Source organism: Cinclus cinclus, chromosome 5 (genome assembly GCF_963662255.1).
Source record: "Cinclus cinclus chromosome 5, bCinCin1.1, whole genome shotgun sequence".
In the NCBI taxonomy this organism is placed as follows: domain Eukaryota; kingdom Metazoa; phylum Chordata; class Aves; order Passeriformes; family Cinclidae; genus Cinclus; species Cinclus cinclus.
In genome coordinates, this window is record NC_085050.1 from 57,049,654 (window position 1) to 57,121,742 (window position 72,089).

Sequence of the window (72,089 nt, forward strand, 5' to 3'; positions counted from 1 at the left end):
CTCTGTTAAAAATTGTGCAGGAAATAGAAGAAACATAAGGGGCCACCCTAAAAACTCCTCCCAGCTTGACATTTATGTCAGAGGACTTTCTGTCCAAATTCAGATTTAAAAAAATAACCAAATTATCCTTAAAGTTTCCCCACTGATGAAGAACAGCAGCATAGACATAACATGTCTGTCCTCTGAAGTAAACTTGTTACCAAGTCCATGGAAATGTCCTCAGTCCTGTTCTTGTCCAATGATGAAGGGATGCACTCCTGAGGAACATATTTTTCTCTTGAACTGCGCAGTCAACAACCTCCTTTCCTATCCACAGGATCATAAAATACTAGAAATAGGTAAATCTGGCCCATTTCTTTTCACACCAAAACAGTGAAGCATCAAATATCCCCTCACCTCTCATGTCCCAGAGTGCCACGCTTGAGGCATCCAGGGATTCAGCAGCAAGGATGTTACTGACAGAAAAGAATAATCCCTGCAAAAAACACCCGACAGCTTGAGGGCAAACACTTTATGAAGGATTTCAAGACCTCATGGGAAGCTATTTCTCTTTCCCCATGTAGTGTGTACATGTTATTAATGGATATTTATCTTTGAAAGAAAAGAGCAAGAAGAATGTACAGTCAAAAAAAGTGAGAAGATTATTATTTTAAAAGTATAACCAGGTGATCACAAGCCATTTTGAAAGGATGCCTTCTGTGATGCACCACATTTTCCTAAAAATACCAGGCCCTCTCAGGTGTCCCATATGGTCAAAATGGCAAATTCATGATGATGTTGAATGAAACTAGAGACAGGGGTAACAAGAAAGGAGTCAGTTCTTCATGTGCCCATTTTTAAAGGTTCATTTAAAGAGTCAGGAGGTAGTTTCTCCTCAGTGCTTCTATCACTGCAAGTAGTATTTCAATTCTGAGATAAATTACATGTTTCAAACAAAAAAAAATAAGTTATTTAGGTCAAATGAAGTTCTTTCAACACCCTGAGGTCATCTTTTCTTTCAATAAGAACCAGAGGTTTTAATTACCTTGTTTCCCATTTTTGTCCTGTAAACAAGAAGGAATGAAACCCAAACAACCAAACCATGTTATTCATACAGTTTTAACCAAACGATTTTATTCATACAGTTTTGTTCCAAATTAAGGTTCCATACTAATGACATGTAAGAGCCGGGATTTCCATCCCAAATTGTTAGCTAATTGATTTTATACTGCAGTATTCTATATGAAACAGCTCCCAAGGGGCATTACTGTACAAGTAACTCCAGACATCTATAACACATAAACTAAACCAAAATTTCAAGTAACAGCTCAAAAGCTACATACGGCACACAGCCCTCACCTTGCATTGCAACCTGGCATCAGTGAGAGAAATAGCATCATGATGCTGTGTTATTTTAAATGGCCTATAAAGTATTTGGTTTTATTGCTTTCTTCTTGTCTTTCTTTGATATTTTGAAGAAAGATAAGGGTAAGAGAGGGACACGTATAAAAAGCAACTTTATTGTCTTTGCCCTCCTTTGGCTATGCAAATATTCAGTACTTGCTTTCAGCTTTATTATCATTATTAGTATTATTTTAAATAAGAAAAACCTTGCAGGAGCCATGGAAACTGTCAGGATTATTTGTTCAATTGACATGATGACTCTTAGGCTAGTTTCTAGTTTTAAGCTGTCATTTTGGCAAATAAAGATTAGACTATTTCCAGACAGCAGTGGATGTGCTAAGCAACCCTGTAGTGCCTGCAGAAATGGAGGAACTAATGAAGGAAGAAAACACCTTTGCTATCTAGACCTGATCACCAGTGGACCCTTTGCCAGGATACTTAATGAATATTTTGCTGCTTTGTGCTTTTTGCAGATTCTAGGAAGTCTCTACCAGCCCAAGAACTTGTGCTGCAACAAGCAGTACTATCACTAAAAGGCAGAGAGGCCCTGCAGAGAGGGTGTTAAAGAGGTGTCTGAATCTGGCACTGAGTGATGTGTTTTAGTGGTTTAAGGGCTACAGTGGCTGAGGGCACAGTTGGACTTGGTCATCTTAAAGGTCTCTACCAGCCTTGATGTGCCCTGGAGGACATCAGGCACACCATCACCACCCAGGCAATGGAGGGGATTGTCCTGCTCTGCTCTGAGCTGGGGCAGCCTCACCTCCATTGCTGGGGCAGTTTTGGGTGCCACAATGTAAGAAAAGTATTAAACGACCAGTGTCCAAAGAGGGCAATGAAGATGGTGAAGGGTCTGAAGGGAAAGCCACGCAAGGGCTGGCTGAGGTCATTGGTTTGTTCATCCTGGAGGAGACTGGTGGGACACCTCACTGCAGCTACAGCTTCTCATGAAGGGAAGAGGAGGGGCAGGCAGTGATCTTGTTTCTGCGCTCACCAGTGACAGAACCCAAGGGAATGGTCTGAAGTTGTGTCAGGGAGGTTTAGGTTGAATATTAGGAAAAGGTTCTTCACTCAGAGGGTGGTTGGCACTGGAACAGGCTCCCCAGAGAAGTGATGAAGTACCAAGCCTCACAGAGCTCAAGAAGCATTTGCACAATGCTATCAGATGCGTGGTGTGATTTTTGGGCTGTCCTGTGCAGGGCTGGGGATTAGAAGTTGATCATCCTAGAGGGTCCCTTTCAAGTCAAATATTCTGTGATTCTGTGATTTAAATCTCAAAAATATTTTTGGTGAGTCTTAAAGGGTATTTATTCCACAAAGAAAGACATTTGTACTTCTAAACTTTGCTTTTTTTTTTTTTCATTCAGCTTGAAGAGCCAGTGTTTGGCTCCAAATGAGCCAAAATGGGAAATGAGACTCCAAATGAGTCTGCCTGTAGGAAGCGGTGAGGAAAAGAGATGAAGCAAAGCAAACCCAGCCTTTTCCTACATACTGGATTTCCAGTAAAAGCCATTAAACAGCATTAGCTGGTCTTCTGAGTCAAATAAGTCCAGGCTAAACCTTTACTGAGAAGAGCTCACCTGAGCTGCTGTCACACAGCAGCAGTGCAAACAGCACATCTGGAGGTGGACATGTTTATGACCTGAATTCTCTACACATTGCTAAATTCTACAACCATGCCCTTACCTCCATGTTAGCCGGCAGCACACAGAGGTGCCAAGTCACCTTGGCCCTCCCTTTGAGAGATGTACTCCTGCTCTTTTTCACTGAGGTCCTAGCTGTAATAGCTGGGGACACCTTGGCTCACCATGGGAAATATGGACCCGTGCTGCACAAAAAAAAAAAAAAAAAAATAGGCGCAGTGTAAGACACACATCTTTTGTATTCAGTGCACAGCACTTAAAGGGGGTGAGGAAAGCTTCAGCTGAGGTTCCACAGCATCAGCCCTCCAACCCAGGCTTGACAAACTGCAGTACTAATTACCCTTACTATAATGCTGGGTGAAGAGTTCCTGCCTCCACTGAAGTGCTGCTAAGTCTATTCTTAAGTTGCAAGCAGCATTGAAGTGGTCAAAAAGGTTTGTTCTAGACCTGATATTTCACCCATGCCAGAGCAGTACAGTATTTCTTGCTTATATGAGCATTTCAGCGTGATTGACTTTGGGTAGCAGAGAGCTGAAGTCATGCCAGACCTGTTTCATTCTGACATTTATTTGTGCAATGAAATCCAAGGATCTTTTCTTTTCTCTTTTTTTCCCCCCTATGTGCTTCACTCAGTACTCTCTCTGTGACATTGAAATCCATCACGCTGCTGGCCCTGGTGTACCCATTAGGTTGTACATGCCAACAATGCTAGAGCTCCATGATGGAGGAAAGACAGCAGCGAGAAAAAAAATATATATGTGGCCTGAGGAAGTAAATTTTAATTTCTTCCCAATCTTTCTCTGATTTAGAGTAGGATTCTCTTGCCCTTAATCATGGTGTGAAACACTAATCTCCCTCTCAAGGAGGAGGCAATGAATAAGTGCCATGCAGCCAGAGGCACTTTTCCTCCCATTCATTCAAGCACTGCACAAGATGCCCAAAGCAGCCCTCTAACCTGCCAAATGGAGAGAAATGACCACAAAAGGAGCCATTTCCTCAACTAAAGAAAATTAGAGGGACAATTAAAGAGAAGTCTCTTTCCTGCTCCTGATTACTGACAGACACACAAAGCCACACAGCTCCAGGGTCTGGAAGAGAAGCCAGGTAGTCCTCTAACATTTCTCATGCAAGCTCCTGCATCTCTTTTTACTGTTCCACCCACTACCCCCAGCCCCCAGCTTCTCCTTCAGAAATGGGTTGAAATTGAGTCCATTATGGCTGATCCTGTAATTTCAGAGCTTTCCTGCAACTGCTGATGAGTAACCAGCAGAAGGAGCCTTCCTTGGAAAGAGAAAGGCCACGTGGAAGATGATGCAGAAGGGGCTCTCCATCGCTACCTGTGTGCTGCTGGAGACAGAAAAAACATCAGACCCCACTGTCACAACTCCTGTTAATTTTCAGTAGTTGCTCTCCTTGCTTACAAAGTGCCACAGAGGAAGGCAATCCATACAGGCAGGTTTGAGAGCAGGGTGGTAATCCAGCCTTGCCAAGGCTGTGCACTCTCCAATTTTCAGCAACAGGGAGGCTGGAGGAACAGTTCTGGCATTTAGGGGCAGATATGCAGTGATGGCTCACTTACTCTGTGTGAGGCTAGAGGCTCTACTGCTAATTTATCTGAGGCCTTTCACACAAAGCTCTAGGTGATTTGTGTTCAATTTGGTTTGAACTTAATTCATAGTCAATGGTCCAAAATAATAACAAGCTGAAATAGCTGAGAGCAAGTGCTCATTTCCACTGCCTCTGGTGGATGGGAGCACCATTAGCATTCCTGGGGTCAGCCTGCTGCAAACACACATGGTTGTGTCAAATGACACTGGGTAGCTACAGTGCTGCTCCAACAGAGCTCAGCTCTGCTGTTTCCAGTTTGAGACAACTAATCCTAATGACACCAAATTCTCCACCCTCCTTAGGGCTGCAGAAAAGTCAGGCCATGATGGGGAAACATGCAACACTGTTTTAATCAGAATACAGATACTCAAGCTTGTCTTTAGTTGCCATCAAATGAAGGATCACTTCAGTGCCCAGGGACATCTGCTGTCCACCTTGAGTCATGGTGTTTGAATTCTGGCACAATCAGCAGAAACAAAGGTGACAAAACACAGAGCAAACTGGGGAAAGAAAAGGAACAGTCTCAGGCAAGAGTTAAATGGGGTGAGAAGGCTGAAAACAGATAAATGAGATTTATCTGGAATAATAAACTAATAGGGAGGAAGAGATGGGAGAAAAAAATACAAAGTGAGCAGCAACAGGGCGCACAAAAAAAAGATAGAAATAGAAAGTGGCTGGGAGGCACTTGAAAAACTGAGGCATACACAGAGACAAACAAAGGAAGAAAAAATTTAGAAAAAAATGCATAATAAACCATACCTTTGACTACTGCCTTCTCCCTCCCTGAAAACTATCTGGGGTTTTGCATGCAGCTCTGTTACCCCGGCCTTGAATTTTGGCTGTTATTTTGAGCACAAAAAGTCACAGAAATGACAGGGCACATTCAAAATACTCTGTATAAAAAAAATTATCTTATTCCAGGCAAACACATCTGTTTGTTCTTGTCTGTTACCACTAAGAAAAAGTGGCAGTGTGCAGTTTTCTGAGCACATGGCATTTTGCAGGGCCAGGCAGCTGGATCTCTTTGCAGCTTGAGCAGCAGTGGTCTTTCTAGGCAGCAAAGCCAGATGATATCACCCTCCTTTTCTAGCAACTGCTTCTCTTACCTACCAAGGCAGAGTTACAAACACCAGCCCCACCTTCCGAAGCAGTTTTCATTAACCTTGTCCCACTTGCAAAGTTTACTCTGAAAAAAAGACTGAGATGAGATAGAGAGTAACCAAAGGACAGATTTCAAGCCCTGTTTTATTACAGATCTCTGCTGATGGAGAGAACTCAGGAAGATCTTCCTACAGCTAGGGTATTTATAGAACTGCTCTTTTTGTGCAATCCCCGCTCCTCTTTCCCTGAGCTTAAGTGCCATCTTTCTTCATTGACAGATACTCTCTCCTATACTGGGATAGACAAAACTTCTAAGAATTGACATGCTTGTCAGATTTGTTCAGATTAAGAGTGACTGGGAAGGAAAAAAAAGAAAAACAGAAGGGGATTACTACATACACCCTATTTCCTTTGGAAACCAAGCTAAAAGCATTAAAGATAGGTTTAGGAAATAGTTACACGTATTAATCTCTGACTGACCTTCCTGATGCTATCAAAACTGAGAGCAGTGAACCATGCATTTTCCATTTGATTTGTTGTGTTTTTGTTCAATAGGTTAAAATCTAGGACATGTCTTGAAAGACAACTGTTTGACTGGGGCAACCAGTACCCATCTGCTTGATGATGCTATTCCATACTACCTGTAAGCTTTCCTAAACCACTTACCCTTTCCCAGTGGCAAAAGGACTGCCAGCTCCAAAGGGTCACAGCTTAGTGACACAAGTCTGACTCATAGAACAAGAGTTGTCACTATTGTAAACCAAATTCATGGTTCCACTGCCATCTCATGTCATTAATAGGGCTAAAGAGGATTTGCCTGAGCCAGGTTCAGAAAGTGAGGGAGGAGTTTAAGGCACTTTTCAGATGTTAAGTGCTTCTTGCACCTCACCAAATTTCTGCATGTATGATAATTCTGACCTCAGGCAACAGACTATAAATACAAGAATCCAGGGACAGACAGAAGGGCTGAAGCTGCACAAGTCAAACACACCATACCAGACACCACTTCTGCACACAGGAGCCTGACAGTCAGCTACACTACATCTGCTGATCAGCTCCAGCACACTGCTGCCTGTGCCAACAATGCATTTCCCAAATTCTGCCATTAGCACAACCCAGGAACTGTGTCCAACATGCAGCTTCCATGCGGGCATGCAGCTCAGCTGAAGGAGTTTAACAGTGTGGACAAGGTCAAGTCCTGCCAGCTGGCCTGAGAACCAAAACCTGCTCTCTGCTACTGTTTAATCTACGAGCACAGATGTTGCCTACAGCTGATGGGAGCCCTGACAGTGCTCACTTCCTCACATGCCATCCACCATTTACTTTCTACAGCTTGAAACACTGAAAAACTGTCCCACTCTTTAAGGATCACCATCCCATACTGTCCCACCCTATTATCACATGCATGAAGCTACTCCAAAACACAGCTCTATCTGATAAAGCGATCTCTGTGGGTGGTAGTCACCCATCCTTTCACAGTTCCTTAATTTCCAAGTGAGTTAGTTAATGTTTTACAGCTGCTTTGTCTGCCATCGTGTTCTAGGTGCTTCTATATTGTGAATTTCAATGTGATTTGTACACATAAGGGAAGGTTAGCTGGCCTGCGGCTCAGAGGAGTAACTGCACAACCCAAAACAGAGCTACACACCACTGGCTAGTGCTTACAGAGAGCTCTAAGCAGGCATTAATCTAATCAAACAGAAAGTGGAGTATTTTGGTATGTTTCAGGAGAAATTCTGTGATGCACCTGTAAGTGAATGCCTGATTTCATAGTTCATCAAATGCACTACCTTATAGTTATTGCACAGTCCCAGGTGATATACTACTATTTTTAGATGTTTTATACTGTTTTTTTATAATCTCTTCTGAAAACAAGTAATTATTCAATGAGAAGTATTGTTGAAAAATTGTATTCCTGCATGATTCCACCTTGTTGGCTGGCTTCACTGAGGTCTAATAAAATGTAAGTTTTCTTACAGTCACAATGCTGCTGCACAGTGTTACTTCACTGCAATCAGGGAGTTATTTTGGGGTCCCACTCTCTTGACATCTGACTGCCTTTCTCACAGGAGCTTAATTGCTTCTGTGGTGCACTTTTACTTTAAACTTGGTTCAAATTGGCAAAAGAATTCTAAAATTATATATCAAAGGAAAGAGACGGCAGAAAAGGATATCTGAGTGTGCCTGAGCTCGTTTCTACAGGAATTCTTCTGAAGGCAAGGAAGAATGTCACTTTTCAATCTCATAACAGCTTATAAATTGCACAAAGTCCTTACCATGACTGCAGGAGCCCTGCACAGCTCTTGGCTCTGTCAGAGTCATTCTGTGCAGCCAAACAACCACATCCCAGACTTACAGTGCTTTTCAACATCACTGATCTTTAAGTACATCTGCAGCATGGACTGGCTAGATTTTGAAAACAACTCTCAATAGGAATTCCATCTTCCAGCTGAAGGATCAATGTTGCCCCAAAAACATGAGGAAAAGCAGAGGTTAGGAGATGTGAGGGAGCACTTTGCAGTGTCCTTATCTGTGGCTGAAGTCAAATGGATGTTTGAAGTCGAAAGGTGTTGAGATTTGAGCACTTTTAGATCTGGGAATTCATTTTCCAGCTAGCTTTACTGCTTTTAAAAATTGTTTTTGTTTATCCTGGTGCTAACATGAGGTGTGAAAATGAGGTAGGTACTTATCCAATCTCAGTGATCAGGCTTGTCAGTGTGTACTCTAGGGGCCAACCCAGAAAACCTGTCAGGTTGCAAATCTGTCTTACTGACTTCTAATAGTAAATTTTGCCCACAGTATTATAATACCAGCTCAACTCTCAGAGAAAAAGCACATTTTCTGTGTCCTGAAAAACTGAAGGATTCTTGGGTTTTGTCTTCCAAAGGGAAAATGGACAGACAGAATGCTGTTCAGGCTGATATGTAAACTGCCCTTCCAGAAAATTTCTGCAAGAGCAAATGTATAGAAACTGTATAGGACTGTTAGCTCTTCAGTCTGAGCCATGGCTCTATTTCAAGGCTGATAGATCACAGGAGAGCTAGATGCTCCTGGACTGTTTTGGCAGTGAAGATGTGGCTAAGATAAATAGCCAAGCCCTACAGAAAACTGTTTTCACAGCTTACCCAGGCTGGCTGCTGGGTCTTGCTAAAACGTCAAAGCATAAAATATTGGCTCAAGCCACCTGCCTAATCCAAAATTCAAACAGTGGAACCAACCTAGGCAATTAGGGTGAGGCTTATCACCAGGCAAAGGCTGTGTGCTGTATTCTTGCAGCAAAAAGAAAATGAGCTTTGTGAGTAGAGTATCTCTAGCACTATTAATTCATGGAGGAAGTCTGTGCAATCACCCTCATAAAGAAAGGCAGGTCTGAAGCACTGAGTTTCACATTTTTTTTTTCAGAGATTCAGCACATAGCAGTTGCCCTTGGTCTTAATGAGGTGAGGAAGATGGGATTTCTCCAGTGCTGTCACAAGGGCACAGATCACTGAGAATTCCTGTGGCCAAGCACAATTTCTGTATTTGAGCATTTTTAAAGAATTTTGTCCCCTCTCTATCCATCCTGCAAAATGCACGTTTATCAATGCTGCTGCTGAATTCATTTACATCCAAGATCCTAAGAAGTTCACAAGAGTCAGTGTTAACATTTTGCACAATTGAAACCCAACATAAACAAGTAGACTCAAGTCTCCTTTAGTTTGGGTGTGGGGGAAGATGGAACATTTTAAAACCTGACCTAAAATTCAAATGCACATAAAAGCTTTGAAGCTCTTGACTAATACAAAGTGTAGGAGGTATCCAGAAATGACAGAAGAGTGGGTAGGATAGGATTCTCATTCTCTTAAGCAATACAGAGATCAAACAAAAAACAGGCCCAGAGAAGAAAAATCCTGGAGGTCTGCCTGGAACACTTCCACTGAGCAGGGAAACACCTGGATTAATGGTGTCTGTCCCTTTGTGTCCCGTCCAGGCTATGACTGCTCAGCCCAGAAATGCCATACTGACAAACCCAAACTCCCAGGGCACTGAAGCTTTCTTCAGCTTCTAAAGTCAAAGAGAGGGAAATATGCTACAATAGAGCAGAGAGGTAGTCCAAGTAATACTAAAGCAGCAGGCATCTTTAAAGGCTTTTTAATTTCACTGGTATCTTTTCTATCCCAAGAAAAGTGTAAGCAACCTCATTGTCATCACTAGTGCTTATGTGAACTGCTCCCTCCCTCCTTTCCCAGCCATTTGGAAAGTATTTTTTTCCTAAGTATTTTCTATTACTTTTGTTTGGACAAAGCTGTAAGCCTACTGCAGGAAGGACAAGCTGCTACGGGCAACCTGTGCCTCAATGCAAGCAGAAGACAAGAGGGAACAGCAGCCAGATTGCAGCAAAATCATGAGGTTGCCACTCATTCCCCAGAACACTCAGTGAAAAGCCATCTTCCAAGAGGAAGAGCTAAGTGTCCTCCTCTGCACAGGAGGTTATAGCAGATGAGCCCTTTGCAGCCACAGCAATGCCTGTAGCCTGAAGCAAAGCAGAATGTCATGTGCCTACATATGTCCATGTGTTGTTTCTGCCTGGTTAGTTCCACTGAGAACCCAAATCAGCTGTATTTGGCACTGGCAGAGCACTCCAAAAAGCTCTGGGTAGAAAGGAGACACTAACTAGATGTGTTTTCATGCACACTTTGCTTCATTTTATAAAGCACCACTAATGCTGAAGCCCAGATACTGCACCTCAGCACATTTAAATCCTCCTGTGGGAAGGCTAGTGATAGAGCTGGTACATCACCTTCTTGCTAATGGATAAAATCCATCATGCAAAGTAATGTAAACCATTAAGGATGGTCAAGTTCATCAAGACAGCAATGACTGTGACTAAGACCCTGAGACAATCACACTCCAAGTCTTTTTTGCATTTTTTTTGCTGAGGGAGAGGCAGAATGCCAGGATGCAGGAAATCAGCTGCTCTGTAGCTCCTGTCTCTCTCTAAGACTCAAGACTGAGGTCCTGGTGTCTGATTAAGGCACTTCAGCAAGGTTATCTGAGACTAAACTAGATAGGCAATATTCTCCAACTTCAAAATGTACCTTCATCAGCTTGCAGCAATCCTTAGAAAGGATTTGGAACTTGTATGGATGGTGACAGTCCTTACACTTATTTCTCATTGCTCCAGCTGTGGCTCTGCTTTTGTCTAGGTCACTGGAGACCAGCCCCACAGTCACAGAGAGCTAATGAATCATGGAGCAATAATTTTTTTTAGTCTCCATCAACCAGTAACATCAGGCAACATGCTGGATACTGATAAGTGTAGTTGCAGTTTATCTCTGGTTGAGCAGGATATAGATCCTTCAGGCCTTTTGCTCCTCTTGCATGCCCCCTCCAAAACCAGAGAACAACTCATGGTCAGCACTGTTTAAGGTGGTGGGGATCAGCTGCCTTAGCAACAGCTGTTCTGATTTTCTGTCTTCTCATGTGCCTTCCTTTTCTAAAAGGAAAGGTAATTACTCAGGACCGAAAAATCTATGTCAAAACAATCAGTGGTGACATCTTGTTGACTCCAGAGAAATTGCTGCGGAAATTAGTCTGACTTCACTATTCTTCCCTTCCCTGTAACAAATGGAAAAACCTATGTAGAGACCTTGACTGTAGGCAGCACCAAGCAAGAGTCCACTCCAATCGCTCCTGTGGGGTTTGATCCCTCTGAGATGCCATTTTTCTCATGGGAAATTAGAAATATTGCTCCCTGTCAATGTCTCCCTGCCTTTCTCCTCCTTCCATGTCCAAAGGCTGCCATAAGATCAAGGGTCACTACTGGAATTAGGGTTGTAAACAAAAAAAAAAATTGCAAGCACAAAAAAGTTTTCTTTCTGAACTTGTGAAAAGACACATATTTCACCTTGCTGTCTGGTATACGTATGAAGGAATTGGGAGGAATTTTAGAAGAGAGCTTTGACAGACAGGCAAATCGATCTTTATCCTTCCTCTAAATGCTACTTCACTTTGCACTTTCTTTTGCCCAAAACTCCTCATAGACTAACCAAAACCAGTCAACTGCAAGAAAGGAAAGGATAGAAAAGGAATTGTAGTGGTAGATGTTTGGTAAAACTACCGAAATTTCACACAAAAAAGTGTGAAGAAAAATATTTTCTCCTGAAGCAGGGGGGCTTGTTGATCATTTACCTCATGTGTTTACCCTTGGGCTATCATTACATTAGCCACATTTCCTGACTGAGCTGGAGCACCTGGTAACTATAGTAACCACATTTTCATATCTGCCCATAAATTCCCTCAGTTCTAATTAGGACACCCATTTATAACTGCAATAACAACAGAATTTACAGCAGGCAGCACAGATGCAGTCGCCTCTCTCTCCCTCGTGACACAGAAATGACCCCTATCTGAGTAGTTCTTATACCATAAGATGTCACTGATGGCACAAAGCCTACTTCACTTGCCACTTCAACCACTTCGTATCCATCTGCTATGCTGACCGTACTTTCTCACTTTCCAGAAAGTCTGTTCATCAGTCTTCCAGTTCAAACAAAAACCAGCAAGTTTCACATCAGGCTTCATAAACCTGTTTTTTTCTTGCTAGAAGAAAGAACTCACACCTTGCCTACAACAAAATCGTGTACACAGCACTATTGCAGATTTCACAAACAGTGGGTGGATGCTTTTACAATCAGAAGGCCTAAGCAGTACAGTTCACAAATTTACCTATGCAATCCAGAGTTCTGAAGAGAAGATAAACCATGTCATCCAAAAACAAATGATAGGTAAATGATGAAGCAGCAATGTCCAAGAAATCAAGGCCAAGTAATAAACAATTGCAAAGTTCAATGGCTCAGTGTATTTCACCACAAATTATTTCCTTCTCTATGAAACAGTAAAGCTTAATGAACAACTTGAAGCCTGCTGACATGATTTAAAAAGATGGATGGGCTGGTAGGTAGTCGAGAGTGTTTGCTTTATTGTTCATGGAGTCACTGCTCAGAAGTACATTTGTCTTGGAGCCTAGGTGAATTATCATCAAAAAAATGACAAATCTCTTTCTCAATTTAGGTTATATTGTGCAGGCTTTACATGACTTTCTTTTGCTAGAAGAAAAAAGAATATCGTCTGTGTATTGGCAAAGATAAGACAATAAAGCCCATCTCTGCACAGGTCCAGAGAGCAGTGCTGCTTTGGCTTTAGATTTGGCAAACTTGATTCCATTAGAAATGTTTCTCTTGCTATTATTATAACTTATAATTATTATAACTTATTGTATTATTTTACACTTATCCATGACTATGAATAAGGATGTTTTCCCATGAACCTTTATCCAGTTTTCCTCTACATTCCCTGGAGGCTGAGGGAACTGGATAAGAAAATACACTGGGCCAGTCCGGACCTTGGACTTCTTGGACAGTGGCTGTAAAAAGCAGGTAGGGTTTGTTCATTGCATTCTATTTTACAGCTAATCTGCTCTTTACACCAAGTAATAAGAGCTTTCAAAGTGAATAGGACTGTAATGAGAAAACGTAAACTTTAGTGAATTGCCAAAGAAAGATTCCAGTTATTTGCCAATTTAGTAATCAAGCAATGTTTAGAAGCATGGATAAAAAACGTGACTATCAAATACTAATATAACCACAAAAACTGTTTTAAGATGCTGCCAGATGTGAAGCACAGTAAATTTCAATGCCATATATACACTTTTTCACTTAACAAGTGCAAAGCAATTTTGGTCACTGCCAGAATGGATTAATTTTTGCCACCTCCCTCAGTTCATGAGGTGCTGTTTAGGACTTGGGTGGAGAGTCCCCTGTTGCACATTGTGCCACTCATTACTGTACCCTCATTTCTCCATCAGTTTCTTATTTATTCAGGCTGTAGTATGTTAAGAGAGATGGGCATTTGCAGTATGCATGATGCATAATAAGGTCTCAGTGGAAGCCTCTAAAACTGCCCATCATACTTCTCTTACTGGCTCTTCCCATTTTCATCAAGAGGGAATGCTCTCAAGCTGTCAAAATCTTTCCAAATGACCCCACAGTAACCACTGTAGCCCGAAGTACTTCTAGACTTGTTAAATATTAAAAATAGAAGGTGAAAATCATGTTTAATTTGATTTTCCTAGTTAAGGAAAGCAAGTCTTTGACAGAAAAATAATTGCCCTGAAAGTAAGAAAAAAGAACTAATTAAAACTGAGATTAAATAAAATGTTCCTATGTGATCTCTTGAGCTAGTTTCTTTTCAAAGACATGCTTTACCTGGCATAATATGTGGTTTTCAAGACCCCCATGTAAGGTTAAGTATTCCTTGGTAGTTGCCTGGAAACGATGACAATGACAGTTTGTTCTCATTAGGGACAAACAGTGCAGAAAGACTGTTACAATTGTACTTCTGAACATTTAAATAAATTAATTTGTTTCTTCTTTCTAAAGATGCAAGTTCTGAAATATTACCAGAAGTGTTGCCACGATATAGATTCCAACTTACATGGATGAGCATGCACATAAATTCACTTGAAATTACCACTATTCTTGTTTTTATTATCATTATTATCATTAACTAGTGCTGAGCAGAATGCAATCATCCTGGCTTTTGACTGATTTTGTGTTTTGTTTTATTCCTAGTCCGTACACTACTTTTTAAAAAGGCTGTCTGAAAAGTAGGAGAGAAACTTTCAAAGCTGATGCTTGGAAAATGACCAAGAAGAGCAGAAACCAACCCAAAAATAGATACCACACTGGGAATTGGGAAGTTCTTCTCAGGAAGGAGAGCCCACAAGTTTAGTTCTTGCTTTGCAGTTCACTGAAACCCACTGCTGCCCTGGGCTCACCTGGAGACATGCTTTGGGGCTTTCACAGTTACCCAGGCAGGGCAAGGCCAATCTGCACAAATTTTACTATTTAGGTGGCCTGTGGGGGTCACCATGGATCCTTTAACTCTGTCACTTAGCAAAGCTGTGGCCCCAGGCCAGCTCCCTCTGTTTTCTGTCAAGGCTTTCCTTGATGGCCAGGAGATGCCATAGTCAGTCACGGGAAGCAGAGACCAGCCAAAGCACCTTCTTTACAGAAATCAACGACAATATGAAGCATCACAGCTGCAGTTAGAAGAGCTTTAACTAGTTCAAACTGCTGGTATATGAAATGAAAAAAACAATAGAATTCAGGATTAGGAGTAGAGCACCTTTTCTGAAAGTATTCCAAGCAAATATTTCATCATGGGGATGGAGCAAGTGGAGAGGTGAACATATTTGTGATATTTAAGTGCCACAATTGGCAATCCTGCATGCTCATTCCACATTTTATCTGCTGCTTGCCTGTTACATCATATTTGGCTTGGATTCATATAATTGATTATGAATTGATCTGATGGCAGGGAGTTCTGTGGCGTTATAAGTAGCACACATCTTGTTTGTGGCCAGAGTCAGGAAAAAAATCAGGAAAGCTACAGACTTGCACTGGAAAACACAGCTATATTTAGTACCTATACTAAATTTAACACTGCATTTAACAAAATCCATTTCATCACATTAAATTTTCTTCCTTTCTTATAAGAGAGATGCATCAGATTAGGAGGAGCAAGTAAGAAAGAATAGAATGGGGAAGCAGCTAATCATTGGGAAAACCTTGGGAATTTTTCTGTTTTGCTGATTTTTTCAAAAGGAAGACCACACAACACATAAAAGATGATTAGCAGCAGGGAATCATCTTCCTGGTTGGACAGAGTCGCACGAAGCTGCCGTGAATACAGGTTAGCAACCTGTATTCCTGCAAAAAGGAATGTATCCATTTTGTTTCCTAAAGAAAGATAAATTCCACTTTATGGAGAAGCTTATAAAGAGCTGGATTAGCCAGCCAGTGGGAGAGATATGACCAGAGAAGAGACAGATTTTATAAACAACAAAAGAAGTTGGCTGTCTGGCAATGCTGGGCACAGGAGATGAGGGCAAACTCCATTTGGTTTAGGGAAATGAAGACAAAGGCTGTGCCAGACAGGGAAGGATGCAGGCAAGATAACTACTGGCAAGAACACTTTCCAAAGGGTTGTTTGTCTTCTACACTGATGCAAAATCAGTTTACAATGAAATCAATAGAAATTGCTGAAAGAGAGTATGCAAGGTATTTTCCCAGAAGCTCTATGTTTCCAAAAATCATGGAGCATGAGGGGAAATCTTTGGAAGAAAACATGGTTTATCTTGATTAATAGTGAATGTCCAGTAGCTATTTTTTTTTTTTTTTTTGCTCCAGTTCAGATATTGTTTTGAAGAGGACTGCAGAATCAAAGCTGAATCAGAAATGTAGGCACAAAAACTTTGTGGAAATCAGCCACCACATGCAGCAAACTGGCTCATGTCTGTGCCCTCTCAGGCTGCTGGAACAAACACTAGTCAGCATTATGAACAGAAAATAACATTAGCTGTAAATTTATCTCCTTTCTCTCAGTTACCATTGGAAATCAGAATATATTTTCAAGCCCAATTCCATGCATGCTTGTCAGATGGCTATAAGGAAGATTTTTCACACAATGTAGAATTTGAGACATTTTCAAAGTAGTCATTTGCTACTCACAATGTGTTTCATCAAAGTTGCATCTGTCTTCCATATCTGTATCTCTCATCTCCGACTGGAAGACTGAAATTTTCTCCACAGAGAAATTGTAAGAAATGAATAAACAACATGTTCCCATGACAGTAACCCCTCCTAATCAAGGAAAGTACTTCTCTTCCAACAGTTGCAATGGTAGTTTACCATTATAAATTCTAGGCTCTTGCAGAGACTTGGCACAAAATACCACTAAGATTTGAATCTGCATCATCTCATACTTGACTCACTGCCAAAAGCAAAATTTTTACCTGTGGCAAATAAAAAGCAGCCTCTGGTTTAGGCAAAAAGAGCTGCAAGAGAACTGCAGTGAAAATATTCGAAGCCATTTTGCAGCATTTTACTTACTCCAGTGAGAATACTTCAGTGCCTTGTGCAAGACAAACAGAACAACACACTCAAAGAAAAGAGTTCCTTTGCCAATTTGAAAGGTGTTCTAGTTCCATATGAAAATTGTAGGATTGACTGAAGAAAAAAATGGGAAGAGAACGCATTCATGATCCTGTTAAATCCATATTATGGTCTGGTCTTAACTCTGATTCATCTTGCCCAGGGATAAGTGTGTCCACAGCAATGAGTGCTTTTAGCCAAGTGTATCATCACTGTCTGCAGCCCTTTTCTTTGTGCACATTAAAAGCAGGCTTTTACATAAGTAACTAATTCACAGCCCTTTCCTCAGATACAAAGTCATAAGGCAGATGGATGGACATATGTATAACCACTACTAGCTGTTAATGGAGCCATTTGCACTCAAACATGACACCAGCTTGGGATATTTTCTAGAAAAATTTATTTTTATAAATAAAACCTTGGCATCCTGAGACTGATATTATCCTGCTTTCATGCAACCTGTGTGAGACATTTAAAGGGAAACTGTCTTTCTCCCTTCACCCCTCTCTGCTGAAATTTCAGTAATACCCTTTCATCACAAAACCCACTATGATGACATGGAAATTAACTAATATGACTCTGAAATTCAAAACCTACTTTCCTTTAACTTCCTTTTTTTTTTTTTTTTCCTTAACACATGGGAACAGACTCCTGAGAGAGCTTTTTGGGTTTTACTCAAGAAATCCTTACATTGTCCAAAATCAAATTGAAATGGAACAAGAGTAAATGAGCAAATACAATCAAAGACAGTCTTATTCCAAGATATGTGTCTCCATATCAGGAATGAAAATGAGCACATACCCATTCATGTATTTTTTTTTGAGGTCCATCCTTAAGGGCATCAGAGTTTTCCATATATGTGGAAAGACTATATATTCAGAGCCTCAGTAAGAGGAACCCAGTTCTTTACCTTACTCCATTAGGTAAAGAAAGATGGATTCATGCTGGGATCCTTCTAGAACTAAACCAGGCAGGTGGTGAAATGATGCTGCAAGGAAGCAAACGGGGTGATCTCCTATTTAGAGCATTCACTTAGCAGATAGTTTCTGATTTTAGGTGATATTGATGAGCTCTTTCCCAAGAGGTATCTGTAACAAAGCAGCTCTCTTAAGGCTGTCAATGCATTAATAATCCTCACAAGAGTTGTCTTTGCCTTTTACATGTAGAGCCTTCCCAGGATCATTGCATACTGTTCATATACTCAGCCAAAAGCTAAGAGCCTTTTTCCAGGCTCCCATGTAAACATTTATAGCTGGGTTTAAAGATAGTTTATGTTTAAAAGTTATTCTTTCATAAATATTTAGAGTTTTCTCAACATTTACCTGGCAGTATTAATAAATAAGTAAAATTACCTTTGCCCACAAAAAGAGATGAAATACAAAATTTAAAGTAGAGCTTTAGCTTATTTTTTCCATCCTAGACTTTTCCAACAGATTGTTTACTTCTCCAAAATGAAGCCAATATATAACTGTGGGTTGGGGCAGGGGGGGAATGCACAAGGAAAGGACTCTCTCAGCCATTAGGACTTTCTCCACTGGCAACTCTCCTTGTGTTTTCATCTGCAAATTTTCTAAGGTAATGGCCAATCTCAAACCATGTGCTGAAGTAACAATTTCATGATAAAACTAATCTTTCCAATAAACGTCTCTCTGAAGAACTCTACTATTCATTTTCAAAGAGCCAGAAGGATTATGATAATGATTTGGATATCTATTTTTAAAAAATTGCTTTCCAAGTCTTCCTCATTCTAATGTAATGCCCTGAGTTCCTTAGCAAATACGAATTGCATACAGAAGGGGAGGAAAAAAAAAACATGGCAAAAACAAATGTAACCCTAGAAATTACTGATGTAAGTAGGTTCATTTCTTGTACTAAAAACCATTTGAAAACTAATCTACTGCATGTTCCTTCCTTTCAGAAAATGTAAATTGATCTTTCCGTTTGAATACCTGTCAAAGTACAGCCACTATAATGTTGATAAGTCATTTTGCCCACCAGCTGATAATGTCTGATATACTGCAAAATCACCCGTAGCTCCACAAGGACTGCTGCACCAGTTTACTTCAAACCAGGATAGGGGGAGTTGCCTCTTGGAGAGTTTGGCAACAGCTTGAGTGAGGAGTGCCATTCTCCCTCATTTCCTTTCCATTTACCTCTCCTTCCACACACTGTCACCATGCTCTTTCCATACAGGGAGGATATTACCTGCAGCTCTGAAGTGAAGGATGGGTAAAATTGCTAAAAAAAATTGAGCAGTGTTACTGGGACATTCTGGACAAAGTCACAATGGTGCTACTATGCAGAGAACCACAATGTAATGTTTAACATTGTAATAATATAATATTACTTGTCATCAACAAGTAATGTTTAACATCCACTCTGAAAAACCTAGATGACACAATGGCTTGCTTTATCAAAAATGATTTTTGGAAAAAAAAAAACAAGAAAAACCCCAAAAAACAAAAAGACAAACAACCCTAGATATCCTTTTATTCCAATTAATTCATGTAAAAAGCTCATTCAAGGTTGTACTTTATGCCAGCTTCAATAAAACATAGACTATTGGGGAAAAAAGGCTTTTGAGAAGGCACAGAAGTATTGGCTATCTGCTGCCCTTTTTATTTGTTTTTAAACTTAAGGTTTAGCACTCAACCTACCCTATAATTTTTTACATCTAATGTGAGTTTCTGAGGGATGTAGCTTCCTAAATGGACTCTTTCAGAAAATACTGGACAAAAGCAAAATTGCCTTGGATTTTAACAGAGCTGGGAATTCACTCTGTGAGCAGCACTTTTCCCCTGACTTTACTTTTTGATGTAATATGTGTTGAATAACCCTGGGGTGTGCACTCCTTCCAGGAGCACTGGGAAAGGACAACATCTAAAAAGCAAGAGCGATTCATTTAATAAGTGCACAGATCTCTACTGAATACTCAAGAGTCCCTACAGGTCTAGTGAGACTTTCAGACCATCACAGTAAGGTGATAAAAGTCCCAAAAATTCTTTTCCAGATTTGACACCTTATTTCTCATTTGCCTTTTATTCAGAAGCCACCCTTTCCCTTACAAGTACATAATTTTTTTCATAAGCACTAGCTACCTATGAGAAATTACTTTCAGACTAATAACTGTCACTGAACACTTAATCTCAATTATTTGTTATTTGAGTGCAACTGGTCTGCTTAATTACTTGCTTCTGTCTTTTTGTGTCCTCAACAGATGGCTGAGCACACTCAAATCAAGAGAATAACCAAGTTGAAAAACAACAAAATCTTTCTTCTTTGTTATTTTAGCCAAAGAAAGAGTGATGACATGCCTAAAATCACCATTATTTAAATACTTGTGAACAGTAAATTACACACTCACAAGACAGAGTTTTGCATGGTTTCATCCTGTTCACAAAAGCAGCTGCTCTGCACACAAACCCTTTCTGCTGCACCAGGGTTTTTCCTATTTCCTGATACTACCTGAGACTCCTGAACAGAAAAGAGATGCCCAGCAGGAAGCAAAGGGTAAGTTTTGGGGGTAATTTCTCAGAGGGAGCTAGGCAAGAGTACAAAGCAACAGGTGGGTTCTTTTAGCCTTGAGGATGACAGAAGGAGCAAAGGAGATGGTCATACCCTTGAAAATTAAGCTTTCAGTCCTAGAAGCCAAATCTCACAGGTGCTGTTTGGGTCTGGGCAGATGCTGCTGCTCTGGCTATAGCTCAGGCACGAGCAGCTCTGCAGGCACAGATCTGTGTTACCACTCAGATGCTCTCCAGTGCAGCAGAGCTGTTTCAAAGGTATAACATTACTCACTTCTCACCAAAAAAAACCCACCCAATTGTTCCATTCCCATCTAAGAATTTTTTATTGAGGGGTATTTAGGGGTCTGAAAGTTACCTGAACACCAAATCCCTTGCCCTTTGAGGAGGGAATACGGGAGAGCTTCCTAGGGGGTGGCTTTTCCTTACCTAGAAATCACAAAGATCTCCTAAAAAGTATGCACAGTTTCCCCACCATATAGGACAAAACAAGCACGAAAATTTTGTTCTGGCTTTTCAAAAGTAACAAACAAAAATAAAAACCTGTCCAAGCCCAGGAGGAAAAAACCCCAGATTAATAAGTGTTGGTGCTATTGCAATGAAAGGCTTGTGTGTCGACAAGCTACCACTTCCATGCAAGGCAGTTTTGGAAAAGAAACCTTTAGGTCTCAGCTGAGTTGTTTCCTGTCTCAAATCAGTGAGGAATTCAGCTATTCAGCCGGGGAGTTATTTCGTGAGGGTTAGTTGTGTTTGGCCTGTGGGACTTTCCTCCACTGCTCTGCTCAGGCTCCCTGTCCTCTTGCACTCACTCGTACAAGTGGTGCAAAGTGGGCATCACATGCTCTGTTTAATGATATGCAGCAACTTTTTTGCTATTTGTTTTTGTTTATTTGTTATTCTGCTGGTTTTGGGGTTTTGTTACTACAAAAGTCTAGCTTTTAGTATGAAATTCTTTAGTCTTTCTCAGGTACTCACTGCTTTTGCCAAATGCAGACCTAATTCCTGCAAGGAGCACCCTTCTCCACCCTCTCCCCCCCCTTCTCCTTTCTCAGTCACACCGAAACTAACATTGTCTCTAAGCTTCTCTCTGCTTTCAAACACAGTTTCACACTTTCTGTCTCAATTCTTTTACATGCTTGTCAATCCCATTTGCTCCTCAGCATGGATAAAACCAAACTGGCTTTGCTTAGAAACAACAGGCTTTTCTGGGAGTTATACTATTTCCTGAATATTGTTCAGATTTCCTGAGGAGTGAATTGACACCAAAAGGCACACAGTTATTTTTAAATCTTTTTTTTTTTTCTCCCACATTCTCATCTGCCCCAGATTAAAACTCAAAGGGATTTAGAATAGATGCTTCCAGCTCATCATCACAGGCCCTCATACATTAATACCTCAGGTCACCTCTACCAGGAGCTTGAAATCTTCCATGTTACGTGTACAAGTTTAACTTCAATCTCTCAAAAACTTCTCTTCCTTAAATTCTAAATACATTACCTCTATTTCTCCTAAATCTTAAATTTCTCAGACATGGAGCCTGAAACCTCTCACTGGGAACAGAACTCCCAAAGTCTTTTGAAGAATGGGGTTCACCAAGCTGATCAGTAGGGAAGTCTGTAAAGTATTTGGTTCCTCTAGCCTCGTGACAGCATGGGTGCAATGCAGCTCTGGATGATATGGTTAACATCCCTTTCAGTGAAACAAATGTGTTACTTCTTCAGTACCTCAACAAGCTCAAAGTCACACCTAGAGATAAATGTCTGAAAAACCCCAAAGTCCAGAGAAATAGCCTCAACACAAAATTCCTGCCAGGTGTATACAGAACGCGTGTGCAGGTGTGTGTGTATGTACAGTACACACGAGGATGGCTGTGAGTGAGTCAGCCCAGCAAGACGTACTTAGGGGGATGAAGGAGTGGACAGAAATATCTGTGCAATGAATAGGAAAATGTATGAACTTATTTCTCCACACCTTTCCTATGTCTAAGTACTCAAAAATAGTGCCAGCACCTGCCTGTGCTTACAGGCATCTTCTTTCTTCTAAAAGAACTAAACAATCCTGTTGACTGCTGAACAAAATTCCATTTTCCCAACTGCTCTTCACTGCCTTTCGGTCCATTAACACTTCCCAGGTATTACAAGAGTTAACAAAACCTGGCTAGAGTTGAGTTAGAGGGACCAGAGTAATGGCCTTAGACAATGCTGCCTCTCATTTGTCTTTACACTAAGTGTTGTTAACCAAGCTTTGAGAGAATGATTGAACACAGACTATTCTTTCTGATCCTGGAATGACAAAAACAAAGATTCCAATTTTCATGGGCAAAGGTAAAAGGATTCTGAGCAAGGTTTATTTACAGCACCTTGTGTAAAAGTCAAGGGGGAAAGGCGCAGCTGGAAGAGAAAGAGATGTGCTGCTGCTTTAAACTAGAAGATACCAGGAGTTGTTGGTGTGTTAGTCCATGTTTGACTTTTCTCACTCTAACAGGATGCCGAGGTCACTCTGCAAGGTGTGTCTACTGCCCTGTGCAGGTGATGGTCCCCTCTTGATCCTTTCCAGCTGCCCAGCACTGGCCAGCAGCTCTACGGCAGTGCCCTGGTACAGCAGTACCTGCTCTCCCTGAGGAATAAAAAGTTACTTGATAGCATCTTACAAGCAGCAAATTAAAAGTGACCTGAACAACGGCCTATTCACAGGGAAATGACATTTGTCGCCCTTTTTCCTGCATAAAGAAGATATTAATAAGAACAGGGCAGCAACTGATGTAATGCAGCACAGATCCACTAAAATCAGTGAAATGAAGCCAAATGGGATGGACTGAGGATCTGGCCTTTTTCCAGTGACTTTTCTTTTTGTTCATTTGCTTGTAAAACCACTGCAACAAAAGGAAAATGTAACCTGAATACAGGTCAGCTGCCAAACTAATACAGACTTCCCATAAATGACTGGAAGGATTTACAGACATAATCCATGTACAGCAGAACTCAGCATTGCCATGGAAACAATTACATTCAAGGAGCAAAATGCAATTGATACCATCCATTGGAAAAGCATTTAAAACTTGTAATGCACTTAGAGTACAAGGAAATTAGTTTGCTAATTAACACACTGTTCCCAGCCATTGTGATTTTTTTTTTGTTTAGTGGTGAGAGTGGTTTTTGCTGCTTTGCTTTCCCTCCTAATGCTACCTCCAACAAACACATTTAGCTTAAATACAATATTTCAACATGTTTCAAGTCACATAATAAAAGCTCAAACTGCAACTAGTTTTTATCCTTTCTTTTTCAGCCAATGCCTCCAATAGATCCTTTTTAATCTCCCCTAATGTTTCTAATGTAATGAATCCCATATATAATGACATTATAATGGTTAGAAAATGCTTATGCAAGCCTTCCAGAAAGAAATAGACTTCAGACTCTTTAAACAAAAAGCTAAAACAACCATAACAAACCCTCTCCAATAAAAACACCTTTTAATTAGCTGCAGTTCTCAGGGCACTGCTTGATTACAAATTATGATTTCTAATATCCCAGTTCTGGTTTTGCATGAGGTCAGTCACCAATTTCCCAACATTTGTAGCAGAAGAGCAGTTTAATGACCCCGAATGACACCTAGCACTTGGAAATGCAATGCTGCTTGCATGTTAATAGAAAAAATTTTCTTCCTTATAACAATTTTAGCATAAGCTTCCAGAAACCACAGGCTACTAGGAGGGATTAATCATGTGGACGTTGTTATCTCTTTGTGCCTCTAAGGAAAGGGACTTTGGTGCATTACACTTGCAAAATTCCAGCACAGCCAGTGAAAATACTTCAGGCCATGTAAATTCAGTACCATCTGTAGCTCAGGAGAGCTTGTTTCATTCCACTGTCCTGCAGGCATTTAATCAAACCACCTAAAAGGAATGTGCTTTTGCTTAAATGTCTCCTTTAGCCACTTGACAGAGATGAAACTCCAGAGAGCAATTCAGATCTCAGATGGGCTCATTGGCTCTCTGGAGGTTTTTCTGTCTCTATTACCTACAGAGAGACTGCCACATGGACATCTCCTGTCACAGGGGGTAAGTCCAACCCAAAAGACCACATTAATGGAATAAATAATATTGTCTCCCCTTCGTTTTGTGAGAAACTGAGGCTCTGAGAGATGCTGTGACCTGAGTTTTATTACGCAAAGCAAAAGAAGCATGTTTCCAAATCTCTCATCCCAATGAATTCTGCAAGAATATAAAACCTGCTATCATTCATTCATTCAGTTACAGATACTGATTTTGGCACCAGCTGAAATAAAACCAAGTCCCAAACTAATTTTATTTATTTATTTTTCCGACTGCCATGCCCTGTACTAGGGAAAACTGTCCACAGCATCTTTTTAATCTGTGTGCGAAGAAGCAGCATGTTTAATTTCTTTCTCTCTTGTCTCAGAGCTGCTGTCTGAGTGAGCATAAACCACTTCCAAGCTTCTCTCATTCATACACTGGTGAGCTGGAGACAGCTGCATTAGCCACACTGACAACAAACAGCACACTTAGGGACAAAAACACCCTTCAATCCTAAATACTGGAGAAATCCTGTTAGAACAACACACCTCCTAGCTAAAATTGCATCCTACTCCTCATCTTCAGGGAAAGAAGCACTACCATGGGTCAGTAAATGCACCACTTCCACGGGTACTACTGGCCCCTAAATGTGGCTGGAGTTGCATAAAATACTCAGGTGTTCCCAAAAATCCATTTTGCATTATGGAATTTAAAAACCATGCCTAAAGTTAAACCTACACGTAAGAGTTTTGCTGGACTGAGATTTTGGTGCTTAGAGAGCTAAGGCAGTCTTTTAGTAATTCCTAAACCAATTTGAGCTACTAGCTTCTAGGAAATGAGCCAAACTAAAATCCAAAGCAACAACCAGCATAAAAAAGAAAAGTTCACTTGCTGCACTTTGCTGTATCACAAGGCCATAATCATCAAGGCAGCTTTCAGGGTTATACTAAAAGACAGAAAAGCAAATCAAGTTCCTGGCCTGCACAAAATCCCCTTTTGATAAGGACTGTTTGCAGAATCAGAATTCAAGGCAAAAGAAATTCAGCTATTCAGTCTTAAAACTGTAAACTTCTGAATAGCAAATGGAACTATGAGTGATCCTGCTATGTCTAATCATAAGATTAGTGGTTGGAAGCTCAGCACCATACATGTGATTCCGCTTTGAAGAGTCAGAAAAAGTAGACTGAAAGTAGCCTAATCATTTTCCTTTTACCCTGGCCAAGGGTGAAGGATGTGAAGACAAGGATGACATCCCTCATATAAATTTCTGAGAATGGAGGAAAACATATAAACCCCCTAATAATATCCTCATTTCCTGATTCATTTTGAATGTTACAGAAAATAAAGCCAGACTCACAGAGAGACTTGTTGGCCATAAATTGTTAATGACCATATCCTGACTGCCAGTTCCAAGGTCCCCCTAATCAAACAAAAAAAAAGACAAAAAAGAAACAAACAAAAAAAAAAAAAGGAAAGAAATAAGGGGAAAAAAAGTCCTGAATGACACCCTTAAATTAGCACAATAATTTTACTTCCAGCCATATTATCATTCTGCTGAGATCCTGTTCTTTGTAAGAACAACTTTTAGCTAATCATGAGGCATTACTTATGATCCTATAACTCTCCCCCTACACAAAAAATCCTTGAAGAAGGCTAGAGCATATTTGCAATATATTGTGCCTCTCTTTGGGATTCAAATACTTCTCAGAGGTAACTTAATCACCAATTGTCCATAAACTTGGTGTCAAGCATTGCCACTCAATTTTATTTATTTGCCAACAAAGATTGCCTTCCTGGGGATATCAAGTGTGCAAGATTGGAAACAGTTGGTGAAACCAGAGGAAGAAAATAGACAAAATGAGAGTACATTAGGTGTTTATCTTGCTTATGAAGTAGAATCATTGTAACTATGCAGGGAAGGCACAAACCACAAATGTGGAAGCAGACCTAAAAGAGAAAACAGCTAATACAGGAAAAGGAGGGATGCATTTAATGCCTCAGCAGCTTGACCTTTACAGTAGAATAACCACAAAGCACAGTATCTTGCCTCAGGGAAGAAATAACGTGAGCTCCAAGCACAGCCCAATACTCTGACCAGAAGCCAGAGGACTCTTACATGATAGAAAGCTGAAAAGGCTGTCACAGGTCAACCAAAAAGTCGCTGAAATGTTTACATTTGACCTTGCCCTTGTGTTTACTTGCAGCTACAGAGCCTGAATATTTATTTCTCTGTATTCTGTAGCCTAGGGGAAAAAAAACAAAGTCCTTTCTTCTGTCGGTCTTATAATTGGCTGCAGCATATCCCAGAAAGGCTGCACTATGGGCTGCCAGTGGCAGCTGCATGAACAACTCAGGGGGAAGCAGAGCCATCCAAACTGAGTGCCCTTGTCAGGGAATTTGCAGCTCACCAGCTCTGTGCATTTCAGTAATACATGCACATCATAGGACAGAGGCAGGGAAAGGATTCAGGAGCACAAGGGAGACTTGAGAGACTTAGAGCAGAGGCAGCTCCAAGCATTGTTTTTTGCACATCTGTAAAGTGTGTTCTGTGTTCCTCTGTGAAGTCTAAATTAACGCCAATGTATCAAGTCTGCAGCAGCTCTTACTGGAAAGCTTCAAGGAAGGAGTTCGAAACTTCAAGGACAGAGAAATCATCAGTAGCACCAAAAGAATCTTCATCAGCCATTTCAACTCCCCCTTTGCAGTTGTAGTATAATACAGAACATACCCGTGCTGTGCTTCGTACCAGTGTAAGGAAGAAGAATTTTCTGTTCCACCACACTGGGCACGGCAGCACCAGTTTGCCATTGAATGACAATGGAATTTGACAGGAAGGCTGAGCTGCACTCATGGAGCCTGGCACAGGACCAGGGTCAGCCTGCTCTGCAAAGGCCACATGGCAACAGACTGTCCCCAGGGTGTGGAGAAGCTAGAAAAAGTAGAAGCACAATATTAAAAACATGTAACATGCCGCCTACATTCTTGGGATAGGACTCAGGTTGAAGGGTGGTGACTATGCTGTTCTCTCCTCTACAGTTTAGAAGAGTTGAAATTTTTAGTACAAAAAAACACCTGGGAAAGGTCTTACTCAGTTCCAAGAGGTGAAGAGATTGAGCTGATACCTGAGGAGAGTGTATTCAGGTCTTCACAGACTTCTTGAGCTGCAGTAAGCAGTTGACCCATGGTCTAGTTCTCTGTGGTGCAACTCAGCAAGCAACTGAGTTTTCAGAATTATCTGTGTTCTCTTATCTAAAAATCAGATGCTGAGCCTCAGGTATCTGCTTAGGCTCCTTCTAAGGTCAATGAAGAAACAAGACAGGGGCATCCCTGATCCTCACATTGTTGCTACACACGTATTATGGCTGATCAGCACAATTTTTAAGGCACCAAATTGACTTGCAAGCCTCACTATCAGGGGCATCTTACAAGATGCTTAAGAAAACGGATATCAAAGTAATAATTTTTGCCCTAGTGGGAGTGTGGCCAGCTTGATGTCCTCCATATGGCAGGAAGTCCAAGGGCAGAGTGTCCTCTCTCAGGTAGCTGGTGAATAATTGCTCTACAGAAAGAAAGCAGCATTTATTTCCTGAAGTATCCTGGGCTTTCATTCCATTCACATAATCACAGAGCTTCGTACAAAAGTGACAACAGTGGTTTAAACACAGGTCAGTCACCTGAATGCTCTGCCTGCCACCAATCACTGCTCTTTGTTTCACTGAAGAAAGAAGACATCTTTACAATGAGACTTCTGGAATAAATAGAAAAGTCTCACAATAATAGTTTTTATTAACAGTTTCAAGGTGTGATAGGAGTAAAATTTCTTCAGCATTTAAGCTGCAGAATATTCCATCCAGGAGTGGGCTGAATGGCAGGAAATACATTATAAATCTGAGGATATTTAAAGTTAGAAGATGTCTAACTATATCAATTTGGAGACAGCAGGATGGAAATGGGCCACTCGGCTTAACTGGACACCATCTGTTACCATCCACATTCTGTGAGTTAAAAAGTCAACATGATCTGCCAGTGTATTGCTAAACTAAAGCACATCTGGCTCTTGAATAGCTCTTGAATATTTGAAAATAACCATTTCTCATATCAGCTATTGATTACTACTTTCCAGAAAGTAGTTTGGTATCTCAAGGCACACATCTGCTGAATTAATATTTTAACTTGCTTAAATGCAATTATAGTCTCTTTACACAGGGGAAAGGCACTTTCCTAGCCCTGTATACTGAGCTCATGAAAGCCATCTATGCACATGTTTACGGCAGTGTCTTCAATCAGCCAGTGTCCTCCTCCTCCTCTTTAAATATTTGAACTGAAACCTTACCCTCTCAGCCAAAAAGTATTGCAGTTTCTTTGAAAGACTCAAAATATCTGTTCTATGAATCCTAACATTCATGAGCAACAGATACATTCAGTTGTCTTTTTTAGTCATTTTAGTGCCTAATTCAGAGAGATGCAATTAAAAACTTAAACACACAAAGCAAGCCACTGTTAAGGGATTAGAAGCTATCAAACATATGAAACCAAAGAAGAAATCTTAGGATTTAGGTCTCACTCCTGCTAGTCAGGATAGAGTACTTGGCAACAGAAATTGCCCTGTCCTTCAAGAAGAATTCTTGTTCTTCTATCAAAAGCAGAAAGGAATAAAATATCATGACAGCCCCTACATCTCCAGGAACATTAATTTGAGGTCTGGCCTTGGTTTTGGACTATCCTTGGTTGTATCCCTGCATCAAGTTTTTGTTCACCTGAATTTTCTTCAAACTCCTACACTGATTTTTGTCTTTTCTTCCATGTGATGCAATATGACCATGAACAGAGTCCATTGATATTTAAAGATATTTTGTTCTCCTCATCATTTATTACTTGTTCAGTGAAAAAAAAATATATTATTTGCTCTGTGAAGTAATGAATCCTTCACATTCTTGTAAAATAAAACAAGAGCTTCCATAGTACTTCTGGCTGCTCCCTAATTTCACTATCAGAATCCATCTTTTATTCTTCTTCACATAAATCACCCAGCTGATGGCTGAGCACACACTGAAGAACAAACAGGAGATATTTCCACTCCCCTGCAAGCTGTCTGCAGCTTGGATCAGCCCTCAGTGTTAGCTCACAAGTAACTTCTGATAAAAGAAGATGAAAACCTACTGCCACGTTTAGCCCTAGAAGTGGTGCAAGCACTCTCCATTAGACCTAGTTTCACCACAGCACACTTTGACTATTAAAGCAGTGTTGGGAGACCTTAATTCAACACTCACTACCCTAAACTATTCAAACTGTCAGAAGACTCACAATCTATATAGATGTCTCTCAAAACCCCTGCCTCTCTTTCAGCAAACCTTGTAAAATACGTCTCTGTGACTCTTCTGTGCCTTGGGCTGGGCTCTGGTGGGATCAGCTCTGCGTGGGCACAGTGAGTCCCCTCCAAGTGCAGCCCTTACTTGTGCTGTAGCACAAAGAGCCCAGTTGCTGCTAACCAAGGAAACACAAACATCTTAGCAGTGCTTTTATTTAATTGGCTTAGAATAGTATAAACAGTCTGTGGGAACATATTTCAGGGTAAAGTTAGCAAAGCCTTCAGGCAAACTATAGCCAACAAGGGAGGAACACAGCCCAGTACCTTTGAACTGTGAAGGATAAACCACTGGGATAGGACATGAAATGTCCATTTTGCATTTCAGCCTCCACAAGAGAGGGTATGGAGAATAACCTTTGCTCACTGCTAACCCATGCTGCTTGGGGCTAGCAGGGAAACTGCTTTTGTGCATCCCTGCTCTGTCCCTACATCAAATAGTGGTTGTTTGGGGACTGAGAGGAAGAAGGGGCAGATTGCTGCCTCAACACAGTTAAGGGGAATTATCACACCCAAGGGAGTTTAATGATACATAATCCATTTTCCTCCAATATTTGGGGGCAAAGGAATGAGGAGTAATGGATGAGAGAAAATACCTTCCTGATTAATGCACACCCCACAGTTATCTGTAAGGTACACTTGCATCTACAGAGGATAAACTAGACTTGCAATCTCTTCTAAGAGAGCAACTCCCTTGGGAGCTTTTTCTTTTGTACTCTAAATAGATATTTGCAGGGATGAATCACTCTTTCATGCCTAAGTGTTTTTGCAGTATTATTTTGCCAGGGTTACATTATTATTGTTTCTGAATTCTTCCTTTTCTCTCCTGGAATATTCCTCTGGGCAAGCTGTGGCTTACTTCGGACTTTTACAGAAGACATTCAGAGGCAGAGGAGATAAAAATCCAGTTAACTTAACAGGCAGTAAAGTGTAGCACTGAAAAACAAGCCTGAAGGAATGCAATAGTTAAGCCAGCAGAAAACAACACTGTTTTCTGTAGCAATTTAGGACTTTCATAAAAGTCAACAGAGTCTAATAATGTGCAGCAATGGAGAGGGATGTAAAAGCAAGACATCTCTAGGTCCTACAAATAGCTTCATCCAGCTCTGTGTTTGTAGGCAGGGTCAGTCTGCCAGGCAAGCCAATACCCAACTTCACCGACAGGCACACACCTGCTGGGCAGGCTCCTGGCACTGTTTGCCACGATGGGGTGAGCAGTGCCACCACCTTCCTAGTGTCACCACCTTCCTGGCCCCACTCCTGCTGCACGGATCCAAGCAGTGGAGGGGGAAAGATATGGCTGCACAGCCAGCAGAGCAGCTGAGGAACAGAGACCAGGAACTGGGACTTGCTGTCCATCCAGCAGTGAGCCCGTGACATCTGCCATGTTGTGGGCAATTAGAGTTGCATATCCAAACCTGGCTTCAGCTTAACCAATTGAGCTGAAAAAAACAAGTTAATTCATTGATGCAAGCATCTTGTAAAGACTTCAGCTTCATTTGTGCAAGACTTCATGATTCAAACAGGGATGATGTGGACATTCTGAGCTACTTTGAAAGGACAGTATGGGTAGGCACAGCAGTAACATAGACTCCAACAAGCCCACTGAGAATCTCTTTGCCATAAATGGAGCCCATACTGCTGGACATAGATATGTATGATGTGCAAACCAATACCTGTACCTCAATGTAAACCAAACAGGAGAGGATCCCAATTTAGCTCCTGGTCTGTCACTGACAAGTTAAGTGTCCTTGAAAACGTCACACCACTTTCCTAGACCTGTTTAAGCTGCAGAACAGGGACAGGAAAGGCAGTCTGCTATAATGGGACCTTGGTCTTGACTGGGATTTCTGATGGCTCAATAATCCCAATAATAAACATTTCAGAGACAGAGTTACCCAGAGTCATCCTCAGGCAATTTACACATTGCATATGTATTTATTCTAATTTAGGCACCCACATGTTAACTGCAGGTGAAGGCATCACCTTGTGCTTTTATTACCCAAAGTCCAAAGAAACTGCACATCCTAAAAGCCACCTCATTGGATGAAAGAAGCTGAAACACAGAAGCTGGTAGAATGCCTTTAGCTATGAATCTGCATGGTAAAAACTGGTCTCTCTTTCCCCCAGTCTGTTCAAATTGGCTTTTATCTATATACTGAGAAACCCTGCTCCATACACAGTCTGAGGTAAAAGATCCATGGTAGGCACTTGGAGCCTCCAGGGGCATTGATAACTGAAATAATTGGCACATTAACACCAGAGACTCAGAAAAGTCACCTTCCAACTACAATGGGTTGCTTCTAACAAAAGTCAACTGAGGCACATAGTACCGCTGTTGCTCATTAGCTTTCCATTAATGATAAAATTTCTGATTTCAATATTTAATACACCTCAGAGATCACAGTGCATAATTTAATGTGCAAGCAGATAATTTGCTGATCAAGGTACATGTTTCACATTAAGGCAAATTATTGCACACTTTGCTGATTAACACACACACACACATGAGCAAACTCTATCACTTTCTTCTACCAGAAAAACATTGTCCTCTCTGGAGTTTAGTTCACAGCAGAATCTTCTACATCTCATTCCTTTTACATGCAGTATAAAAGCTCTTTCATCTCTACTTGAGCTGTTTTCCACTCTGGCACATTCTTTCCTTCCACATACATCATTTCAGGACAACCTTGGTAATGGCAAAGTAGACCATGTTGAAGTTGCTGTGTCACATGCCTCACAGTATTATGTCTCTCTCAGCAGTTTTTGGGTCTATACATGAGTCCACTCCTTGCCTGAAATTTTAGGCGTGGAGAGCAGCGATTTGGGCAGGAACTATGCTTTGGGGATTTCTATGTTTCATAGTCAAGCATAAAGGCACCTGGAAAATGGTAGATACAAATTACTTTCAAACTGGTATATTCAAGACTTTCTGGAAATGGACATGAACATCACTGTAGAGTTTGACTAGGGCAGAATTCCACATAAAAACCAGAGACAGCAATTCAAAACCCTCACTGTGCTCCAAGGAGCAGCAAAATCCAGACAGTGAACCTCACAATAATTCAAAAACTAGAAGGGTAATTTTTCACTTTCCTGCTTTATTAATTCACGTTTATTTTTTTAGGGTGAGGAAAGAGCTTAGTCAATGGACAGGTGCTCCTAAGCACTCAACAAAATGCAAGGGAAAGAAGCAGGCTAGGGTAGCTACTCCTGAGTTATAGCCCAGTAGAATTTCAATAGATCTCACTACTATTATCTGGGCTATATAACTTACAACTGCGGCTGATTGGGGTGATAAACATCCAAACCAATTTTGTTTACACTATAAAAACTGGACAGAATATCAGCAAGCTCTGGAAGTCCAGATAAAATGCTAGCTTATTCCTGGAGATAACGTCCCTCTCCTAAAAACAAGGATCAGACACCACAGAGTTTATGCTGAAACAATTCTGCAACATTTTTCCAGATCACTACCCATTAAGATGCATCTAAGCCTCTGTGAGCCACTTAAGAAATTTCCCCCCCCCCCAAGTATGAATTTGTCAAGATTTCTCAAGACCTCTGTATGCCTGAGATCCCAGAAGGTACCAGCAACTTGAAGAGGTTGTTATATTTCCTCTATCTTCAAGCTCAATCAAATTAATAGCACTATAGTGGCTCAGCCAATCACACTGGCAGAAATTGAGCTGGCTATTAATGATTTTAAGCAGAAGCAGCCCCTGGGCTAGAAGACTTACCAGTGGAGCACTGCTCCAAATTTTAGCAAAAAACAAACTTTTTTGTAAATGTTTCACAAACTTTTTTTCCTTACCCCATCACTGCCTTCCCCCCATCCCCAAATGCAATGTGATGGCAGCAATATTTCTTACCTTTTGTCTGTGTGCAAACTGACTGATCACACAGAATCATAGACATATTGTTCCTTTTCCTTCTTTCTGTTAAGATATTTGGGAAACTTTTCTCTCCTGAGGGTAGCTGTAACTGAATGTTCTTCACACATGAGTTCATGTGACTATTAATCATGACAGGCTTTGTCCTTTTATTATCACACCAGTTAAACTTACTCTCCTTTCAAAGCCAAGGAAAGGCAAACTGTGTTCAGGTAAAAGAGAGGAGACCCTGGCCACTCAGCACATATTAGAATAAACAGAGGGGAAATTAACCTCCAAAACCCATGGACAGGTTTTTAACAGCTCTCTAGTCTGGATATTTCCTTTGTTTGCCATCTAATTTTGGGTCAGACTTGGGGAACAGATCTGTTGTTCTTTGTTTCATATGCTGACAGTGCTGGGAATCAGGGCCCAGGCTCCCCCACACCCTGCCAGCAGAGCATCCTACCCACTCTATTACAAAGTCAGATCTTTATGTATGGCCATCCCCTGCTCTCTCCTCCCAGTGACTCCTGAGGATTTTGCAGTGCCATGGCATCACTGTGACACCAGACAGAGTATATTCCTGCTCTGCCTGGTTATTCCTGGGAGGGGGAGAATCCTCCCTGCCTTGGTCTGACTGCTCAGGGTCAGGAGTTTCTCTCTCTCCAGTAGTGCATGACCACAAAAGTTGATTTTTCTAAAGTAAGATTATGGGCAGTGCTCCTGTACCAGGGGATCTTCCCATAAACCTTGACACTTATTTGTGTAGGTCATGCACCCAGATTCAGCTGCCACATAAGGAAACATACCTGGGATGCCATGTCTTGCAACCTAGAATGGAAGGGACAGGGAGGCACAAACCTACATGTGAAGGCAGAGCTTGCTAGAACACTCCAGGCACACACAGGTTTCTGTCCTGCAAAAATAGCAAAACTAGAAAACCCATAGATCCCAATTCTTACCTGAGTTTCCTGCACTCAACTATTACAGCTTCAGAGGTAACAATCCTTACCTACTTCAGGAGTGGCAAAGGGGTTCAGATGAGCCCAGCTAGACTTCAGAGCAATGCATCTCCTGCCAGTCCTTCCTGGTTATCTGTAATGTACCACAAGGATAATTCCCTCTAGCACACTTTGACAATTGATGGAGGCACCTGCAATAAGAGCTTCAGCTCCCTCTGCCCTCTGCAGACTGAGGGTTACTCCAGCCCAGTGAATCCCATGGATAGATGTGTTACATTCCACACCTTGCACAACTAAAAGAACCTCTCTCATTTATTACTAGTGATTCTATTTCCCTCCGACTAGGTTTGTTAGAATCAGAAAAGTAACTGTCCCACTACAGCTATCAAGTTTTCAAAATCGAAGTCCAAATCCATCCAAATACTCAGGCGTCTATTTTCCATTCGGCAACAGGCTCTCATTCCTATAGGAGACGGAGGACACTGAAGCACAACCACCTCTGAAGTGCAACCAGCCATCATTCTGAGCCTTCCCTCCCTCCAGCTGTGCCAGCTTAAGTTCAATGCTTTGCAGGTGTCTGCACAGCAGCAGTCTTCCAACTAAACCACTCTCCAAACCTCTTAAAGTCAGAGATTTTAGGTTTTGAAACCTTAAACGCAAAAAGTGCTCTTCCCAACAGCTCCTGTGGGTATTATAAGGAGCAAAAAATGCTTTTAAGCGCTCTTAAGAGAGAAGAAAATGACAATGAAATTGAGGGGAAATGGAGAAAAGGATAATCACGTCACAAGTTGCTGCTCTCATCTCCCAACTACTTCCAAGGCAGCAAGAACCCAGGCAGCGGCAACAGCTGCCACCCTATTAAACTTAACAATTTACAGGTGCTCGGAGGGAGCACTTGTGAGCAATTAGCCCAGCAAATTCACTTACTTCAAGATGCAGGGCCTGCTTGGCTGCTGCAGTTTGGCTCTGCCAAGTGGAGAGCTGCCAAGTTCCTGCCGACCAGGGGCTGGCGTGTTGGTGCCAAGTGAGCTGGGAAAGCCTCCCAGGATCCTGCCAGGGACTGTACAGGTGTAGGAAAAGTATAACGGGCTTTTCTCACTCTGCAACTGCTCCCTGCCCATGGAGGGGATTGGTGTAGTCCTTTGGTGAAAAACATCATCCCTACAGCTGGGCAAGCAACCTGCTCCCACTCCTGCCTTCAACCCCAAAGCCTTCCACCTCACTGTCTTTTCCCATGCCTATTATAATGGCCTCTCCTTGCTTCTATTACTTGGAAAAGATGCTGATCAATAGCAATAAGCGTTGTCTAGCCAAGACATGGCTACAATGAGGCTGCATAGTATCAATTCCTTGCTTACTGGAGCTGGAAAGAAACATGGATAGTTTGTTGAGCACAGTCCTCTGCAACTCAGTGGAGCTACTTGCATTTATTCCTTCCTGATGAAACTCCATCTGAGTGATTTAGGAATCAGACAAAAGAAAGCTGGGATGATTGCTTCCACTGTGGAATAAATAAATAAGAACACTTCATGATATGGTGTCTCTTTGTGCTATTCTTTCTCTTCCAGTTAATCTCATTATTGCAAATTAGGGAGTTTCTCTTGCAGTTAAAAAGGTGTATTCTAACACATACAAAGGAAATAAACAAAGTATTTTGCTTCAGATCTCAGCTGCAGTCAATTTATTCTTTGAGCCTCTTAACTTAAAAACCGTAAGACTGTGGTGTCTTTGCTGTATCAAAGTCACACACAAATTGAAATGGCCCCTGCTTGCATCCACTCAAATTCAGTATCACCATTGCTCTCATTTTGCAATGACCTGAAAATACTTCGGTATTCTCTTTGTTTCTACCTGCTCTGTATTCACATATTCCAATTAAAAAGCAGAAAAATTTAAAGTACCTTCTAATTGAGGGTAATCCAAAATGAAAGCTGGCTTGAAGGCTGAAATCAAAGAGCCGAACAGGATATCTTTACTTACACCAAACTGTCCCAAGAGAGCATCTAGGAGAAATGGTGGCTTTCCTCCATAAAAGCAAGGGTCATATTTGCTGTACAGGAATTCAAAGCCACAGAGCACAGTGCAATAAAAAATGTTGGAGTATAATCTCAGCTACTGCAAATTGGCATTCTACTCTTTGGTCTGTGCTCAGTGACAATGTTCCCAGTGCTCAGAAATGTCCTTTTCCTCTGAGAATTCCTCAAGTTGGGCAAGTGTGACACCTGAGAGTAAGATGAGAGGGACTGATGTTGGAAACTCCTTGCTAAATCAGTGTTATATTGAACATGATAATTACAGCAAATATCAAATTCGAGCAAATATGGATGATGTTGCAAATTTAAACCAGCCTGGAAGGACTTAAATTTCGTGTTTAAAATTATCAGCACTCAGGGAACTAACCATATGATGCTGTTTTGAACATCATGTTAGCACCTTCAGGAAAAGCCTGGTTCTTGGTCTCTGTACTGTGGTGTTTTCCTCAAGGTACATTATGTCCCAAGGGGAAATACCTCTCTGAAGCTAGCAGGCACATAGGCTGTTAACAACAGCAGAGCCCCCCACAAATCCATAGAGGGCCAAAATTAAGAATTTCATCTCCCTGAACTCCTACAAACTATGAAGAGGATGATGACCAAGACCTATATAAGTAGGTGTCTTCATTAGACACCTGAAGCTCCTGGATGGATCCAGATGAGATTCATGGGAACTGCTAAATTTAGCAGTAATGCTGCCTGGCTATGTGGCTGTGGAGAGAAACAAAGAGTGAAGATTTCTGCCCTTTCTGCTGTGACTTACTGAAAGAATTTTGGACTGCCTTAACCATGGCAAGCAGTAGTCACATACTGCAAGAGTGCTTTTGTGTGCTCAATTTATTATGAGATCCAAAGATCAGATGATGGCTTCTCATATTGTAACTCTTAATCTTAACTGAGTGGTAACTCTGCAGCTTCACCTCCTATTTTCATTCTAGCTGCTGTTTATTGCCAGAATCCCAGCAAAACCCCCTTGCTTTATGACATACCAATTCATGCCTAGATTAAGCCTTAGGTCGCTTGAGGTATTACAGGAAGATAACATCCACTGAGAGATGTATTGGCTTAGTCACCCAATAAACAACATTTTTACCAGCTGGGCATCAAGCCCTTATCAGATTGTGACTTATGCATTGTATTCTATAGTCTGCAAGTACTTTTCTGGGATCAATTAGAAGCAGCATTAGAGGCAAGAAAAAAATCCTTACTGAGGAATTTCACCACTAGAAGGATTTCTTGGCTGCAAATCAGTTATGTTGTTAAAAACCAGGTATGCTTTAAGGAGACCAGCAACTCATATTATTTGAGCAGACATCCTCTTAAACTCAACTGGGCACCACAGTTTATTCCAGAGCACTCAGCCCATGATATAACTTCTGTGCAAATAGCAGAGAGCCAGGAGAGGGTGCTCAACAATAAGCAGAAGATCCTGTACACCGATCAGGCCCTGCCAACAGGGACACTCGCACACAGCCATGACATGGAGAACAGAGGGCTTCTTAATTCATACTTCAACATTTTCAAAGGGATTTTAATCTAGCTCTTTATTTATTTATTTATTTATTTATTTTCTTTGTACATTTGAATACACACAAGTCAACTGGATAGGAATTTAAAAATGTGGGATTCTGCCTTCTGGACTTTAAGCATAAAGAATTAAGATTTCACCCAAATCCTGTGTGTTCTTCCAGAAAAGGCTATGAAAGTCTCAAGTCAGTCCACAGAAAACATCAAGCATAGAGATCTTGAGGAATCTGAATTAGTGTTAAGTTGTGCTTAACTTGCTTGGACAAAAATATTATGTCCTAATTCCCAAAAGAACTGAGAGGCTCAAGGCTTTTGGTCAAGCAAAGTTCTCACTGCTTTTCCTTTTCCAACTTTGAACAAATCAATGCTAACTGGAATAAATCTATGGTTTGCAACATTTGATAAATCAGGTGGTACTTTTTCTGTATAGGAAATACTACCTTTTTGTAGGGAGTTTTTAAAAAAGAGAAAAAAAGAGAAAACAGTTATTGCTTCTGACATTGAAATTTCCAGTTAGAAATATTTACTAATACTATAATGATTGTCTTGAAAAATTATTCTTCAGCAAGAAAGGCAGAACCTTAGGTGTCCACAGAGCTGCTGCAGGAGGCAGGCAGGAACCAGGACTCCAAGTAAAGGTTATATCTCTGCAATGCTGATCTGTGAGGCTGAGCAGGATGGGAATCTGGAGCTATGGGGTTACTAACAGCACATCCTTTATCTTGCTAACTGCAAAGGTTATTTTGCAGTCTGTGTTGTTTCTCACACAAACAACTATGTGGGACTACATGTGCCATAGCAGAATAAGAAGCGGGGGGACGACAACAAAGGACGTGTGAATTTATCAATTAAATTTGTAGCAGGACATTTTCATGGACTCTGTCACAGCTGTTCCAATTAGAAAACAGTGAAAATTCAGGCTCTCTGGACTGAGTAAATAACTATAATTTGGACTTAAATGACATAGGAATCAAAAGTTGAGTCTATTTTCTGATTCTATAGCCCTGCTTTTCCTCATTGTTCCTTCTCGAGCCTCCTACTGTTTATAAAATTAAAAAATCAAGCTGAGCTGAATGTCCAGTGTCTTCACTATGATTGAATCTCTCTTTCTGTGCATGTGATTGACAGCAACAAAAAAGAATGCTTTCCTTAGCTAACAAATACTCACTTTGGCTTCATTTCATCTGCCTTTGCATGGGATCATTCAGCCCTTGAAAGAACGCCACTGGGAATTACGGATTTTTTGGTAACCTCCTAGTAACTCAGACAGATACTCAAACCAGTTCTGCCAGATAAGTGATCGAGGAGTTTTGTCCATGATGCTTGCAAGATAGCACTGGAAAATGGCAAAACACCTCTTGAACCTATTAGGCAAAGTCCCTGGGCGAGGTTAAAGGTCCTTCTTCACTTTATTGTCTGTGCAGGGGAAAAAACCATCCACATTGTTTTCAACAGCAGTTTTAAGTCACTGTAATTTTCAAGCCCTCTGTGGCATTATGACTGTTTTATTTGCATGTGTGGAAGACGAGAGTCAGATAATATTGGTGCACTATCTGAACAGCATCCACCTTCCAGAATCTCATCTAATGACTTTTGAAGCCATTTGAAGTACTGCAAAATCTGTAGTGGGCTGTTTTAGACAGCATAAATAAGACCCAGAAGTGAAATAAGCTCCTATTACATATGCTAACCAACCCAATTATTATCTCCCAATTAAACCAGTTAAGGGTAAAAAACAAGAACAAACCAAAAAACCTAACACAAAAGAACCTCCCCAGCCAACCCCAAAACCCAAAATACAGGAATACTGCATTCCCTTTAGTCTCTATCAGTTTTACTTAAGGGATCTGTGCTGATATTACTGCTTAGTACTTTAGGAAATCGGGCTATTTACACCTTTACGTATGAACTTCTTCATATATGCTGAAATACATCCCTATAAAGACATTTGTGGTGGAGCGAAAGGCTGATTTCCACAGAGAAAAATGATTATGCCTTACTCAGAGATAACAGAGCTATCTCTGGGCTAACTACATACAAGGCAGCACAATTATACTGGAAACCAAGGAAGGCAGAGCTTTCTTTGCTTTGGCAGCCCAGGCAGAAGGTTTGGAAACACTGAGGAAGAAGGAACTGAAGGCCAGACACCCATTTTACTTCTCTGAAGAGTATGCAGAAACAATTTGATTCAAGGTGTAATCAATGTCTGAGGAAAGTCGGAAAAGGTGAGGGAAGTATTAATGGCAAGGCTCTATTTCAGCACCTGCCCTTGTTTTGCTTCAGGTATGTTCTAGTGGGCCAAATGTTATGGTGTGAGAAAGTTCATGAGAACGGAAGGCCTGGCAAGGTCAGAAAAGTGAAAGTACAGAGTGCAATTATTGAGTTGGGGAGAGTAAGAATGGAAAACATGAAAAATACTGACAGGGTAAGATGGTGGTGGCAACACAAGAAACAACCCTGGTCCAAGGAGCAATGGAAGATGTCCCCATCCTACAGCTTGGCCAGTAAAGACTTTGGATGTAAATGGGTTAATGCTCAAACTGAACAGCTCTATTAGGTGCATTAACCTATAAGGAAGCTTCATATTTTTCACTTATGCACATCCTGTTTGTACACAGAGTAACCCAGAGAATGACAATTACAACACACGCACGAGAACTACATTCAAGTTTAGTGGAAAAGACAAAACTATGATAGACTTATAAATAGCACACTCTAGATTCCTTGATAATCTTCAGATTTAATCAGACAGCAACTAGTTAGCTCTGTGTTTTCTTCCTGACAGAAGGCTGGATCAGTAGTAGATGGATATTTGCCATCTGTTTTCAAAATCTCTGAAGATTATTTTAAATACTCAGGTCAACAGGATCCTTACCTGGTTGTTAATGTTGAAAACCACAATACTTTGATGCAGAGCTTTAATTGAATTAGATGCTTCAGCAGTCACTGATTCATCATTCTAATACTGAGAGCAACTCAGATGAAAAATCTGCATGTTTCCAGTCCTTCAGAGGTGGCCTTACTAGGACAAGGATTCCGTCCATCCCAGAAGCTATTTAAGATACAAGCATCATGGCACTGAATCATTTTTATGGGACTGCTGGAACACTAGCCTGAATTAGGGCTGTATTTATATAAATCAGTGCAGTAATTTTCTTCTCCGCCTTCTTCTTTTTTTTTTTTTTTTTTTTTTTTTTTTTTAGTTAAAAAGAGAGCAAGGAAGTGAAGGGAAGAAGAGAGGTGTTCAAAAAGAATAGGAGCTGCAGTGACATTCAATGGAATAATTCTGTGCTGCTACAAATCAGTGTCTAACCGCTAATGACATGCTATGGATATATATATATCCAAAAAGCCCTAATAAAACAAAACAAACAAAACAAAAAACAAACAAACAAACCCCAAAAAACAAACAAACAATAATAATAAAACAACCACGCAACTCTATTCCAATCACAGTAAAACATTCGATATCCAATACTACCAATTCAATCATAAAAGCTTTCAGTCTTAATTTGCAATGCTGGACTCATTACTTGTAAGTGCTCTGCTCTTCCTATTGCCTTATAATTGTGTTTCTGGGGTAGCTTTGGTCACACCATGGCCAGGTCCTTCAAAGATGACTCAAAGATCAAGCTGAGGGTGAAAATTTCTCCCCTTTTTTTTTTACATATGCTAAAAAAAAAAAAAAAAAAAAGTTCCAAAATTAGGCTTGCTCTTGCTTCTTTTTCAAGACAGGATAGTCTCCAGCAGTTCTACCTGGGAACAATCAAATCCCAGCCACCAAAACTCCCCACTTAGGTGTCTGAAAGCAGATGCACTGGGCACAGAGCCATTTCCAAGTCTGGCCCACCACCAACTGCAGGGCTATTCATGGCAATATGATTCATAACAATAAACGTTTTTGAAGTGCTTCTCATTAAATTATCCGCACAAGCTGATGGTAATTCCTCCGTGATGTGGAACAAGGCTTGGCAATGTTGGGAGCCTGCTAAGTGCAGGGCAGAGGAACATGAAGGCTTCACACAGATTTTTGTGGCAAACTGCATGCCTCATTTCCTGCAGCCAGACCGTAAGGCAGCTCGTGTGAATTAGGAGTCTGGGGGCCTGAGTCTGGAGGTGCAGGACAATTTCTCTGAACTAGTACCTAAAATTCTGCCCCTTCTCTGCATGCTTTTCCACAAAAAGAAAACAAGGTCCAACAAACATTAAGCCCCTACATACCTCTGGTTTTGGCATTTTCAATAAGAATAAACGAGGAAGACACTATTTTCCACAGGCTTATGGAAATGAAGTGTGGAATTCCTGTCCCCTCCATCACGCCTTAGTCCTCTGCACTCAAAAAAGTCTTATTTCAAGATCTTGCTATAGACATAAATGCTCAGTCTCATAGCATCTTTAGAGGGATGTGTAATGATATATGCTCACAGGAAAACCTCTAAATTCCTTGACTGAAAAGAGTCTTATAGCTTGCAAATATTGTACTGTTATATACTGCATGTCATACCAGGATACCAGAGTTTGAAGTGTTGCTACCAGCCTCATCTAGAATAACATATTGGCCCTTAATCTGGTTCCCCCATGAGGAGCCCTACTATCATGTCCACATGTAATCAGACCTGTGCAGCTGCCTACATGTTCTTTTTAATTGGATTGAAGTTAATCACAGTAGGATTAATTTGAAGAGATCAAGGAAACAGAGTGATGTTTTGTGGAAAGCAGATGGTTTCTTCTAGATGGAATAAAGCTCTGAAAAGCCATAGGAGGTGTTTAACTTCTCAGGTTTACCAAGATTAAAAGCTCAGGGATTCAGTAACTTAAATATAATATATCTAATCACATTTATGCCATGTCAGTGAAAGAAACCATTGGAAACTGTGTGGTTTTCAAAAGGAAGGTGCTTATTGACAGATACTGGCATCTGATGATCATCCAGCACTCCTCTGAAAGGAGAAATGAAAACATGCATCCAACACTGGCTTTATTACTCCCAAACAAGCTAAAGTTAAGCATTGCTGTTTTCATGAGAACCTAAGGCATCCTGCCTCTCCAAATGGCATAGCATGTGTCATTGTTAAAAATTAACCATAATAAGTGGACTGGTAGTTCAGCACTGACTTGTGATTTTGACTGTTTCTTTTTTGTCCTCTAAACAGAATTTTTGTAAAGGAATCCCATATCAAAGCACAGAGTAAGTACACATCAAGTAACTTAACCAACCACCTAACACCTTGGGCCCTTTTAAAAATCTGAACTTACTTAAAAAAGTTAAAACATTTGAAGAAGCATTTCATTAAGAAGCTGCAATTCCTTTTCCATCTCTTACATACACATGTAAAATGCATTGGCACATTCCCATGCCCAAACACACACAGACGTCCTGATTTCTCTACAAACTCAGACCTTGCTGTAGCACCTTAATTGCTTAATTTGTGTGTGACATACGTTAGGCAGAAAAGAAGCACGTCACTGCAATAAGGATGTAAACTAGATGAAACTGAGCCAGGAACATCCAGAGCAGGTCTGCAAGAGCAAGGGAAATGCGTCTCAGGAAAACACATGCAGGTGTGTACCTCAAACTTCAGAGAGTTTTCCAAACTTTCATTTCTAAGACCACTCAACAGCAATGATTACTCAGCTAGATTTGCCCCTTGGAAACAGAATCTTGACTTATTTGAGATGTCTTCCCATTTTAATTATATCCAGTTATCTTGTGCAAGGCAATCAAATAACATCCATCCCTTGTATTAGCAGGATCAGAATACCATCAGGGTGAAATGCATTCCTTCATCCAAAACTTCTTACCAGAGCTTCCATATGATACAAGAAACTTCCCTACAGATGTGTTCCCTTGTCTTTCACTTACATTAAGTGCTACAACCTTCATTATCATAGTAGATAAGAGCCTCACAGCTGGCCACAATTTTGCTTTCATAAAAAGAAAAAAAAAATTTAAAAAAAAATCATGAGGTCTGTAGTCAGTATTCCCTATTTAGCATCAAGAAATAAGAGAGTTTAAATGCCAGTGCCAGAGCAGTTCCTCACCTCCTTCTGTGCTTTCAAAACTAGAAGAAGGTGGAGGAACAACAGACTCTGGAAAAGGGAAAATGGGAAGTTACCTGTAGAGAAGGTGGCACAGCATTAAGACCACCAGGTTACTTCTGTACACCCAAAGGTTTGCAGGACATACCCTACTGAAAACTACAGGCAACTTTACACAGAGAAGGCTGCAAGAAGAATGAAATCATTAAGATGTATTTTAATCTGCTTTAAATATAACATAACTATTCCTTTGCTATCAGCATGTCTCATTTAAACCCCAGGGTCTAGTTCTCCTCCCATTATATGCATTTATTAAACATTTCATAATCTGCTAGTGCTGAGAGGCAATTTAGGGCAGGACCTCATAGTGATTATCACTTAGTGCAAAGGAGCTTATTACTTTACACCCACACTCCAGAGCAGTCACTAGAGGTATGGCAGAATTTATATCTGCTGAAAGTAAAGCTTAATTATGGATATTAATAGATACACAATCATATTTTCCAGTTAGATTTACCTAACTGCAAACTTGTTCTATTGTAAAATTTTGATTTTCATCATTTAATTAAAAGTGATATATATGATGCTGAAAGTAGTAACAACATTGTATATATTACCTTTTTGACAAACTAAGAGATATGCTGCTAATAGCCAAGTATATTTACTCTGCAATTGTTATAAATCCGGCAGGAAAACCTTTGCTTGTATTACCATTTAATTACATACATGAAAAAGAATAATTAGGTGGTTACCTTGTAACTAAAGCATTATTACAAGGTGAGTATACAGATCACTTTGGGTTTATCCCACAAATTACAGCCCTTCTACTCACAGTGCACAGAGTAATTAATTTGGAGGATACTAGGTTCAGCTGCCAGCAAAAATCCTGTCACCCTCACCTCCTCACAAGACTGCAAGTTCTCTGGGACAGGGTGTAGCATAGTACATACCTGTACTTTGCACAGCTCAAAAGCTAAGGACTCTGAAAACTGGCAGTTAAAATTTCCTTGAATGATACCTTTCCGTATTTATGATTTCTTCTAAAATTGTGGCCTACAAAGTGCACCATTCCTTGTAAGTTGAAACAAACTGGAGCTGTTCCTAATGGTGATAGCAGACAGGCTTTCTCAGCAGCTGTGCTTCTAGTCAGGCTGCAAAAGCTCTCAGAGAAGGATGAAAGAGTTAATTAGAAAAGAAGGATCAGAGTGAAAAAAATAAAGAGAGTATAAATGAGTGATTAGGGAAGAAAATGAGAGATCAATTTTATAAAGGGAATTGTATTTAAATGTCAACTTCCTCCAGCTGCCTGCATAATTCATGTAATACCTCCAGCCCATACATGTCAGTTGATATCTGTACCTGTTTAAGGACATTAATCACGCACCAGAAAAGTCAGTTATTGTATTAAAGAAAAGATTGGATAGATAATGAAAATAACAGATACTGAGCAGGAAGAACATTGAGTTTGATGCCAAGGCACCACAGACATAGGTGGATGGAGAATCTGAACTTCATTCTGTACCAGAAACAAGTGGTGTCATTTTAGAGGATGTTATACTATATATAGTCTCTGGGCAATTTTTTCTCTGATTTCAGTTTTTAAAAATAAAAATTAAACTAATTTGAAATTAATAACTTTTCAAAATTGATTATCCTGAGAAAAAAATCAAAGTACTTTTAAAAAGGAAGTTTCATAGCATGAAAGTTGGGCATTCAATGCTATAAAGAAAAAAACAAACAAGCAAACAATTGAAAATGTCCTTTTGATTTCTCAAAAGCTGTAAGAAAACCTTTATGTTGAAACAAACAAACAAAAAAAACCACACCAAATTCAAGGAGCATTAAGTCACACCTTTTGGCACAGTCCACGTATATCAAGTGCTGCAACACCCACAGATGAGAAAAGTAAAGATAAAAATTATCTCTGTCATGTTACCAGCTGCATACTATCCACAACACTCCCATTTTATTTGTCAAATACATGAGTTAGGATGGTTGGTAGCTACAAGTAGTGCCAGACTCTGAGTTGCCTGTGCTGTCTGCAGCTTGGGAGTGGACACGTGGCCTGGATACCCTGGGATGCTCCAGCCAGGGCTTATACCCACTGTTCTCAGAGGATGCAGCTTGTCCTGCAGCACCCCAGCATGCTCATCAGGGCTCATCACCTGAACGCACAAGAGAAAAACCAGCTCGGTTATGGCTCAGAAGCAGTTGTGTTTCACAGAACTCTCTAGGTCCTTGCTCAGCTGCTTATATAATTTGCCACCTCCTGTCCCCTGTACGGTGAGCACCAGGATCTCTCCACATGAGCAAATACAATAGGACAGAGTAAGAACATTTAGTAGTCAGTTCTGCACACTGCGTTGCAGCTTCCCCTTGATTGCTCCTTTTGTGTTAAGAGCTTGTCCTTCACACATCTCCGACAGCAGAGAAATTCGCAGCTAAACAGTGTGCTAATGAAACAGTTGTTCTGTTAATAAAAATTTTTAGAAACTGGCAAAGAAAGAGACAGCTTTAAAAATGAGCCCTCCTCTTCAGCTAGGGCTGCCATTCAACTCAAGAGGCACAAAATAGCACTTCAGCAGTGCTTCAGCTTTACTACTTCAACACTGCACTTCTTTCTCCCCAGGATCATAAGCCAATTAAAAACGTTACAGGAATTTGCCAAGAACAACCAAGTCAATTCTGTGGTTATTACTATAATGAGGTCACACCTGAGGAGTCCAAGCCCCAGCTGGGAATGGAGCCTGCTGTGCCATGGACTGCCCAGCACACAGCAAGGGTCCCCACTTGCGACAGTGACAGTGCACACCTGGTGGGAACTCACCTGTGCATGGTGGTGCTGACCATGGAGCCCCCACGCCGGGATGTGGGGCAGTCACATCACACAGGGTCTCTGCAAGCCCATCCAAGGCAGTGTTGGAGGTGCAGTACCCCAGCTTGAGGTGCTGGTATTTTCAGCCTCCCAAGCAGGAACTTGGTCCTTCAAGCAATTTCTGTTGGTGTTGACACCAAACTCATCACAGCCACTGGTATGAGGCACCAAAGACAGCAAGGGAGAAATGAAATTTAAGAATATGCATTTACACTGTGACTGTAAAGTCCTTGGTGATTCCCTGAAGAAATGAGACTCCAGAGATGGGAATTTCTCCCTTGACTACAGATGGGAAAATTATTTTGGTGAATATCACAGCTGCACAAAGCCCAGCATCTTAATATTTAAAAGCATGGGGAGTAAGGGAGAAGAAAAAAGAAGGATGGAAAACCAGGAAATTAAAAGACCATGCAACCACAGAAAAAACAAAGAGCAGGTGAGGGCAGCAGAAAAGCTGACAATCAGTTTATGCCAAAGTGATTATCAGTGACTGACCCTTCATTTTTTAGGGGATTGGGGATTGTCTAAAATGCATTGCCTGGTTTTGCTACCCCAGAAATTTCCTCTGCCTTGCTGCCCTTGATGCCAGAGATCCCCAGGGCAATGACAGAAAAGCACATCTTTTTCCCACAAAGCAAAACTCTCTCCTTGCCAGCATGGTTCTAGTGAAATCCCTCTCTGCCAGAGGACTTGGCCAGGACACTCAGGCCACCTGGACAGCAATATTTGCTGAGACTTTGACACGTGTGGTATGCCAACCTCAGGCAGCATGCATGTAGGACCAGGGAAATTCAATTCCCAGCCTGGCTCCTTTGACAGCTACTTGTGAAGCATTTAGTAATCAAGGGACTACATGTCCTACCAAAGTCCTTTGGCAAAGAAAAACAGAATTTGTACTTGGTATTATTTTAGATGTGAAATTATAAGCTGCTTTTGTGCAGTATTAAGTAAATAGTTAAGGACAAAGCAGTTTTTAACAAAGAGAGGTAGCGAGATACTCAAGGATTAGTTTTGCACTCCAGCAAGCCTCAAAGAATTGTCCAGAATATCTCCCCATTCTCAGGATGTAGCTTTTTCTTTCAAATGAGCCTGTCACCTCCTGTCAGCATCCCCTCTGCCTTCCTTCATCCTCTTAATTAATGACTGTGAGCTCTGCCTTTGTTCTCTCCATTGGGCTTAAAGCTAGAGAAATTAAATCGAAGGAATCCTCCAGAAGGCTTTGTACCTGCACATGGAGGTGTCATAAATAGCTTGTTAATGATTTGAGAAGTGACTAATAAGTAGCTACATTGAGTAACCTTTCAGCATGCTTAATAATTTGCTAAAAATGTAATTACTTTAATAGGGGATAGTTTAGTACAAGTATGGAACCAGGCAAATTGAAACTCCTGCCAGCAGTGCAGTTCCTGGGGACCTCTGTGGCTGAGAGGCTTCCCCCCAGGTGTCAATACTGGGGCACAGCCAAAGCCTAAGGCAGATGCTAGGCCTAAACTCATTAAGTTTCCTTAGCAGAAAACCCTGTGAATAAACCAATTGTTTGGTTGAATAAACCAAATACTTCAGCTAAAATTAATTGTCATCCTCAAGGAATACCCCCTGCAATAATTTTAAGCCTGCTGGAGATAAAACACCAAACTGCTCACTCAGCTCTCCTTTCCTTCACCCCCACTCTGATGGAATGGGAAGGAGGACCAAAACTTGTAGGTCAAGGTAAGAACAGTTTAATGGCTAAAAACAGTAAAATGCTAAAGTAAATGCAAAGTAAAATAATAAGGGTAAATAATGATAATACAAAGGGAATAAACACCTAAGTGATGCACAACACTATTTCTCACCATCTACTGACTGATGACAAATCCTGCTTCCCAAACCCAGATCAGCAACACTTCCAGGTAACTCCTCAGTTTATGTACTGGGCATGACATTCTATAGTCTGGAACACCCTTGTGGTCAGTTTGAGTCACCTATCCTGGACATGTTCCTTCCCAATTTCTTTTGCAAACCTCCTCACTGGCAGAGCACGAGACAAGGAAAAATAATTCCTTGATTTAGGATAAACACGACTCAGCAAAAACCCATAACATCAATACATTCTCATTCCAAAACACAGCACTGCAACAGCTCCTGAGAAGTTAACTCTATCCCAGCTGAAACCAGGACACCTCCACAACTAATAAGTACAATAAAAAAATAATTCTTCTATTTTGTGCACCTATTCTGTCATTAAAACCACATTTCTTGTCTCTGTTTGCTTGTAGCAGGTGCAACATCATAGCAGCGCACTGGAAAGTTATCAAATACTTTATGTTCTTGCTGTTTCTGCCAAAAAAACCAAAAAACTTTAAAACTTGAGCAATGACAAGACCTTGATGTACTTACTGTTCACATTCACGGCTGATTTTCAGAACTGAAGATTAAGGCAAAAATGTAATTAAGCAAATAATAAAAAATTAAGAAAATTACTTGTTTGCAAAAGAGATATCCCTACACCCACACTCCTCAAACACATTCATATCTCATGCCTGAGGGGAATACATGCATTAACAGAAGCTTCATTTTTATAGATTTTTTGCATTAACTGGGACTGAAAAATGTGTTACTATGACTGGCCACATACCAATCTGGGACACAGTGAGACTACAGCTACACCAGTATGTGGTTCCTATCACTTCTGGTAGGAAAATACCCAGCATCAATGTTTACCTAATACTATATTTCTTACAAATTTGGTAATATTTTAGGATGCTCGTGTCTAAATCTAACTGTGTCGAGTAACAGAAATGTTCTGGGAAGAATGAGTCCACTGAGAGCTCTGTGTCTGTATCATTAACAGACATGACACTGTGCACAAAATAAAGTGTTCCTATGACTAGTGACAAGAAATCATAGTGCTTCTCTTTCCAGACAGGCCAAGAAAAGGGTTTTTTTAAACCACAACTGCAGATCTCTCAGTATCAGCAAGCATGTCACAAATCCTTACCCTGAACCAGACTGCTTGCTCTGAATCTGTCTAACAATCTGTGACGATACATCTAAATTTTTCCTTTTGAAATGCTTACGTATTTGAAAATATCCTTGAAATTTTCTTCTTTTCAAATATTTCCAAAATCTTATTCAAAACAACGCAGTTCAACACAGGCTTTGGCAAAACATATATGTCAGGGAGAATTGAGATAGAAAATACCTGAATATTTATTTCTTTGAGCATTTCCCACCCCCACATTTTCTGGATCTCTCAGGTCCCCTGCCAAATCTCCAATTCCCTTTCTTTTCTCAGACATGGACCTCAGCTGGCTAAACTATCCCCACAACTGTGCAGCCACAGATCAGGGTTCCCAGTCTCACAGCTAACAGCTCAGTGGTGTTTCTGAATGTCTAATGGTTGAATTCCAGCAGTGAAAACAATGTGAACATCTTCATCTGGGAGCCTGATCCAAAACTACCAAAAAAGAATGGCAGGATATTTCTGTGTTAAAATCCAGGGCACAGAATCTAGCCCAGTCTAAACAGTGGCCTCAAGAGAAAACAAAGTGAAATACTTTTCTTGGGAGTCATAGTAATTTTTGTGGGGCTTTTGGAGATTTTTAGTTTAGGTTGCTTATTTTGCTGTGGGGTTTTTTTTGTTCTTTGTTTGTTTTTCCTTGCAGAAGGGTATTAGAAACCAGATTACAATTTCATGCTTCAAATAAAAATATGAAACAGTGAGGAGGAAAATATTTGAGTTACAGAATGAAAATATCATAAGGGATTGCTTTTCTTCTTTTTTCTTTTTTTTTTTTTTTAATTATTTGAGCCTGGAATCCCATTTAATGGTCCCTGAGACTCACACACTCAAAGGCCACTGGCAATCTGTTCACAAAGCATGATGCTGGGGTTCTTTTTCTGCTTGGGAATGTGCTTGTTCCTTTGTTCCCACCCAAGTCATGTCTCTCTAGCCTTGACTAACCTTCAACTCTGTAACTCTGATACATCACATTTACTCTCCAGTGTGCTTTATAAACCTTGATATCAAAATATAAATGGGGAAACATGACTCCACTGTAATTTCTTCCATTTGTAGGAAGATGAATGTGTATGGCATCAATGTTTCTTGGCTCTCTGACAGCAGAGCTGTCACCTCCTGATCTGAGGCAAGTTTTAATAGCAAAAATCAGTAGTGCTCTCTGACTTGGTACTCAGAGAGAGGCATTAGTGAGACAGAGATCCAAGTACTTTTTGATTAGTGCATTTCTCCAGGCAAGAGTCTGATTGAGTAGTAATTTCCAGGCTGAACCCCCTTGGACCATAGGGGTATCCTTTACCTGTCAGAATAAAGTCAGTGGCAACTAATTCCTTGACTTCAGTGGGCTGAGACCTTTCAGAACTCTGTTTCATAGAACGGATACCTACAAGTGAAATACAACAAACCAAAACCAAGAGCCTGATTTTGACAAGATTTCTTATTACACCAAGATTTTACACATTTACATTTGGCAATACCTGCACTTTGTGGGGGAAATAGCATTAGAGAGGCTGTTTGTAGATTAATGTTTAAAAATACAAAAAATCTATGTTGCACACAGTTGAGGTAAAGAAGTTCCACTTTTCAAAACATGCAATAAAGGGACAAATACACCACTTGAGGTCAATATTACCAGTTTTAAGAAAAAAGATAGTCCAGTTCACTTCATCCTACGTTTCTGTCATTTCAGCAGCCGTGATACACAGCTTATGCAGATAAATGTGTGTGTGTATCTATCTATCTATATATCTATATATATACAAAAATATATAAAATTATTGGTTTAGATGCCATGCAAAGGTAAAATACCCATGGACTTCACTAGGAAAATTGCTCTTTTAAAGAATAGTATACTGATCATTTTTACCAAGGATATCATTGGATATTGTAATCTCTGATAAACACAGGAGTTTTTATGATGTAGGACCATGGTAACAGATCAGGCAAGATGTAAATGCTTTATTCTTTTTAGGTGTTTTTTTAATTGCATTTTTTATTTATGCATTTCCTAAGGTCAAATATATTCTCTGCAAAATGATTTACGAATCTCTTTAGCATCTATTCCATACAGTCTGTAAGAGCCTGTATCATTTTCTTGCTTTGATGCATGCATCAATGCTTCATAGTGTTTACTGGACACATTTCGGAAACCAGAAATCTGTGATTCTACTACAAACATTTGTTTCACTTTTCTGTAAATAACAGCATCTTTATACTTTCCTGTAACTGAATAAATCACTGCTGAAACCCAGGAAAAAAAAAAGTCAAACAGAAACAAACCACAAAACTAGATCAAACTAAATACTGCTTTCTGTAGAAAATAGAGACCAGGGCCAGGTTTGTTAGCGGGTGGGGTATTTTTTTTTTTACATCAAAATAGATAACATATAAAGAAATGCTTTTTGGTTTTGTATTTTTTAAAATTCTGACATGAAAATGTAGCCACAAAACCGTCTCTCACAAAGCAATTTGAATTCACTTAAAATTTAATCTTTGAAAGCTGCTGTCAGTAAATTGTGAGAGACTGTGTAAGTTAGAACCTGCTGAAAAAAATATTAGGAGAATAAAGCAAAATTTCTTGCTTTTGTGTCCTCCCAGTTTGACTGTATTACAGCCTGGAGGTGCAGGAGCTGTCACATGAGCCTGTGTGTGCTGTGATGTGCCATACAGATTCCTCCACTAATGAGAAGCCATGAGCACACTCCCATGTCCTGCTGCATTTTACTCAGCATCATCTCTTTGCAAGCATCTCTTCTCATCATTTCTCAGCAGCAATTTCTTTCTTTTGCAGAGGAGGATGGAGACAGCATGGTGGGTGTTTGTGGGTATATGGGTTCTGAAGGCTGTATATTGTAGAGAATAATACTCAGCTGCTTATTTTCCCTGTCTCAGTCACTTTTTTAAACAATATGAACTATAACTTAGGGAGGTATGAAGATAATTGCATGGAAAAAAAAAAAAAAAGAGAAAGCTTCAGTGCTGGAAAAAGAAGATAAATATCACAGACACTGAACATATAATACTTGAAGAAATAATATGCATGCCTGACAATGTGGACAGGTTGTGAAAGCCTTCTCTTAGGTCTGAACAGTAGCTGAACCCCAGGAACTAAAGGAAAACATCTGGAACCTTAACCCCAATCTTCTGCTCTCATCACTAAACTTCAGCTTTTCTTTAACATTTGATTGCAGTAGATTACTTCAAATGACACAGCAATCCTTCTGTGTTTGGGTTTTCTAAAGTGAGAAAGTATTGAGGGAAGCTGCAGAAGGGATTCTTTCTGCCTTTCATGGGTCTTTAGCTCGAGCACAGGCTACAGGCATGAGTCAGCTCTCCTCAAACCATTGTACATGGCAGGGCTCTGAGTTCTTGCAGAGAGAAATGCCTGTTATAGGTCAGTCCTGTTATCACCCCTCTTCTAGGGAGCAGCAAAATCCAGCCAAGCCAGGTGGCTTCTACAGCCAAGAAGCCACCTGCTAGCACTGCCTTCCCTGTCACCCACTGCTGCCCCCTGAAATTTGCAGTTTTGGAAGAGAGATGAACAGACCCAAGAACTTCAGCCTTCCCCACTGCTCTGACCTGAAGAAGGGAGAACCAGCCTTGACCAAGCTCGATGCTGCTTCACTTCTTGTTCTCCAGGATTAAAAAAAAATCAGGACAGCTCTGGCACCTCATGGCTGGACCACAGCCCCAGCACTCTCACTTTGAAAGTACTGAGCTCTGAACTTCCATGGCTTTTGGGATGCATTTAGAATCATTAATGAATTTCAAGTTTGTGGTTTGTCAGCTCCTCTTTTTTGAGTTACTGCACGGGATAGCATTTCTCAAAGCTTCCCATGCTGCTAGGCAGCTCCCTGACTGTTTCTCCCCAGAGCCTGCTTCCAAATAGGAAGTAGGACAAATATGTAGGACAAATGTGAATTTTACCATAGATGGAGCAGGTTCAAAAAGACTTAGCTAGAGGCTCCCACAAAGGCTGTCACTGGAGATAGATGGCTGAGTGTACAGTGTTAAAGCTGTGAAAGCTGAAGCCTGTTCCAGCATCAGCTGAGAGATCTGCCATACAACTGATGGCACAGGTACACGGGAAAAATGGCTGAGCAAGCTTTCTCTGGCAGACCTCACCAGTACAGTTTAAGATCTCACCTTGCTTACTGGCTATAACACATCACAGCTCCTCGTGGCTCATGCAAACACTCACAATTTGTTTTAGCTCAGAGTAACACAGATTCATTTAAATCATCCTCAGCACTGAAGCAGATCAGAAATCTTGCACAGGTTTAGGATATGCTACGACTGTGAGGACATAATTTCATCCCTCCTGAAACGATGAGAGAGAAAGGAAAGGTAAGGAGCAGATAGTGGTACAACTTCTTCAGAACTCCGAGAGGACTCACAGGAGTATCTTGTTTAGAGCCTAAAACAGCAAGGGCAAATAATGTTTAAGATTGTCCACAGAAGGACAAGAAAGCTGGTGAAGGGTCTAGAGCACAGGTGTTATGAGAAGCAGCTGAGGAAGCTGGGCTGGTTTAGCCTGAAAAAAAAACCTGATTATACCACATTTGGACTTGGCTAAAACTTGTCTGAGAGAGAAGAGGGAATAAAGCAATAATCTACTTGGTGAAGACTGACCACTAGGGTCAATGAGTGATCTGTAATTCCCTCAGTCCCAAAGAGCCTCCATTTGGTCCCAAGTTCCAAGAGATGGACTGGGTTTGTTTAACCTGCAGAGTCCTTGACCAGTTGTTACTTCTAACTTCACAGTTTGCCTTTTAAGCTTATAACAAATCATTAAACAAACAAGCAATTCCAGCCTCCCTGCAAGACGGGAGGCTTCTTTTCTGCCTCCTCTCCTCAGCCTCTTCTCCGGAGATCGCTATTTTACTTTCTTTTCTTGCCTTCCTGTTTCCTGGTGAATCACACTGTGAGAAATAAGTGCTTTTGTGATCTCTTGTATTTTTCTTCTCAACTTTTCTTTCAAAGATGCAAGAACCACAGGGGAAAAAAAAAAACAAAACACAACAACTCCTTCAGAGAAGATCAGTTTCACATGTTATGAACTGTAGGACAAGGTTTCAAGAGAGAAGGCTCTTCACAAAGCAAAGAAGTTGCCATCTACCTTACAAACAGGAGGTCATGGTCTTTCTCTGTGAGACAGTGCTCACACAGACTTTCACAGAGGAAAAAGACCAGTTTAACCATCTCTCCATGATGTTAAAAGGGAGAAGAAAAAGTTGTTTTACAGATCTGAGTAAGGATAAAATAAAGGACTTGCATGAAATTCAACAGATATTCCACAGATAGAAGCTATACACAGGAATAACACTCCCACCCTGCACAAAGCACCTGAAACTCAGGAGACCTCAGATGAAGAAGTGTTGCCTTTGAACAGTTAGCTTTTCACAACTCCACTGTGAATTTTTCCAAAAGACTGTTTTGGGGTTTGGTTAGGTGTTTTTCTTTTAATGTTTGTAAACTTTTCAGTGGTTGAAACATTCTACATCAACAGTTTCCATGGCTGAACTATATGGTTTGTAAAAAAAAACAAACATCTCCTTGAATTTCTTTAACCCTTCATGTGATAGTTTTCTTCACTCTACTTTAATATTTGAGGTCCTGGAAGAATCATAAACCAGTTGTTCTATGCCAGAAACTCATTAAACAGTCCTCCAACCATTACTTTTCCAACTTGAAAAATCTTAAATTGCTTGATCACTCCCTATGCTGAGGGTCTTCCATATTTTGATTGACCTTGATATGTGTAGATATCCCTCTCCTAAAGGATCCTTTGGATTTTTTTTCCTGTAATATTACTCAAATGTAAGGCTGCCAGAAATACAGTGTTCAAGAGTTGGGAATTACAAATTTAAAGTGCAGTAATAATGACTTCCACCTTGTTGTTTACTCCTTCATAATAATTCCTAACCTTAAGTCTGCTTTCAGTACTGCTACTGATCATTAAACCAGTCTTGAGATATCACCGTCTGTTTTAACCCAAACATCTTCCATTTGAAGGGCTAGAAGAAAGCTGGTGAACCATTGCTGAGTGAGTTGTTAGGACTGTTTTTTCCCCCAATATCTTCCACTTTGGTTTTTTTTTTTTCTTCCTTTTACACTGAATTTGATTTTTTACTCTCCAACTACCCAGAACTGTGATGTTAATGACCTTGTCCCCCATTCACAGGTAAGAAACAGAAGAATGAGGATTATACAGGGATTTCAACAGAACAGAGGGCAAAAGATGAATATGCCACATCCTCAATTTTCTTCAATGTGTGAAAGCCATATTCTTCTCCAGCTGCTTTCATGTTCCTGCATATCCACAGTGTTTGAGGGGGGTCCACACAAAAGCAGCCATTTTTCTTTGCTTCCAGCAGTGGGAAGCATGTATACAAAAGGGAAAAAAATCCCACAGGTAAACACAGGGGTGGAAGATGAGATCCAAGAGACTTTAAAGAAGTAAGGATGGCCAAACAAATCCTTAAAGTACCAGAAATTGGTTGCAAGGAGGGGGGTTTATGTCCTTAATGCCAAGATGTCCAAAAGCATCTGTCAAATCAGTTAGTCAAGTTAAATCTAAAGAATTTAACCTAAAACCTTGATACCTTGTGACCAGTTGAATGATGGAAATGGAGCAGGGAGTCTGGAGTCATTTAAGCCACAGGAAGGAGACATAACTGGAATGAGGAGACCAGGACAAGGCTCTGAAGGTGAGAATTTGATGTTTCTTCTTTCACCAGGAGAGCAGGTGTGTGTGCACTGCCAATGTCCCTGGCAAGGCTCCTGTGGGCTGGTATGAGATCCCCAGCTCTGAAAGGACAGGAAACCTGCACCTGCAGCCTGGACATGGAGAGATCAGCAGCTGTGCTGGTCTGGTGCTGCTGCACACCTTTGTGAAAAATCATCAGCTTTTAATGTGGAAATTAATCTTGCTGCTGGCCCAGCTTCACGTTCAAAACCCCCTTCAGATAGAATGCTACAAAAGATGTGACAGCATTTGGGGAAGTAATTGAAAACACTGTGGCCTGGACACAGGTTTGGGAAGCATATGGGCAATATCCTGCAAATAATTTCCATTTATAGCTGTTATTTCAGACCAGATCTTGTCTATGGAACTGCAGCTTCTATTATCTCCTTTTCTCTCCCACCTTCTCAAAACTTCCCATCTGTTTGGCTCTCAGATTAACTGGGCATTTTACTACAATGGGAAAGCTCCTCCAATCCATTATCTTGAAGGGAAATTTAGTTAGCAACACATATTTGCTGGCCTGCACATTAACTCTTAGTGTTATGCAGTTTAGTACATTTCCCTATGAAGCAACCTGATACATGCCACACATAGATACTATCATGAGCTTTTGGGATGTGCAGGTGCCTGCCTGATACAGATGCCAAGGAGCAGCTACCCACACATCTTCTGGGAGAGCAATACTGGCTGTGAGCAGTCCAGGAGACTTCTAGAGGGCGTTGAGGAAAAATTCCACATGATAACCTCGTCTCCAAATTGGAGAGTGATAGGTTTGAAGGGTGGGCTATGAAGTGGATATGGAATTGGCCAGATGGACAAAACCAGAGAGCTGTGGTCAGCTTGATGTCCAGGTGGAGGCTGGTGACAAGTGGTGTCCTACAGTGTTCTGTCATTGTTAAGGTACTGTATTATACCTTTCTCAGTGACAGAGACAGTGAGATTGAGTGCAACCTTAGCAAATTTTCAGATGACACAAAGCTGACCTGTACAGTTTACACAACAGAAGGAAGGGGTGCCAGCCAGTGGGACTTGGAAAATCTTGAGGAGTGGACACATGAGAACCTAATGAAGTTCAACATTGGGGGGGTGGATGAAAACTGACATAAGCCAGCAGTGCACACATGTGGCCCAGAAAGCAACAGCATCCTGAGTTGCATCAGAAGAGGCAATGCCAGCAGGTTGAGGGAGGTGATTCTGCCCCTCTGCTCCACTATTGTATGACCCGACCTGAAGTACTGCAACCATGTCTGGGGGTTCCCAGCACAAGAAATATAGGAATATTCTGGAGCAAGTCCAGAGGAGGTCATCAAGAAAATCAGAGGGCTGGAGAACCTCTCCTATAAAACAAGACAGAAATCATATTGTTCAGCTTGGAGAAGATAAGGCTCAGGAGAAACCTTAAAGCAGCCTTCCAGTACCTAAAGGGGTCTTATAATAAGAGGCAGAGCAACTTTTTTACATGAATAGAGAGTGATAAGGAAATGGAAATGGTTTTAAATTAAAGGAGGAGATACTCTAGTTAGCTGTTCAGAAGAAATTCTTTACTTAAGAGTGTGGTGAGGCAGTGGCACAGGTTGCCCAGAAAAACTGTGGATCCCCCATCCCTAGAAGTGTCCAAGGCCAGGTTGGATGGGGCCCTGAGAAACCTGCTCTGGGGGTTGGTACCCATGCCCATGGCATGGGGATTAGAACTATATGATTTTTCAGGTCCCTTCCAACCCAAATCATTATATGATTCCATGAGCCCTGGTACTGTATGGCAGCTGCAGTCCAGAGTAAAACTGAAACCAACACGTCACTGGCTTCTTGATCATAACCATTTTTCAGAGCTGAACTATAGGCTCTTTCCAGCAGAGAAATTTCTTTCTTCCTTATAGGCATACTTATTAAAAGGTTCCTTGGACAAAACCAGGGATGATGAATATTTTCTAAAGAATATAAGCAAAAACCCACTAGCAAAAAAAGCTCTGTATTATCCATATTGGAAATTCCTATCAAGGACACAATCTAGGACAGAAATAAGATAAGCAGATTCTCATGTCTAGAGGCAGACAAACACTTGGTTGGAGAAGAGCCCAAAGGCTTAACTAAACTGATTGAAATAAAATAAAAGAGTCTTGGGAGACTCTGTAAGTTTGGGATAAACTCCGTTTTGAGCTTCCTGCTCTGATAGTCATCATGGTGTAAAATTTACGTTGCTCTCATACTCATTGTCCTGTGAAAAACAAAACAGACTTTTATAACCAGAAGTGTGTTCCGCTGCATCTCTGGTAGCACACAACTGCCCCAAACCTACAGAATATACTGCAGCCTGTCTTTTTTCATCTTGTGCTATGGGTTTCCTGGCTAGGGAATATCTCTTCCTCGTGAGCTGACAGAGTAAGGCTTTGAGAGGTAACCTTTTTTTTTTTTTTTTTTTTTTTCAGCACCAGCTCAGGTAGGGTTTACATGCCAAGACAGAGGCTGTAGCACAGTCCTTTCCAGCCTGCACATTGATTTGATTTTCTACGTAACACAGCCTAGAGGAGCCACCTATGGCCTGGAGCTGCAGACAATAATTAAGTTGTTAGTGGGTTGCCCCAGCATTAGGGTAATTGATGATTTAAGTATGTGCAGGGCACCGCTGAGGCCTGGCACACGGTGAGGCTGATCAGTTGCTCTCCTCTAAAGCCACACCACCGAGCAATTTTATTACACACATCCTTCCAGGATGTTAACAGCTTTCCTGTTTCCTAATCAGCTGGGGCAATTTACACAGTCTCTGGCTGTGTTTTACATCAAAACTCATTTGATTCTCTGGTATACTGCAATACTGCTGGAGACAACCCTCCTTCAAATGTGCTTTCCACGCACATCATGTTCCTTCTTTACCAGTTTTAGATGAAAAGGGCAACACAGTTGTGTGGGCTAATTAAGAAAGTCCCTATACATTACACTCAGCTTCTTTTTCCCCAACAATTCTCTTATCTAAACCCAGAGATAATATAGTAAAAGACTGATAATGGGAACAGTATCACTGAGCATGGGTTTGAGATGGAAACTACAAGATTTTGCCCAGTCTAATGCAAGCAGACACACAGGAATCTAAGCACCAGCTTAGCCCAGCACTAGTTGATCTTTTTACATATGCAGAGCAGAGAAAGAGCTTGTGACACTGATGTGGGTAAACTTTTATTGCTACTTTGTAGCTCAGCAGCTCGGAAGGGATGTCTGATAACAATGACCTCGGATGAGAGGGGGAGATCTCCTTCGTTCTGAAATACTGCCTGATTGGAACTGAAGTGCCTCATGACATAGCCCAACCAAGTACATTTGTATCAATAAATACTTACCCATAGGCAGATGGCTGGAATTGCACAGTGGGGTTCCTTCTTGTAATCTGCTGCCACTGAGTCGTTTGAGTCAGATCCAAAACCTCTTAAAGGCAATGGGAGTTTTTTCAATTAACTTCAACAGCAGTTGGGTAGGATCCAGAGAATTAAGTGACCCTGGAGATTTATTCTGGGTGCCTGCCGACACTCTCCAGAGGGGAATTTTCAACCCCTTTGGGGGTTTTTTAGGCAGTTCTGAAAAAAGAGAAGTTTAGTTTACATTTTCAGAAATTCATACTGTAGGAATAGCCTGTTCCTGTTGAACTAAGAGGATATTTTGCCATTTATAGGAATTTATACTTATGACTGCTGTTTACTCTACCCCAGGAATTTTACCAGCTCAGGAAACTGCTCAGATTGTCAAACAGATTCTTTCAGTACCAAACAAGCAAGGCTAAAAATAAATACTTAATCACTGCTCTTGAAATGCCCCCTAAAACGTCTCTAGTATCTGGAAACTTTCCACCACTCGATTTCTTGGGGGTTTATAGCAGCCCTACCTATGAGATCTATTAGCAACTGCCTTTCCCTTCCTCCCACGCTTGAATTTTTTTAAGACATTCTGCAGTTAAGCTCAAGTCTCCATAAGTTTTGTGTTAATCTGGTCTACACTTCTCAGATGTGGAGTGTGGCTATTTCCTGGCTCAGTTTTACCTCTGACAGAATAGAAAGACTTACTAAGTACTGCTAAGAGCTATGTCATGGCCCACTGACAGTAATGCAGCTTTGACAAATTTATATGAAAAAAAGCTTGGGGGAAAGCTTGGTAAGGGTGAGCAGAATTAAAATGATTCTTTAAGGTGATAGCCCACAAAAAGAAAAGTGAAGCCTATGCTGAAACCCAATCCCAAATTTTCCTTTTTGCGTATAAGCAGGATACTGAGAACACTCAATTTGAGATATTTGGATTTTCAAAGAGAAAATGCTTAAATTCTCATTTAAAAAGTAAGAATTTGATGAGGGTTTATTTTAATTTTGTTTTTGTTGAACCTTGATGCATATACTGTCAGTTTTTAATTTGTAAACTTCTGGAAGGCCTGCACAGTCCTTAGGCTTTGGCTGGACATGGTAGGTCATGCACACTTTTTCCTCAAGTCCACCTTTGTTCTGTGCTCTCCACAGGGAGAAGCACTGCCTGGGAAAGAGCCATCAGAGATTCTGTGGCTGCAGATGTGGCAACAAGACCCCTTCAGACTTCTACTGCTCTGAGATTCTCCATCAGTTCAAGTCCCTTCTGCTTACTCAAAGTATTAGCAGAGGCTAAAATATTAGCAGAGGGGTACAGAAGAAGTTAATTTTCTTTTTGCTGACATCATCGGTGATATCATAGTCCTGGCACACAAGTATCTCTGTACCATAAAACCTCCACAGAATCTGAACATTCCTAAATGTGTGATAATAGACAAAAAGGCTCAACTTTGTAAAGAGTTGAACACTATAAGGAGATTCTTCTGGAAGGCAATTTTGTCTTTCACTAGCTTGTCCAATCAATCTCACCCAATCTTCCCAATGGTGTCTGAGCTATTGAATATATTTCTGTGCTGCAAACACAGGACAAAGTCCTGTGCAAAAATCTAACCATCAAGTTAGCTAGTTTGGAATATTTTTCTTTTCTGTTGACTGGAATGATAAATAATTTATTTTTGGAGTACCAGATCACAGAAATAAATTTCTAAAACAAAACTCCTGCAAAACACAATTATTATTCAACTAGTTTTAACAATTCGATAAATGCAGTGCAATGACTTCCGTTAGCTATTCTCCCAGCCAAGGTCTACTACATCATTAAATATTATTGAGTTGGGTCTGCCATTTTACTTGAAATTATGCGCCTGGCATTTCAGTCTATGGCCATAAATGCTGGAAATGTCAGTTATATAAGCATCCATCTTTTTCACTACTGTCTCCCATCAAGCATTAATGGTAGGAGCTTTAATCCATTCTACACAGTTCCAGATATCTACATTTGCTAGGAAAGGAACTGTAACAGAGTGCACTGACAACTCACAGTAAGTAATTACTCTCAGAAATATCTCAGTAAACTCAATTTGCTCCCAGAAGTCTTTTAAATTATATCTCGTTAGAGTGCAATGTTTTTTCAAATGACAAGGTCACACAAAAAAAGCAAAACTCTATTTTATCTTTATCAGAGCTTTACTCCCCCCACTATAAAAGTCTTATAACACATAATTCCAACCAGATAGAGATATTGTGTTTTACTGTTGGAGCCCAGGAAAGCCATAAAGCAAGCAGAATTGTTGTTTACAGTAACAATAAATTTGGAATATCATATAGCATTCTAGGTGAGGCGAACACAACGACGGATGTCAGCTGAGTAGAAAGATGTAATTTTTTATTATTATTTTTTGAAATTTGCTGGTAAAATAAATTTATTTTGGATTTACACTAAAAAAAAAATCTCATGAATCAGAACAGATACATCTCAAGCTATATTAATATAGCAGAACATACACTTTATCTCATTACCCTACTTATCTGCCTTGGTGACTTTATAGCAAGAGGTTATAGAAAAACAACATGGATTATGTAGTTGACCAACACTTCTAATTTTAGTACAAGTTTTGATAGTTATTATTTTTTCTTATAATCCCAGTTTATGAAGCCATGTAATTAGGAAAGTAAAAAAAAAAAAATTACACCTCAAAAAGCAGCAACAGCATTGCATTTTTTGTGGGTGCTAAAGTTGCATATTCTATTAATAGAGATTTCAATTTAACCAAAGAGGAGGTAGAATCAGCCAAGCAGACTCCTCATTAAGTATATCTTTAATTTTGTTCCCATTTGAAAAACTACACCCTTAATATGCGCTTTTATTCTTAAATCCAAGTTATCTGGAACATTAAAAGAGTGCACCAAATTGAAACCAAGCCGCACTGGTATATCTTAGCAAGTAACTACCTCCAAAAAAATTCTCCAAGGAATTCAGAGGATAAAAGTCTGCCAACACAGAAAACGCACAGCCCTGTTTGAGAGCCATTACACAAGACACAGGGTACACCATCATTCTGCAAGAAGAAGTAAACCCAAGTCTTTCCAGAAATGTACCTAAATGAACATACTTACTCACAGAAGTCAGAAAATCAGAAATAATTTTGGAAGAATAGATGTCTGCAGAACAGGGATTTTAAAAATCCTTTTTATTTGTGAGTATATTGTACAGGAGTCATTTGGGAGAGGCTTGCAGGAAATTTAATGGGCATAGCAAAAAAATTGTCATAACAGTCAGGAAATATTCTAAGCAGCAGTTCCAATTCTATAAACTTCACCATCTTGCATTTTAATTATTTCCATTTTTTCTTATATGACAATCACAGACTGAGAATTGCGAAAGGATACCTCCAACAGACAACCCCATCCTTCCAAGAAAGTTTACCTTCTCTGAGCTCTGCCAATGAAAATATGAGCCAGTTTCTGACAAGGGATCTTCTCATGTATTTCCTTGCATTGCTTATTCGACACAACGTACAAGGCAAATACTTAAATTTAAATACTTAAAAGCACAGACCACAAAGCTGCAAATTTAGCTTAATACTGGATTAGAAGGGCTGAAAAACCTTGTTCAAAGGTTTTTGAGAGTTAGAAAATTAAATTATTAATTTGCACCAATTTAATGGAACGTGAAATGCGAGCTTTCTAAACACACCAAACACAACCACTGTGCAGTCAGTAACACAAGCTCAGACAAGAAAGCACCCAACATCAGTCCTGCAGGCTCTCAGTGGGCTTTCTGAACCTGGGTTTTGCTGCTCAGTTTCTGACAGCTATAAACCTGTACCTCCTTGACAGGGGAGAGTGCAAGGGCTCGAATAAAATCTTGCTGACATGCTATGACGGCCTCTCTCTGCTACGATGGCATCTGCTGTTATCTGGTACAGGTAGTAAGATATGACCTTATCCTGTTTCCTCAGAGCCAGCAGTGGCTGAAATACAGAAGGCTCTGTGTATGCAGGGCATGGTGGAAGGACTCAGCAGAGTTAAAACTCTGTCTTAAATGTATCCTTTTAGAGGTCTTAAGGGAGTATAAGGCTGCCCACTCAGATGACACAGTACTATCTGTTGAGAAATCTTTTCAGAGGGGTTCTTTGGACATGTTATGCCAGTAAGAATTATGAAATCCTCTTTGAACAAGACAATGAGGGAGTCAGGAGCTGGGGTAAGAAAATAATTTCTCCTCTCCCAGTATTTCTTTGATCTTCACTAAGGATTCATGTCTATGAAGAAACTTGTGGATGCAAAGCCCCAGAATAGTTTTTAAGGGATGTATGTCCACACTCTGAAAATAGCCTGTGAAACCGCAGAAGGCAACTGCTTGGACACAAAGCAGAAACCCCAGTGGAATAAAGCATCTTTCCCCTTCTGAGCTATCTCTGTACATCAGGGCACAAAGTGAGACTTGAGACTTTCTGTCCTTCAATCCCTCACACACGACAGTGTCTATGGATCACTTGGTGCAACAGTAAAAGTCATCCAAGGGAAAAAAAATATACAGAATAGAAAATTAAAAATTGCCCGTGGATAATTTATAGATATAAGGTCGTTTCCTGTATCCTTATACTATTTAGACTATAATTTGCATTATCAGCAAATACTGTTCCAATCTCATCTCTTTTCAGCTCTTCTATGTAGAACAGCATTAACAGAGTAAACACCTCCAAAGATTAATTTTAGCAATGTCTGACCAAGCTACTCTGCTCATAGTTTCTCAGTTGCTGAACTCTATGCTGACAACTCAGCAATGATTCAGACTGTACAATAAAACCTCAAATAGGTCCAATCTACCACTGGTCTGCATCAGGCAACATCATGAATTGAAGTTTACACCCCTGCAGATGTGGTCCACCTGACTTCATGAAGAAAGCTGTGTCTTTTTTTTATATCAGACATAAATTTGGCTATCAGCAATAGGGATGCTTTGATTCATATCAGCTAGGAGTTTGATCTCATGACTGAAAAAGAGCTGAGCTAATTTATGTCACTGGAGAAAACTGGGGCAAAAGGCTATACCTGTAAAACCATAGCCTGAACTCCCTCTTTCTCTGGCATCAAATATTTCAAAACCAGCACATAGTCTGAATTTTTTTTTGGCACAATTCTTTAGATAATACCCACAAAATGCTGATATATTTTCAGAAGGTTAGAACTAACTGATAAGAAAGTTAAACAAACATAATTGGAAGCCAGATTTATCTCTTTCTGTAGAAATATGCCTTGTGCTTGCGTCTGTTCAAGTTTTTTGCTGAGCTTTGACTTTTAGTTCAAACCTTCATTTTGTCTTGCCCCAAACAAAATCAGATTTTTTTCAAAGCCGAAATGAAAACAACACATTCAAGCTCTGCACAATGACTTTGGCTGGAGAAGAACAAAGGCTTTATAAAACCCAAAGTTTTCAGTAGAAAAGCACTAGGATGGAAAATTTTCAGCCAGCCCTGCCAAATAACTGCATCCTTTCTTTCTGACATTTTTACCTGGCTGGTAACGCTTCACTCCACAGTGAATCCCATTGATTTTCTCTGAGAGAAGTGATGTCTGTGCAGTCAGCACTGCCAGACAGTGATGCCTGAGCCATACCACCCTGGGAGCACAGTCAAGTGATTCCAGGCTCTACAGACTCATGTGAGGTAGGTTTTCCTCTTGGTTTCTTCACTGCTTTCTAAAACTGAAGATGAAAGTTGGTAGTTTACCCCTGCCTTAATTTACCCAAGCAGAAAGAGCATTTCTCGTTCTTCTAAGATTCCTCAGCTTATCAGACACATCTTTCCTACCCCTGCAGGCTGTAATTTGAACTCAGAATAATGAGAGTAATAATGAAAAAGAGAGATCTGTGTTTCCATTTTCTTTTTTGTTAAACTGAATTTATGACCAGCAGATTATCCAGAGGTCTTGGAGGATCTTCTCTGAGAATATCCAGAGGATGGTTGTCTCTGTCTCCTTAAATTTTAATGATTTCTAGATTTTGTAAATCCTTATGTGTTCAAAACCAAGACTGAACACATATTCTAAGAATTTTGAGTTAGTTCAGGCCCACGTTGTTTGACTTGGAGCAGGACTCGGTAAAATTTGATGCATTCTGCTCAGTTTAAGAGATCATCCCAGTCCCTTCTGCTTTAACAATGTACAAATCTATGCAGCGAGCAACACAGTGTAATCAAGCTTTGGCTACCCTTCATCATTCTCCTAGTTGTATATTTTATTTCAACCCTACAGAGATATAAAAAAAAACCCCAAAGCCCAGCATAGCAGCAAGCCTGAAATCAAAATGATTACATGAAAAGCAAATGAAATAAACCAAGCAACCAAAGCTGCTGCTTTTCCCCCTATTTTTACCTTTTCATTACTCCTGTTCTTTTTATTGTATAGATTCCAATTTAGAGCTTTTCAGAACCACCAAAAAACTGAAACTATCCTACTGTACACAAAGTGCTGTCACAAAAATCTAGGCTCTGCTGTTGCTATATCCCACTCTCAGATATCCCTGCACAAATAAGCCTTTCAACAGAGCATTTTGTCCTCCTTTTGCCATTCTCATTGTGACAACTCCCTCTAGACTTTCACCAAACTGAAGGATGATCAGAAATTTTGTGGGATGCCGATGCCAACCAAACACAGTATTTCATGATGCAATTTTGACTGTGGTTTGTATTTCAGAAGGACATGGAAAAGGATCACAGTTGATCCTTTGCCCCTTTTCACTTTTCTGCATTAGTCAGACAAGTCACTATCTTCATGACCATGTGGCGGAGGAAATCTGCCACAGCCTACAGCAGGGCTAGCTGCTGTGAATCAAACTGGTATGGCAAAAAGCTGTAATGGGATTATTTTTCCCTGATTTTCTGCTAGCCAGCAGTATCAGAGTCAGAGCAGTGGTCAGGCGAGCTCCCACGCAGCCACTGTCAAACAAATCACGTAGACTTTTACAAAACTCAGAGAAAACTCTGTTGATTCCTACAAAACTTAATCCAGATTACATTCCCACTACTGTAACAGGATGCTGACCCATAAACCACTGCAAATGAAGTTGAACTTGTGCCACTTCATGTTGCTATAGCTAAGAATGGGTTATCATGACTTTAATGACCAATAGGACACACACAACTGTAAATTTTATAGAGAATGATAAAGCCAGTCTTTACCCTTTTAAATAATCTTCATCTTGACTAGCTGTCTGGTCTATTTTCTCCTGCCAGTTATATTGAGGGGCCATAAACAGAAGGGAATGAGAATAGCCAGTAAATTAAAGTGCAGGCAACTGAAAAGGTCAAAGTAGTATGCTTTATTATTGTCTGCCTCTGAGTATATGGCATGTCAAAATTCATACAGTCATCTTTCAAGAAAATAGAAACAATGAGGAATCAATCAACATGTATTGGCTGTACTAAAATTTATCAGATTAAAACCAATTCTATCTTAAAATATCTGCATATATCAAGAAAATAAAAATCTTTTCCCTCTACTGCCTTAACAGATGGGAATTCAGGGAGGGACTAAGCAATGAAACGTGCATCTCTTTCAGCAGTACTGCTGAAAAAATTAAGATGGCACCCTCAGCTACAGACTGCTCACTTTTTTCATGTATGTCCTGCCACATAGGAGCATCAAGGCACATATCCACAGCTCAGGGTGAGTCTGCTGTTGTTAATGGCTTTGTTGCATTCAGCTTCAACCAGTGGAGGAAAATATTGGATCTCAAAATGGATCTCTTGGCTTCCTGGCCTGTGTATCTCAGGAGTACCTGACACGGCCAGCACTGGTCTTTGAAAGCTGCATTAAGCCAGTTGTCATAACACACAGTACACATAACACTTTGGTATCATTAACTGGGTAAAAAATGACTGCTGTCTTACTGAGAACAACCTGTCTGCTTTTAGTCCCTCAAACTGCAGCTGCAGAAGGACATTTTCCTTTAATTACACAAGCAAATAATTAGGAAAAAGGCTGGCTAGATGAAGTATATCCGGGAATCTGCTAATTTTGAACATGACTATAAGTATAGAAAAAGAATAAGAGGGAGTTGACAGTTTTGAAACATGCTATTTGTGATCAAGTCCACCAAACACTAATGAGATGTGATGTCTTGCCTGCAGCACAGGCTGATCTATTTTTTGTCACGTAATTATATATTACTGTGGCAGAAGATATTTTCCACAATGATTTTCTTTCCACCTATCTATCTACCAATCACTGCAGAGTGGACTAGCAATTTGCAAAAAAACCTGTCTTTAAACAATGATAAAAAATAAGTAGTGTCTGGTCTTACCATTTCTCTTAAAAACCTGAATAAATTTCACGCTCACTAGTTTTTCCTGAAGTACAATATGGAAGCTGCTTTCAGAGCTGCTGGATACAACACCACCATAATTTTGTTCTCTTATAGAATCAAAACCTACTGTATTTTCATGCTGTAACCACAGACTCGTGGTCACAAAATGGCACCACTCTTGCGAGCATTTAAGGGTGTGAAATGGCCAGAGAAGACATCTGTGGCTGGGAAAGCAAGTAAATAGTGCATACATCTCACCAGATTTCAAACAGGAGGGAGTCTAAGTCCTCAGACACACCACAGTGTCTCTTCCTTCACTTGGAAGAAAAAAGGCACACGCAGCTTTTATTATATTGTTAAACATATGTTCTTTTGTCATACATTGGTCAGATACAGAGATAACTTCACCAAATTCTAGTCCCTATAAAATGGTTCCCCCTCTCAGTTACTGCTGTTACTGATAATGAAATATCATTCAACAGCACAGTTCTGCACTAAGCCTTACCGAAAATGAACTAGAAATCTTGTCTCAAGATTAAATACTTTGGTGGTTTAGCTCAGGAGAAAAGCTGTCTGTGGAACTCACAATCCCAACCTGAGAGAGACACATCAGAAAGATAAAGCTTCACATAGATTTCTAGGGTTAGGAATATAAATCCTATAAATATCATGTTAGAAGTAGACCAGACTTTCCTGTAGTGCCATAGCAAAAAGCCTTGACATCAGTCTTTTCCAGCATGGGTCAACTCCTTCTTGGCCCTATTATCCTCAAAAGTACATCCAACAGGGAATACGTCTATGAAGCTCCAGTGTATTTTCAGGAGACTTTCAAAAGTTTCCCTTTGTCCCCAGCCATTATCTCCACATTACATGGAGTATGGCAGTTCCCAGAAAGGATGCGCCCTTACATCCAACACTTGATGTACAGCAGAGATACAAACACATACAGACCAGCATGGGAGGGATAAGGTGAATAGCAAGCAAAATGTCATTTTTGAGAAAAGGGAGAAAAAGGCACTCTATTTTATATCTTAACAAAACTTTTCCATGTATTCCATAATAATAAATAAGGATCATAGACAAAAATATAAACTCTGGGTAATGCATGCAATCTTATTAGCACATACACTGTGATCATGCTAAAAATACACGTATGTAACTTTTTGTGATTAGGAATAACTATTCCTTCATAAAATTCCATATAAATTATATCTTTGGAACCTCTTATCTGAATCACATCTGAATATCGAACCGCAGTTTTCCTATTAGACAAAAGAAAGTCTGGACTGACCACTACTCTAGGCTCTCCCAATGGCTGGCCCCAGGTAAAAACACTGGCCTTGCCATTTGCCTTTATGAAAGCCAGACCTTTGCCTCTTTGCTCAAGCAGATGCCCTTTCCAAACATCCCTTCTCTACTTCTTCCATCTGAAATTCCTATGCCTTGAACAGCCAGCAGGGTTTTGCTGGAGCTGCTGGTTACCTGTCCAAACAAACAAAAAGAATTATCATAGCATGGTTTGGATTGCAAAGGACCTTAAAGATCATCCGTCTCCAACTCCCCTGCCATGGGCAGGGACAGTTTCCACTAGACCAGGTTGCTCAGAGCCCCATCCAGCCTGGCCTTGAACACTTCCATGCATGGGGCATCCACAGCTTCTCTGGACAACCTGTTCCATTGTCTCACCACTCTTACAGTAAAGAATTTATTCCTCAAATCCAATCTAAATCCCCCTTCTTTGAGTTTAAAAACATTATCCCTCATCCACTGTGTTCTGAATAAGTGGCCACCCCCAGCTTTCCTGCAGACCTCCTTTAAGTACTATAACACTGCTATGGGGTCTTCCCAGAGCCTTCTCTAGGCTGAACAACCCCAACTCTCAACCTGTCCTCACAGAGGAGGTGCTCCAGCTGCTTGATCATTTTTGTGGCCCTCCTCTGGACCTATTCTAACAGGTCCATGTCATTCTTAGGCTTGAGAACCCCAGAGCTGGATGCAGCACTGCAGGTGGGGTCTCACTAGAGTGAGGGCAGAACCACCTCCCTCAACCTGCTTGCTGGCCACACTGCTTTTAATGCAGCTCAGAATGCAGGTGGCTTTTTAGGCTGTGAGTGCACATTGCTGGGTCATATTCAGTTTTTCATCTACAGATTATCATTGTTAATAATTAATCATACATTAATAATTATTATTATCAATATTTCATGATGCTGCTGAGGAAGGACATAGTGAGTAATATAAAGTCAGGGTCTGTCATGACTGTTGCATATATTTTCTTCTTTTAGTTTGAATTCTAGCAGGGTAATAAGGTGGTAGGAGTTAGTGGCATTCCTAAATAAGTGATGAATCAACAGCTTCTATTGGGTAAAAAGTGCTCAGCTCCTTTCCTGCCTAGTTATGACCTATAAAATTTGCTTTATTCCCCTGTATGAGAAAAGATCAGCTCACAACCTCTCTTCTTTTTGGTTCAGGATTGACAGGAGATCATTGAAGGTTGTGAACCAATAGGTCACAGAAAGAGAAAATCTGATGGGAAATTCTCCCAGCTTTAACTGGGTGGAATACAAATTCAGTTCTATGGCACAATTAAAGCTTTAATTTTATCCCTTGGAAATCCTTCACTTGTCAGAGATTTGCTGAAAGTTACCTTCTTCGGACTGAGCAGATTATCAGAGGCTGCTAGAAAGAGACAGAACTTAGAGCATGGCTTCCAACAGAACTTCCTACTCTTTTCCAATTGAGTTTCTTGTCAGTCTGTGACTTGTATTTATCTTCTTTTCCTGCTTATTAAATCTGCCATACTCATGACTGAAAATACTAGGAAAGGCTTTGGTCTAATCAAAGTAAATCCCCTTTTCAATCTCCTTTGCATAGGCAGTTGTTCATCAGCAGAGAGCAGAGCTAGGAGAACGTGGTGGGGGAAGAAGCAAAGAAAATGTGCTTCCACTGGCTCCCAGGAAGCTGATTTTTACTGATGTATTATACCCCACTGCAAAAGGCTGCCCCACTGCTCACAAGTGACTTGTCCTTGCTGGTTGTAATCTAAATACCCAGATATCCTTACTGAAGAGCCATTGCTGTACATATATTTTTCCATCTGGGGCACCCATGAGGTTCTCTAGAAGACAACAGGTGAAAAACAAACATGTTGCAAAATGCATCTATTGCTGACCAGGGAGGTGCTACTGCTCCCAGTACCAACTGAATAATGAGGATTGCAAGGACACACAGCAGGCAGGCATTTCCCAGAGCCTAAAAGTTGATGCATTTACAGACACATCCTGAAGATGTGACCCTTCATGAATGAAAATTGGGTAAAATAGCCATAGTTACTTAAAAGAAAACTACTAATCTTGCTTTTATATTTTTAAGAATTTTAAGGGTTCTGGTGTTGGCAAGAAGCAAGGCTTTCCTACTGTGGTTAGTGGCAGAATTACACAAGCGTTTGGGGGTCTCTTCTGTAGTCCTCAGAAAAGAACCAATCTCACAAAGGTTTCTGTTTAATTGGAATCAGGTCAAAACTTTCCTTTCTAGGTCAAACACTACTTTCTAATTCCAGATGTGAGATGCAAACAGTGTAATACCTCTGACAGCCTCAGAAACAGGAGTCTTTCATGTCATGACTTAGCTTCATCTGAATCATTCAGCACAGATTAGTTCAAGTAAAGGACAAAGCAGAGACTTGATCCCATACCCCTACACATACTGTCCTTATAGAAGGCACAATGACTCACTGCACATAACTATGCA